The 72,089-nt window shown below is 39.0% G+C and overlaps 1 protein-coding gene across 1 annotated transcript; it reads right to left on the reverse strand.

Moving 5' to 3' along the window:
- Nucleotides 1–11,574: 11,574 nt before the first annotated feature.
- On the reverse strand, nt 11,575–47,908 carry IHO1 (interactor of HORMAD1 1). Its single transcript, XM_067464776.1, has 7 exons — nt 47,847–47,908; nt 41,957–42,131; nt 39,995–40,152; nt 29,546–29,594; nt 29,240–29,315; nt 15,999–16,102; nt 11,575–12,655 (listed from the first exon to the last, which is right to left on the reverse strand). The coding sequence occupies exons 1-7, from the start codon at nt 47,900–47,902 to the stop codon at nt 11,588–11,590; spliced, it is 1,686 nt and encodes a 561-aa protein (XP_067320877.1). The 5' UTR covers nt 47,903–47,908; the 3' UTR covers nt 11,575–11,587.
- Between the last annotated feature and the right edge of the window lie 24,181 nt (nt 47,909–72,089).

A 72,089-nucleotide genomic window follows, 5' to 3' on the forward strand; every position in this document is an offset into this window, starting at 1 on the left:
ATCTCTTTTCCTGTCCACCAACATTACATTTTCCATCCTTGAGTTGGGAGTAGGTGCTTTGGGAGATGGTGATTGGGCATTCAGACAACGTGGCCAGTCCAGCAGAGTTGATGGTGTAGGAGCATTGCTTCAATGCTTATGGTTTTTGCTTCTTCCAGCATGCTGACATTTATCTGCCTGCCTTCCCAAGAGATATGTAGGATTTTTAAGAGGCAGAGCTGATTGAATCATTCCAGGAGATGAATGTGAAGTCTGTAGACAGTCCACATTTTGAAAGCATATAACAGGGTTAGTACAATAGATTTATAAACAAGCACCTTGGTATCCCTATGGATGTCCCAATCCTCAAACACTCCCTGCTTCATTTGGGAAATATATTATTATTATTATTATTATTATTATTATTATTATTATTATTTTACACTCAAATCTAAACACAAAAGTCTTTCATGTTTCACATATAACTTACACAAATATACTAATGGTACTATACACCATATTTAGGATAATTTTGTGCATGAAACAAAGTTTGTGAACATTAAATCACCAAAAAGTAAAGGTGTCATTATTCCAACCCCCCAAGTGGGCAGTTTTCAGATTTTTTATTTCAGAATTCGAGATAAGGGATGCTCAAGCTGTATTATTTTTAGTGTGTTTAAAGATTGGGTGTCCATTCGTTAGAGATGCTTTGAGCGTGTTCCTGTGGGGCAAGGGGTTGGACTAGATGGCCCTTGGGATCTCTTCCCACTCAATTATTCCAATAATAATAATAATAATAATAATAATAATAATAATAATAAACTTTATTTATACCCCACCACCATCTCCCCCAACGGCTTACATGAGGCCAAGCCCAAACAATAAATTACAATACAATAAGATACAAATTACAATAAAATAAACAACATAACATTAAAGTATAAAACATAAAAGCATATAAACAATATATACAATATAGGCCAGTTAATATGATTAGATAACATTCACCTCCCTACTTCAGGAATTTGGTCTTTTGAATCTAAACTGTTCTCAAATTCGCTCAATTTTTCACTTGTTTTGAAAGTTTTTAATATGTAACATGCAACTGACTAAGTCCTCTTTGGGAAGTAAAGAGTAAACAGTAAGAAAGGGGTTAAATGGATTGATAGAAAACACAGAAATCTGTTCATAGGCTCTAAAAGGAACCAGACTGGATAATTAGTGTCTGCACTTAATCGAAGCTGAGTAATAAGTGAATTGATTTTAAAAATATTGAATTTGTGAAAGAACTGTGTGTGCAATACAATATTTTGATTACGTTTTTTGAATTTGCCATTAAAAAGAGCTGCAATATTGGGATTTTTCAAATCGCAAGCCTGTGTTATTAGATCCAGAATTCCCTAATTTTAAATGCATGATCTATATCTAAGAAGTACTGCCAGACATTACTATGATGGAAATTACCATTTAATATAAGGGATATCATTATGCTATGCTAGTGTATATAATGGAATTAGAGCATCCATGGATATTGGCATCCATTGGTGGGTGCTGGGGGTCCTGGAAACCAATCCTGAGAAGATAACAAGGTCCCAAAGCACATCCTGTGAATCTGAGGTCCATTTAAATTGAGGAGATACTCGCAGGATCCACAGGGTGGCAATGTGGTATAATCTCATTGACAAGGATGCTACCAGGTTCTGTGAAATTTCTTTTGAAGGCTTGTAATCACAGAACTTTGAAAGCTTGGCTCAACTTTCTGGATTCTTTCTATGCCTCTTGATGGAAATGTCCTGCTAGCTATAATGACGCAGACTTGAATGCCACATCCATTTGGCAAAACCTTCAAAGAATGTAGGTAATTGGGCAGTTTGAGAAATGGAGGGAAAATAAACCTGAAACAGACTATTTGCAGCAGAAAAGTGACAGGCAGGAGAAGTATTAAGGATCGTGTCCTCATTCCTTGATTTCTATTTGAAGTATTCCCCTCTCCAAACACTTTTCTGTTTTAAAATTGGATTTCATTTTGTAGTATCTGTCTTGCTGGCTGGAGATAAGTGGGAACTATCTTCCAATATATCTAAAGGGCACTGAACTGGGGGAAATTATTCTCTCACAAAGTATCTGGCTGTACTTTCCAATAACATAGGTATTTCCATGAGTGTGGGACGTTATAATGTGGATTGCATCTCTCTCTCTCAACCCACCTTGCAAATAATACTAGTCCAAAATTTATTTTAACAGTGCTCTATTTTTTTTTTACTCTTCTTGTTCTGGAGATAAGGTCTGTATCTTGTGCAGGGACCTAGGTAAAGGTAAAGGTTTTCCCCTGACATTAAGTCTGGTTGTGTTGGACTCTGGGGGTTGGTGCTCATCTCCATTTCTAAGCCGAAATGGCCATGTCCGTAGACATCTCCAAGGTCACATGGGCGGCATTACTGCATGGAGCACCATTACCTTCCTGCTGGAGCGGTACCTATTGATCTACTCACATTTGCATGATTTCGAACTGCTAGGTTGCAGAAGCTGGGGCTAACTGTGGGAGCTCACGCAGCTCCCCGGATTCGAACGCGTGACCTTTCAATCAGCAAGTTTAGCATCTCAGCAGTTTAACCCACTTTGCCACTGGGGGCTCCCTACATCTCAGGCAATGGGAGCAGAGGCAAAAAGACAATTATTATGAAGCAATGGCACCACCTTCCCAAAGATTTGAGAACGATGAAGAGATTCCTAGCAAGATACATTTTTTCCTTTATTTAAAAATATTTTCTTAGGCTCCAAAGTTGTGCAATGTCAAGTTGTGCTAGAGGCTCTGGAATGACTTAGTAGCAGCTGTATCCTACAACTCTATTAAATCTATCCCTTCAATAAATGTATATTTTAAGTGTACTTGACTTCCTTTTAGGCTGTGTCAATTCTTACGTGTATAAAATGTATAAAATTTATCTTGATGGCAGCTGCCTCCCTGTGCCCTCTGTTTGCATAATCCCTAAGAAACAGAGATAATGGCCAGAGTTCTTCCAGCTATTTCCCAAGTCAGATAATATCAGGACCTTTGTGTGTATATTCAAGATAGATGATCCCCGGCACCAAGATGAGTTCAGACTGTTTGTCCATTTAACTGAGGCTGAGAGTATGCTACTCCCATGGAAGAGGAAACTCAGAAAACATGAATTCATTAACTTCCTGTATGGGTAGCGAGAAGCCCTGGTTATTTGAAATGGTCACTCTTTGTCTTTTGAGTCTTGCACCTTTGCACAGAACTGGAGACTTGAGTAATTCAAGGAATCATCTGCATACCCATATCACCCCTTTTTCTAGTTTACACCCTCCCATGGGGTGTCTCTGCAACGGATTGGATAGGAAATGATAAGGAATCAAACGAGTCTTGTGAAAATCAAAGCAATTTTAGGTCCAGGATAGGGGAACTTGCTTTGTGCAGGAAGTGTTCCAGGCACCAGCCGTTCTAGGCAATTTCCCTTATCTAATGAAACGTAATTACAGTTATATGAAAAACATTACTGGGCCACAATGAAACACTTGGCAATAATTTTCCATTAGGCAAACGTCTTAACTCAAATCGTCTTTCTTGCTCTCTTTTATTATTCTGCAGCTCCAACAAGGAAATTAATGGTGTAAAAGCAAGAAGGAAAGGTACAATGTGAATAATTAAGAGAATGTTTTTGGAAACCAAAAGGTAGATATAAAATGAAGGTGATTATGCAGTCTAACTCTGAAGTGGGGAGTTAGGAAAATGTGCAATTTCCCATTTTCAAACATGGAAACTTTCTTAGATAATGACCCCCCCCCCCCCCAAATTTGGATAGAGGCACTGCTTTTTAAGAGATGTTATCCTAAAGTGTCCAGGAATAATTGAGATTGCAATATTCAGAAATGAAAGATTCAGACCTTATCTACAATATACCAGTTTGGATTGGTCCCAGAGGTCAGTGATGAAGCATAGAAAAACTGGACCAAAACCAAACTTACCTTTCTTATTGCCATTCCACTGTTGGATGTTTGGAGAGCTCCTGACCTGGGCTGTCTTAACATTACAAGCCCCTGGGCAAAGCGGTGCATTTCGTCCTGCCTACACAACTACTCACAGGAATAATATAAACTCCCTAAAGCTCCAGAGCTTTGCTTGACATGGTTAAACTTATTCACCCTGGTTTACCCTGAGTTAAAGACCCAAAGTGCTTGGAGGCCATATGAACCTCCAGGAGCAACTTCTAGTTCACTTTGAGTTTTAGGGCTAATGTAAATGAGCCCTGGATCTCGGAACCAGGAGCTGCAGAATTCAGGAAAAGCCTCACTGTGCTGACAAAATTGTTGATATTCTGTCACTACAGTGGATGCACTGGTAGAAAAGCTGAGATGTGCTGGAAGAGTATACTGCCAACTGAGCCACTCTGCTGAGGAAGATATGACACAATAGGGTTGTGCAGTGAATAGAGTTTGTATGGCATAGGGTAGCACTTGCACCACTGCCAATATTATTCAACTACCTCCAAGGTTCCCAAAACCAGGCTTGAAGCTACACATGGCATCTCCAGTTAGAATAACAAAGGCTCAGGCAATGAGGGGAGACCTCTTTGTTGCTTTTTGTCAACAATATTGTCAACAGAATTCTATGTTTATTATTGACCTCACAACCTCTGAGCATGCTTGCTATAGATGCAGGCGAAACGTCAGGAGAGAATGCTTCTAGAACATGGCCATATAGCCCGAAAAACCTACAACAACCCAACAGAATATTGTTTCAAAAAACATTCAAACATGCCATTGTGAACTGAAGTAAAGGTCTTGGACAGGGTGGCATGTTGTTTTAAAAGGCATTAAAATGTGTCTTTAATTTCATAGAATCATAGAATCAAAGAGTTGGAAGAGACCTCATGGGCCATCCAGTCCAAGCCCCTGCCAAGAAGCAGGAATATTGCATTCAAATCACCCCTGACAGATGGCCATCCAGCCTTTGTTTAAAAGCTTCCAAAGAAGGAGCCTCCACCACACTCCGGGGCAGAGAGTTCCACTGCTGAACGGCTCTCACAGTCAGGAAATTCTTCCTCATGTTCAGATGGAATCTCCTCTCTTGTAGTTTGAAGCCATTGTTCTGCGTCCTAGTCTCCAGGGAAGCAGAAAACAAGCTTGCTCCCTCCTCCCTGTGGCTTCCTCTCACATGTTTATACATGGCTATCATATCCCCTCTCAGCCTTCTCTTCTTCAGGCTAAACATGCACAGCTCCTTAAGCCGCTCCTCATAGGGCTTAAGGTCAATTTAATGCAAATGACCTTTTTAATACTACTTTTTTCCCCATGTCAGGAGCAACTTGAGAAAGTATGTTGCTTTTGGTGTGAGAGAATTGGATGTTGCCCAGGGGACGCCCGGATGTTTTGCTGTTTTACCATCCTTGTGGGAGGCTTCTCTCATGTTCCCACATGGGGAGCTGGAGCTGACAGAGCGAGCTCATCCTCACTCTCTCCAGATTCGAACCTCTGACCTGTCGGTCTAACGTCCTGCCGACACAAGGGTTTAACCCATTGTGCCACTGGGAGCTCCTTTAATACTACTATTTTCTAAGTTTATTATCTCAGTAAACTGTTTTAAGTACTAGATACAAGATAGTGCAACTTTGATTTGAAATAAATGGTTAGACTTCTTTAAACTGCCTGAACTTAATCAAAACCATGAGTGTACGATCTGTGAAAGTGAAGAAAGGACACTTTTTTGCCATAGTAGAGTCATAGAGTTGGAAAAGACCTCATGTGCCATCCAGTCCAACCCCCTGCTGAGAAGTAGCTGAATGGGATTTGTATATTCAGACATAGAGCATCCACGCCTAGGACTGTTGCACAGAAATTGTTGTCTCATTTATGGGTTTCCTGGAGGTATCAGTTTAGCCACTGTGATCTGATCCAGTAAGAACTTCTTACTCTTTAGTAACAACTATGTAAAAAAGAGTGGATGGGTGGGGAGTGAATGGAGCCTGGACACATGACAACAATCCCATCAGAATGATCCCTTGCACCCAGAAGGCTGCAAACTTCCTGAGTCATTTGTGCGGCTGTCTTTTTTCCACCGAGCGCTGGTTCCCCAGGGAAGGTTGACGCACTGATTGAAAATGTCAGCTTGTCATGTTTGCCAAACGAAGCATGAACATTGCTGAATTACAAAAGGAAAGAAAACGATGGGATCCTGCTTCCTAAATACCAGAAGCGAGACGAGTAACATTAATTTTCTCAGCTTTATCTTCCAGGGGACTCGAGATAAATTAAGTTAAGCAGCAGCACCAGTGTGTGTCCATTCTGTCTCATACAGATACACTGGGTTTGTTGCAATCTTATATACAGAAAGCCATCGTGTGAGCAAAGGAATCTTCTATCCATCATTTGAGGTGGACAATTACCAGCCCATTTAAACATACAGCGATGGTGACCAAATCCTGTATGGTCCACAAGGCTCATTCACTTGAGGCTGCTGGTGTCCTAAGGTTGTTAGATCTGAGACTTGATCAAGATGACAAAACTTATTAATGAACAAGAACACACAAAGTAGAAGAGACAACCACTGTTTGCTTTTGCCTGAACCTACTGGGAAGGGAAAGATTTGTCACCACCTCCACTCTACTGAACAAACTGAGTGCAAACCACTTTTTTAACTTTGAACTCTGTTTGCAGCAATTGAGCTAAGACGTTGACAAAGGGGAAAAGGAAACGGACATTTTAAAAGCAGTAGAAAAAATCAGGAGGACAGTGGATTAATTGGAACTGTTGCTGTCAGTTGGAGTGTATGGAAGACAAAGAAGTCAAGACTACATAAAAATGATTTTCCTCTTTTAAACAAAACCTGGAAGCCAATAGTACCATCTATCGATGAATGTGTATCATGGCACTACTCAGCCAGAACCAAGTATTACCTCTTGTACCTACAGTCATCCCTTCACAGTCACTAAGGTTAGGAGCACAAAATCCCCTGAAAATGGAAAATGGCAAATATAGAAATGTCTTTCTTTATTTGGAAGCGTATTTCTTTATTTGTACTTGGGGGAACACCTCTATGGGAACTTCTAGCATGACTTTGTGGTCAATTTCCATTGGAAGCTGAACAAAGAACTAGAGAAGAACGGAAGAAGCTGACCATGGAGCCACACTGGAAGACCTATGGATTCCTAGAGAGACCATTTTTAAATCAAATCCACAAAAGTCAAAACCGCAAATGCAGAGGGATTACTGTAAATTGACTGTATCGCTAAGGAACTACTCTTATTTTAATATAAATTGTGTATATTATTTAGTGCAAGGCCTTCAGAACAGTTATCACACTTAATGTCCTCTTGCTTCGTTTTTCACTCTTCCTGATTCTTTAAACTTCTTGTCTTCCCCACCCTGTTTTTTGAACGATTACAATTTTCTTTCCACAAGACCTACCAACTTTTCCTTTTGTGCTGGGGCAAAAAGACAGTGGTTGGAAAATTTACTATTTTAGGGAGTTGTAATCGAAACAACCCTTTCCCAAGTTCTGTAAAATGCAATTATTGGGTTAAAATGTGATGCACTTAGCCCATTTGTAAGCCTAAATGGATCCCCAGACTAGAGTCATTTGCCAGCTGAGGCATTACATAAAGGGGTTTCTGATCCTTGGATATGCTAATTTCCATCAATTAGCCATTTTTCTTCTAAGACATCTACCAGAGCTTGGGGACTTTGAGAGCTGTTTGGCAAATGCAAATGAACTCCTTCTGTTAAACAATTACCCTCTATTTATCTTAGTGGCTCGTTTATTTCTAGGAAGCATTAATCATCTCTATGGGCTAGCTTTTAATTTTGTACATAAAACTTGGGGTAGAGGGAGATATTCATATTTATTCCTTATCAGCATTTTAGGCAGATTTTAATTTAGGAGGAAATTATTTACTATTCACTTGACTGTGTGAGATCTGTTAAGTTCATCTGATCCAGAATGTGACATGTGACTCCAATCCCATCTTTGAGCTACTACTTTGGACCAGGGCTTCAAGTCCAAGCTCGTTTTCCTCAAGCGGTCCTTCTGGAAGTTAAGCTTTCCTTCCTATATGGAGGAAATTTCATCCAGAAAAAAACTCATAATCATGGCCTAGTGTAGGTTCTTGTGGGTTTTTTCGGGCTATAGGGCCATGTTCTAGAGGCATTTCTCCTGACGTTTCTCCTGATGGCCTACTGTGCTTCCCATCAGCAGTATTGAACAAAGATTCAACTTAATGTATTGTCGAAGGCTTTCATGGCCTGAATCACTGGGTTGTTGTAGGATTTTCAGGCTGTATGGCCATGTTCTAGAAGCATTCTCTCCTGATGTTTCATCTGCAACCTCACAACCTCTGACGATGTCTGCCATAGATGTAGGCGAAATGTCAGGAGAGCATGCTTCTAGAACATGGCTATACAGTCCGAAAACCCTACAACAACCCAAAGATTCAACTCCCAGACTGTTATACTTTTGTATGGGAAATGAGATGGGTGCCTCAAGTGGCAAAAATGTCTTGGGTCAGCATGTGATCCACCATAAAATACATTTGCTTGTAAACATTGTAACTGTTTCTTACTGGGAAAGTTTGCAATTACTGTATGTACTAACATATAAGTCGTTGGTGGGTTTGGGGGACTGAATGATGGATTTTGTCATGACCCGCGGATAGATTAAAGGATTCTGCAAGGGGAGGGGGGAAGTGCCATCTGCCCCTAGCCGCTACCAACATTTCCCTGCCAACGCATTCAAAAATGCCAGAAGCAGCTTCAAAGCAGAGAGAGCAGAGAAGGCCGGTGCTTCTTTCAAGTTCTCCTGGGATGGACTAAACTCTTGCCTTTCGCCACCCTACTTAAAGGAGGGGATGGTTCCCTTTTTGATAAGAGCTAAGGCACCGAAGTCACATTGACATAAGGATAAAATAACCCAGGTTTTTGGGTTGATTTCTTGACTAATATTTCTAAGCATATACTTGAGTATATAGGATAGGAACATAGGAAATCCATATTGGCAGTTTCCAAAATATGATTACTTTACATAATATTTGATTTCACCAATTAAAGTCTCATCCCTCTTGATCTAAATATCGTAGATTGGTGTAATGTTACCAATTTACAGTATTTAAATAAAAAGGGATGGGACATTTCTTGGTGGAACTCAATATTATATAGTACTATCATATTTTGGTCAGCCTATATGAACTTTATATTACTGCTTTAAGAGTAATGATTACTTAATAATTAGTAAAGTAATCCCATGGCCAGAGACAGAAGGTTGTATAAAATGCATACCTCAAAAATGTGACATACTCCTTGATAATGCCCTCAAGAGTCTGACCTCGCTGGTGTTATTGACTGCATAACATTTTGACAACTATTTTAAATGGATTTTAACTGTTGTATATATAATGTATGTCTAATGTCAGCTATGTTAGATATAGATTAAGTGATAGGTTATGATATTATTTAATTTTTGGGGTATAATTTGGCCGTGGATATTGTTTCTTGGGGACATGGTTGTTTGTTTTATGTTTCTTACTTATGAATTGGATCTGGCATAGAATGTTTGCCCTCTTTTGCTGTCAATCTGCCCTGAGTCCCCTCAGGGAGAGAAGGTGGAATATAAATAAATTATTATTATTATTATTATTATTTGAAACACAACAAAACGAGTCCACAGCAGACAAGATCACTCTGCTGGCTGTTGTATTGGATCACACATCGGACACTTCCCAAGTGCCTAGGACTGTGTGATGTATCGGCGAATAATGCGTGCAGATCCCGGTAAGGTGGCCTTCTGCAGCTGGCAGATGGTAATTTTGTCAGCACCAATTGTGTTTAAGTGCAAGCCAAGGTCTTTAGGCACTGCACCCAGTGTGCCGATCACAACTGGGACCACCTTGACTGGCTTGTGCCAGAGTCTTTGCAGTTCAATCTTTAAATCCTCATATCATGTCAGCTTTTTCAGTTGTTTCTCTTCAGTCCTGCTATCACCTGGGATTGCAACATCGATGATCCATACTGTGTTTTTTAACACGATCGTGAGGTCAGGAGTATTGTGCTCCAAAACTCTGTCTGAATTATTATTATTATTATTATTATTATTATTATTATGTGATAAGTAATCTACAATGGGTGCCTAACAAGACTGAGAAATACTGTCCTGAGGAAAAGTTTCATGCAAGAGTTGGAAGGATTCATTAGAGACTGTACGCTGTATTTTATTTGAATTTGCAGAAGTTAGCGACAACATAGCACTTAATACCTTTAGCAGAGATGACTCTAACTGTGAGGGGGTCAGAAAAAGTCAAATAATGCTATCATAGTATTTTGCTCTTTTTTTGCATTTTTACATTTTTCAGATACCTCTGCTTTATAAGATACTAACACTGCAATAATTGTGTCCCGAAAGATACAGGGAAAGTGATTCCCATTCTACTGAGGTGGTATATTAAAAGCTAAAACCAGATTGACTTTGTTGTCCATCAACCCTGTTACAGAGATGGTGAGAAATATCTGTCAAATGGCAATACTGTTCCAGAAATGGAAAATGGCAAACTTCAAAGGGGGAGAGAATGGCTGATAATGTGAGCTGTGACTGCTTTGAAGACTCTCACTAGAGCAGAAAACAGTGGAAGGAAGGGCGGGTTGTAAGCCTTCCCCAAAAAAGGCAGTGCTTTCCTGGGTAACTATAGGAGCCACGAGTTCTTGGAATTATTTGGTGGATACAAGAAGTGGAAGAGTTCTCCGCAAACTCATAAATGCTTTCTTCTAAATAAAAGAGTTCATCACACATACAGCAAGCTACATGGGAGCTGTTTCCCTATGGTGTTCTCCCACACTGCTGTGAGATATGTGTCACATCAAACCGGCAGCAAATTAAAAAAAACCCCCAAACATTTCCAATCTGATTGGTAGCCCACTGAGAACTAAAGCCAGAATCTTTGCAACTTTTATTATGCTGCTAAATCAACACATTTCAAATAGACTCACCCTATATAATGAAACTGCACGCTTGACTTTGTTCTCGTGCCCAAACCCACACAATCCATCTTCCTCACACAATGGAATAAACAATGGATGCCTCTTTCTGTATGACAAATATTATGAAGAGGCTGGAGAACACTACATTCTTTTGAGAGAGAAAAAGTGAGGCATTCCTTTATGAAGAAAAAAAATTGAACTCTAAGAGTTCAGACATATATATAAATCTCCCTCAAGAGTCTTGGCATGGGGACAAAATGAATTTTCTGGACTGGATTTTGCACAAGTCACAGAAATCAATTACTCCTCCAGGAGGAGGGCAGGTTTGGGGAGATATTATATTAAAATAAACATAGTAATATCTATATAAAAATATGCTTCTGCTAGTTATGATGAAAAGATGGAAAATGTGGCTAAGATTGTTCCCAGGCTAAGAATGCTTCCTAGTAAGCCATCTTTTTATGGAACACACAATATATCATTTTACTCTAAGTCGGAGGTATTGTAATGCTTCTGAGTATGGGAGAATAATACTATTTGTGATGTACAGTGATATTTACAGTATTTTACAGAAACACATACAAAACAGATATCATATTTCCAGAGCTCGAGCATGTACAGAATTTTAGTCGGAATATTCACTGTCAAGAAATATTGGGCAACACGTTTTGCTTTCCTTCTGGGGCGAGGTAGCGCGGGAAGGCGAGTTGTTCTCAAAAAGATGGAACCACTTTGGGGATAAACAACTATCTGGAGAGGAATTTACCCAGAAAAAATTATTGTTTTTTGTGTTAGAATAGCCCACTTTGTTTTGAACGCCGGGCATCCCTTGTACATTGGCTGCGCACGGTACATTTTCCTGGGACTGGAGCACAACCGGGGAAGGTGCCAAGCTAGAACTATCTGGGTTAAAAGAGGATTGGGTCTTCTCCAAATTAGAACACCCTCTCCCATTTATATTTTGCTTCACATCGGCATTACTATACGTCAAGCAATTTATTTCTTTCTTATAAGAATAAAGCCTTTTCCTGTTGCCCCACATTTTGGACTTTCTCTTTCTGACTCTCTTTCCTCTACTTTTATTTGGCATGTTTCCACTTGTGGACAATACTTTGTTTTTGTGCTCCTCTGCATGGTTTTGCAGGAGTGTGTTGGTAATGTGAGTCTGGTTCTGGTTTAAAGGTCTCCTAGGAATAAGTCCTTTTCTTCGGTTGTCTCTCTTAAGGACTTTCCTGATGGGAGTGGCTTGACTTAGGTCTTGAGTAAATGGCCAGCATCCCTCAGGGCTACTACTAGGGACAGCTGCAGTGGTGCAGCTGATGTAAAGGCTGTTGTTTGCATCGTGGCCTCTGGCTGCATTATGGCTACTCTGTTGCTGTGTGTCAAGATTTTTTTTACTTTGTGGAGAAGCAATCATAGAAACAACCTTGTTTCCAGGAGATGTATTTGAAATATTCCCATGATGTGCCAATATCATGTTGGGAGACGTTTGGGAGGCACTGTCCTTTATATGAGTGGGTGCTCTGGGAGAAGAAATGAATGCCTGCAGTTCAGCGAGAAGACGGGGGATCTGCATGAGGCCAATTTGCTCACATAGGTTCAGGTGCTGCTCTTTCTGCTGGGCTGTTAATTGCTCCAGACTCTCTTTTAATGATTGCAGGTTGGCTTTCAGATCAGAGATTTCTGTGGCTTTCTGAGGAAGAGAAAGAACATAATTAGGCAAACCTAGATTTAAACCAGAGCTTTGGAAAGATGCTTTTTGAACATCTCCCAAAAGCTCTCACACATACAGGTGACTACAGTGTTTTTAAAAAACTTCTCCAAGTTCTACTTTAAAACCTGGAAAAGATAATGCCTTTGATTCAAAAATCAAAGTGGACTAATGCCAATAATGTACACTGCTTAACCCTCAACTGAAAAAATGCTCACACACGACATTTGAAAAGGGCTATATACATTTATGTATGTGACAGAGGTGGAAATGTTATTCTGCCAGTTCTGCCAGAGTTAGATGTGTTTGGAAGGCAAAACAAACAGCCACCACATAAATGCCCATGTAAACACTTGCAGAAGCACTACTTTTACAGATGATAACATCTGCGACTTTTGCATGACATGAATAATAAGAATAAGAATAAGAATAAGAAGAATCTTTATTTATATCCCGCCACCATCTTCCCAAAGGGGACTCGGGGCGGCTAACATGAGACCAAGCCCAGAATTATAGTACAACAAAATAAAATAAAATACAAACAGCTAATAATAACATCACAATAAAATACGTATAACAGAAAATGAAACAAAGAGATGCAAAATAACGTGATGAAGAAATAAAATAAAAGCACGGTGGGTGGACCAAATGCACCGAATAAGATTGATAAAACTCTGGGTGATATAAGTAAATGGAGAAGTTGTATGTTCGTGCAAAGAAGTTATGAGAAATTATGAGGAAGCAGGATTTATAGTAAGCTGATTGCTGACCTGTATTCTTTCTGATTTCCAGAACTAAATGGATTAGCTCACTTACGACATTCCCCATGAGCAGTTGAAGAAAGGGACTGGTCTCCACATGCTTGCAGTGGTCTGAATATATTATTTAAAAATCCAAAACATTTCGGCCTGTACATAAACAGATTGGCCTTCTTTGGGTTCAGTTTATGTATGGTCAAAACATCTTGGGCGTTTAGAATAAATACACAACTTCTGCAAGCATATAGAAGCCAGTTTGGTGATTCAAAATATGTTTTTTTCCAGTACCTATCCATGATCAACCCATTGTTTCTACTGCTTGAGGCAGGAAAGTTCGTTCTGCCAAAGGGTAAATAAATCCTAATAGCTATTGAACTTTCTTATCACTTTTTAATACATTTCAGATTCATAGAGTGCTTTTTTTTCTTATTTTTTATCCACCAACCCATATTTTTCCCACTCAACCTATGCTTAACAGAAATAGCTATTTCCCCAACACAAGAATTGGTTGTTGTCCTTCTCCTTCCTAGTTGTTTTTTGTTTTTGTTATTAAGACAATTGATTTGCAGATTTAACAAAAGGAAAGCATAGCTAGTTTATACTTTCCTCTTTGTCATTTCTATATATATTTCGATATGCAGTAAATAATGTACATATGTATGTGTCTCTACTGACTTTTCTTTTATAGATCATAACATTTGCTCAGCTTGTGATGATTAGAAGTAGTATTTCTAATGTTATTTGTTGTCATACTTTCTTCTTCATTTTAGCATGTGATTTTTTGTATTTTTAAAAAAGGAAGTAGCATTTCTATTCCTACCTTATTTGTTTTGTGTTCTTTGTGCTCCATATATTTATTTATATGACTATAATAATATAATAGGGTGATCATATTTAACTGCTTTTGTCCCAGTACTGTTCTAATTCTTATAGATGTTGATTTTATTATGAAATAATGAAGTTTATTTTTTAATATGTCCTAACCAGATTTTGGGTATTAACCCAGGAAGATGGCATATAAATAGATATTTAAATAGATAACATTCCAGCTTCTTGCCCTTCTCTGATCACCTGATTTTACTTGCAACATTGTTTTTTTCCAAAACATCTTATTTCCTTTTCTTTTGAAGTAAGAAGTACTTGTTAGAAGTAAAACCTTGACGATTTGGCTGTATGTAATTATCTGATCTGTATTTTAATTATTTTAATGTATTAATGTATTATGATGTTATTATGTTTTAGCTTTTTGTGTATGAATTTTCTGTTGTTAGCCAGTCTGAGTCCCTCTTCGGAGGTGGAGAAGACCGGGTTATAAAAGCTCTAAATAAGTAAATAAATAAATAAATAAATTTGACAGACGAAACTTCTTGGCAAGTGCTCTGAATTATATATGTGTGTGTGAGAGAGAGAGAGTATGTATGTTGTATGTATTACATTTTTCAGAATTCTGGTTGATCAGTTCAAACCCTGTGAGTCTGATTAGTCCATACACCATCTGCTTCAGAATATGCTACTGACACTACAGGTTTATCTAGGCAGGCAAACCGAAAGTCAAAAGCAAGACTCTGGTTTTACAAGCAACGTTTTGCGTCTATCGAGTTCTTCATCTCAGCCTTGAAAATAGCAACTCAGTCGGCTGATCCAATAAAGGCATTGAAGCAGGAAAGACCACAAATGTAGATACAGGTTGAGCATCCCTTATCTGGAATGACAAAGTCCAAAATACTCCAAAATCGCCCATATGGGTTGCTGAGATAGTGACACCTTTGCTTTCTGATAATGCAATGGGGAAATCTTTATTTCATGAAAAAAAATAAACATATTGTGTACAAAATGACCTACAGGGTTTATATATAATATATAAATCAGTCCTGCACAACACTTGGCCCTCCAAGTGTTTTGGACTTCAACTCCCAGAATTTCTGACCATTTGACAAGTTGCCTGGGGCTTCTGAGAGTTGGAGGCCCAAACAGCTGGAGGAGCTGCAGGTTGTACAAACCTGGCATAAATGAATGATGTCTGTATTTAGAACTGGGTACGATCTCCAAGATCTTACTATGTATACAAAAGTATCCTCAAATCCCTAAAAATCCAAAATAGGGAGTACTTCTGGTCTCAAGCATTTCGGAAAAAGGATGCTTAACCTGTAACCTTATTTGCAAGATTGTTTTTGTTCTTCAGTAGCTATTTGTGGCACTCGTATAGCCACTCTTTCTTCTACAAAGCTCTAATAATGTACCCTCTCCCAGTTTTGACTTTATAAAAAAATCTGTTGGGGTAAGCTAGGCTGCAAGACTAGTCTCACTGAGTGTCATAGATGAGCAGGAGTTTTATTCAGTTTTCTTCTATCCTATTCCGACAGTCCAGTCACTATATGACAATGGCTGTTTCCTCAACTAACATATGACTTCGGGAAGCAGGATTTCTAGAGCACAACAACTAATTATGTCAAAATAGATCCAGATAAATTTCTGAAATCAGCACCCAATAATTAGTCTGCATTTTCTAAAGAAAGAAGAGAGAAGCAAAGTTCTGCTAGATAAAGAAGAACAATTTTCTCACTCACAAGAAGAAGGCTTTTTTCCATTTCCAGTAATGCCTGCTCCATTTCATTTCTCTCTTTGAAAGCATTCAGTACCGATTCATAATGAGACTGAGAGGTTTCTTGCACTAGACACAGAAATCAATAGAAACCACATTTATTCTCTCTTCTGTATATGAAAACAAAATGTCATACAGGGTTTTGCTATAGAAGTGAATTTTGGTGACACAGTCACAAGGTCACTGCCGATTGTGAAGTTAATGGTAACATTTAATACAAAGGGCTGTAAAAAAATACAGTGCTGCTTGAGTTGACTTGACCTGAAGCATTTTTTGGAACACTGTGCTTTTAAAGAAATACTACCCAATGTCAGTCTGTGAAATTTATTGTATCTAACAAACAGCCATTATGTAAACATGTTGCAAACATTGCATTTGGTCTTTGCAAGTAAGTATGAGGCCACAGCTATGAACGCAGTTGTTCTAAAAGCTCATTAATGGTTAAAACTACTTAAAAAGCACAGTTTTATCCCTAATATCAGAATAATTAGAGTATTTCATTCCAAAATAAAAACTGTAATATCATCTATAATTAATGTGTTACAAAACCAGCTCCTAGTTTTCTGCCAAATCTGTCAGAGGAAAGGAATCTACTCTTGTCCATGTAAAATAATAATAATAATAATAATAATAATAATAATAATAACAGTAACAATAATAATAATTATTCTACATGGGCAAGAGTAATTTATTTATATCTTTCATTTATATTGATTGAGATGCAAAGCAGCTCACAGCATTAAAACAGTCATTTTAATCAGATATTTAAACATATTTCTATGAGTAGGTCGCAAAATGCTCATATGCTCAGGGTGTGGTAGAAGCTCCTTCTTTGGAGGCTTTAAAGCAAAGACTGCATGGCCATCTGTCAGGGGTACTTTGAATGTGATTTTCCTACTTCTTGCCAGGAGGTTGGACTGGATAGCCCACGAGGTCTCTTCCAACTCTATGATTCTATATAGTTTGTTCAATATCCCACTCTGAGTCTCGTTCAAGAGAGAACAGCAATAATTATTAATAAAAATAATCTGATTGCTATAAAACCTTTGGCACTACAATTAAATATCTTTCAGGAATTGCATCAGTCAGGGACTAAAAAACAGTGACTCAATGAAAAGGGAAAAATTGTAATCATGTGTGGAATTATCTAAAACACCTATCTGCGCCTTAATAGATGTTTAAAGCAGAAACACTTTGCTATAAATTTTTCAGGGGAAGTAGAATTTCATACCAGAGCTCCTCAAACTGTGCTTCTCCAGATGTTTTGGACTTCAATGCCCACAATTCTTAACAGCTGGTAAACTGGCTGGGATTTCTGGGAGCTGAAGTCCAAAACACCTGGAGGAGCACAGTTTGGGAAACACTGGTTTATAGCATGCTTGGTCTCTTTGAATTATGGAGACCATGCCAAAAGCTTTGAACTGGGATGTTCTCAAATGCCCTTTTGAGTCAGAGGGGAAAGAGAGTGGAATCCTATCACTAAATTACATTACTAATTATTTATCATAAAATCACAGTGGTTCTCAACCTGTAGGTCTCCAAATGTTTTGGTCTTCAACTCCCAGAAATCCTAACAGCTGGTGAACTGGCTGGGATTTCTGGGAGTTGTAGGCCAAACCATCAGGGGGCCCCACAGGTTGAGAACCACTGTCATAACCAATACCTATGAGACAAAAATGACTATCTTTTTTTGCCATTTGTTTACGTGTATCCTTTTTTACATGTTGAATATACTACACAATATTCCTAAATTTATATGAGCATAAGAACAGTTGAGACTTTTCAAATAAATCTCTCTTCCAGCTCTTATCAAATTTAGTATAATTTCTTGTTTACACACTGCTACCGCTGCCTTCACACAATTCAGCAAACAAACTAGTGGGTATTGTAGAATTCATCAGTTCCTCAACTGAATTAAATTTACCATCATTTCCTAAAAGGTCACGGCTCTTGTATAGCAGTAGAACTCATGAGTAAAACCAACATTTATGTTATTACAACACCAGCATTTCCTATTATTAGTTTTGTAGATCTTACATGGCTGTTTTCCATGGCAGAAGCAGTTAGATCTGTCACAGATTCTGCAACTGCAAACAAGCTTATTACTTGACCCTAGTTCACCTCTCTCACAAACGAGACAAAAAGCAGAAGTCTCATTAGAAATTTGGCTGCTATATCTAAGACTGGTTTCCTGAAATAAAAAGGTTCCTTTCCTCCATTGTAGCTGTTAATGGATGATCTGTTAATTTGTAAGTCTACAGACTGAAAACCGAAGACAAGGCTTCCTTGCTTTACATCCCAAAACAACTATCTGAGCTGAATGACAAATTCTGCACTAATAGCCCTCACGTGATCCCTTCTGGGCTTATTACTTTTATCAGACTAGGAAATACTGACACCCTTGGTGTGGTTTCTAAATGTATTTATACAAAAACCTGTCCCGTTCCCAGATTACCGCCTCTGAACGCCAGCTCTCATACATTATTCTTAAGAGTCTTAATGGGAAGCTAGACCTTTTACTGTAATTCCCAACAATTCCCCCAATTAATACTGTGCTCATTTTTCAGAGGACGCTTCTGGATGTCACAAGAAAAAACAGAGCAACAACACTGGCATTGTTTGTTGTTTTTTTTAAAAAAGCGTAATCAAATCATCACACAAAGTTGTACTCCTCAGGCTGTCTGATGTTCATTATAAGGAAGTCAGTTATCAGAAGTGTGAAGACTTTATTTTCTTCCTTTTGTTATCAGCATAATATTTGTTGCCATTGTTATATGCCTTCAATTCCCCCAATGATCCCTTATGGCAAATAAGATTTTCTTGGGAAGATTGATAGGAGCTCCTGTTTACACTATAGGCGCATTCAGACAGCCCTTTATTGTGGAAACTTCCACAATAAAAAGGGGACTGTCTAGATGATGTTCTGGGCAACCTACAATTAATTTGTCACAAACCAGGAAAACCAGGAATTAATTAGACAGTGGATTTATTCCATGCCTTCTTGGATAAAGGGCTGTGTGGAAGTGCCCTATGTAATACCATTTTTGTTCCTGGGTTATCAATGTGATTTCCTAAGTGGTTCTATCATAAAAACATGGAAAATGTTCAGTTCTTGTGGGTTTTTTCGGGCTATATGGCCATGTTCTAGAAGCATTTCTCCTGGAGAAATGGCAAAAAAAATGTTTTTGCAGCCTGCACATTGAAAGGTTAAAAACTGTATATTTTCATTAAGGAAAATCACAAATGAGGTGCCTAGACTGAAAGAAATAACAGTACTACTCACAGCCACAAAAATAATGTTTCTGGAGTATAACAACTACTTTTAAAGTAAGTCCCACACAATTAAACAGGAAAAAACACTTTCTAACCAGGAACTGATTCCCCCCCCCCCCCCAAATGTTATTACATAGTGATAGGAGATGAGTTGCATTTGGACCACAGTTGAAAAGTAGAACCAGTGTTTTTATCTTGCAGATGCAAGACTAAACATTAAATAGCACCAGGTTGCGGAAAAGAAAAAACCCAGTGTACCCCCACAAGAGAGGGAGAGAGAGAGGCAGTGGTCAAAAGAGCAAACTAGGGTCAAAAGTGCAAAACATGGCTATAAATTAAATTGGTTGAAATAACAGGGCATCCAAAACAAGTAACTAAAATGTGGGAATGCCTGTTTTCAGACAAGATTTATCAATGTCTTCCTTGTAGCCTGAGGGACTATAATTACCTAAAATCATCCAGTTTGGTTCTATTACTAAAGAGGAACTTGAAATCCCATTTCTTGCATCCAAAAGCAGCACCCAAAGCACTATACTATGCTAGATCCTTGGCATAATACTTAAATATCATAGTTCTAGGTATTAGAAGGGCTACACTCTGGTTGTATTCACACATATTAAATATACATTTCTGTGACAATTCCTATGGGCCATTTGAATATTACATTATCCTCAGAAATCACAGAATTAAAGCTGGAAAGTCATTAATCCAGACCATTGCCAATGTAGGAATACTCAGCTAAAGCACTTCTGACAGATGCTTATCTAGCCTCTGTTTATAAAAATCCACAGAAGGAGAATATATCACATGTCAAGGTAGTCCATTCCCCTGTCAGAAAGTTCTTCATAATGTTTAGTCCAATTTTTTAAAATTTCAATCTATTGCTAAGTCCCATCCACGAGAGCAGCAGAAAACCAGCTTGCTTTGCCATCCACATGACAGTCCTCAGATACCTGAAACTTGATTATCATGTCAGGTGCTACTTATAAAGTTCATAATGTTAAATTTTGGAATATAAATTGGTTCAATTTGTAATGCTCAGGCGCAATGAGAACTCAATGTGATCTCCCCATGCAATTTCTTTTCTTGCTTGGACAATGAAATGTGACATGCCGAGTTAGCGGTCAAATCAATGATGCTGCTTTATATGCAAATATGCAAAGTTCTTTAAGGAAAGTATTTCTTCCAACTCTCTTTTATTATTATGGAATGATGATAATTATAACAGAGCCAGCTTCTTTGTAACTGAGAAAATGGATGTCCTTTAAAGTTGCCCTCTTATTTTCAATCAAACTCTCACTAATTGCTGTGCACGGCAAACTGGTTTTCTTGCAGAAGCAGCCCTTCACTGGGTAAGCCTCTTATCTATTTGGATCATTTTTGCATTGCTTCTTGCCAATATATAAGATTTTTTTTCTTTCACTGCAATATTTTAATACATGCGTTCTATTCCTTCATTTACATCTGAGAGCAAAGGTGACAAGATGTTAATTTTCCTGACCCATTTGACTCAGTTTTGGGGGCTTTTATCTGTTTGTGTAAGAGTGTGAACAACAATGAGGGAACCATCCTTAAGGAAAAGAAAACATCTACCATTTCTTCAAAGGAAGTTGATGTGAGCTGAGGTCTTAGAGGCTGATCAACTGTAACTGTAAGGGAGGTATGTGTAAAGAATGAGGCCGGAGAGAGATTGAAAAGAGTGACCCAGAGGAGGAAAAGGGAGAGGACCACAAGAAAGGATTGGAAGATTTGCCCTTAAATCCATCTGCTACAAAGATGAAATAAAAGAGATGTTCTGAGTATCTTGGCAAACCTGCTTTTGTTTCAGAACTATCTGACTGACTTTTATTGATCCAAACGGCAAATGGGCCGCTTTCACAATGCAAGCCAAAGCTTTTACCTTTCCTATTCCAAGAGAAAAGGAACAATCTGCAATTTGTATGCAATTTCCTTCTTTTACTTTTAAATATATGTGTGTTATGGCGATTTGCCCTAATCTCCGTCAGTGAATGGATAGCTGTGCCCAACAACAGAGATATCTTAGAAGTCTTCTGAACAGTATTATTACACTATTATCCATTTTTGAATCCTACTGTGCTAAATGAAGGTGCACATGTCTATCAATTTATTTCTCAGCTGAAGAACAGCATGGACAGGCACACAGAGGGAAAAGGCTAACAGCCTCTGCATGCCTATGAGTTGCATGTCTTGTTATCACACCCATTTTCATTAAAAAATAAGCAACTCTAAATAATAATTTTCAAATAAGGTAAATCAATACTTCCTTCACAACAGGCTATGTTCCTCAAACAGAGACACTATGTTCCTATCATCTATTGACTAGGGCATTAGTCATCTGACGCGCTGTGAAGACAAATCCACCAGCCCATTCCCTACCACCTCCCTATCTACTAATAAAACATAATATATACAGTTTTCTCCCAGAGGCTTACCCTGATAGCTGCACTCATTAAAATATCTGTCACTAGGAAGAAAACATGCCCATCTTTTCAGCCAGATGTAGGAGGCAAGGTCTTTGGGTTTCAAAGGGACACATTCAACTGATATCTTTCCAAGTTTCCACTGGTGTTGTTTAGATGGCAGGAAGATAATTAACCATCTCCATAATCCCAAACATTAGCTGTCAGCTATACCCCAATGAACCAATGCAGATGAAGAATGCAATAAACTGGAAGTGTCTGATTTTGTTTTCATCACATATGCCACAATTTTGCTACAGCATGACTCTTCACGGTAAATGCCAAGTGTTCCTTTCTAAATTTGGTGGTTTAAAACTCCAGGAACTTTAAAAAATTGTCCAGGATAATACTGAAAAGGAAGGGAGTATGAGGAAGTTATGAGGAGGCCTCTGGATGGTGATGTGGAGGGAGACAAGATTCTGGCAGTAATTTACTGTTACTGTTCAATTCTTTGGGTAGCACTTCCCATATCTATAGTGCTTCAGGGTGCAATCCTATAACCAAAGTTCAAATAAATTACGTGGAAATTACTTTGAGTAAATGCATAGAGGATTGATCTTTTACAGCTTTTACCTGTGATCTGAAGCTCTGCAAGGAGCTGCAACTGCAGTACTTAGTAGCTGGACATAATATATCTACCTGCTAGAAGTGTCTGTTTTCATTGTCCAGTATTGTGAGCCCCCTTAGTTGTCCTCCACATTGTTCTTCACCCTCTTACCACCATAAGAGTACTAGGGCCCTCTCTCACTACCACTGCAGTATCAGTAAAAATACTCTGCAAGCAGGATAATTGTCATTCCTTTAGAAGTATTCTGGGATTACATCACCAAAACATTACCACACACAGACTCCCAGATCTCTTTTTCCTCCAACATTATCCCCAGCCTTTTTCATGGCTTCTTTTCTGAGAAGTATTGCAACAGAGGAGAGAACACAAGTGAGCAGTTTTCTGCCTGGGTGTAGTGCAAATCAAAAACCAGCTAAGGGTTCTTCTTAGAGGAGTCTCCTCTACTTCTGCATTGTGAAGGAAATATCAAGCATTATCTCTATGCAGAATGGGGCAAGCAGGAAATCAAAGCCAAGAATTTCTCTCCTCTCTCTTGTGTTTCTCTTCAACCTCAATCCTACAGAAGCACAAATATGTGAATGTGTGAGGGGTGAAATGTGAGATGTTTCCACACCATGGCATTGTACCATGGTAGTAAAAGAAAGGGGCTGGATCTCCCACCCAGTCCTGGGCTACTGCACTTTCAACTTTCACTTTCACCTTAAATATTCCTAATGGGTGAAACGCTTGGTTCTACAGCCAGGTCTTTAGCTGTCTCCTAAAGGTTGGGAGGGAGGGGGTCGACCTGATCTCACTCAGGAGGGAGTTCCACAGCCATGGAAGCACCACAGAGAAGGCCCTGTCCCTCGTCCCCACCAGCCACACATGTGAGGCCAGTTGGACCGAGAGCAGGATCTCCCCAGAAGATCTTAATCTACGAACTGGTTCATAGAGGGAGATATATTCGTACAGGTAAGTTGGACCTGAGCCACTTAAGGCTTTATAGGCTAAAGTCAGCACTTTGAATTGTGCTTGGTAGCTAATAGGCAGCCAGTGGAGGTGACGCAACAGGGGGGTTGTATGCTTCTTGTGCAACACCCTAGTTTACAATATGGCTGCAGCGCGTTGGACTATTTGCAGCTTCCGAACAGTCTTCAAAGGCAACCCCACATAGAATGCATTGCCATAGTCTAAACAGAAGAGTGTGTACTACTGTGCCAAGTCAGACTTCACAAAGTACAGGTGCAGTTGGTGCACAAGTTTTAGTTTGCAAACACCTCCCCGTCACAGCCGACACCTGGGTTCCAGGTTCAGCAGTGAGTCCAGGAGGACTCCCAAATAATATTCAGTCTTAAACAACTTAGGACTATCTCTTTCTTTAGTAGTTATTCCAAGTTTTGGAATATGCAGACTCCATGTAAATGGAACCACAAAGGAGAAGACTTTTTTTTATTGGAGATGACCTGGTTATGGAATGTTCTTCTTGAAAAGCTTCAAATAGTATGCACATTCTATTCTTTTGGGGGCATTTTATGACCCTAAATAATTTAATTTGATAAAAGCTTTTAGCTGTTGGCTCATTTTATCTGTACAAACGAAACTTAGTTTCCACTTGCCCTTGTGTTTGTCACCATATCATGCAAAAAGCTGAATGGATTTCCACCAAATCTGGAAAATATGTTTGGAATGTTCTGACTGCAAACCTGGGCAATTTGGCATATAGAAAACCACTTCTGGGATACCTCTGGTGGAGCATCCCACTAATTTCCTTGAAAATAATTGGAATGTTTGAAACCCAATTTGAAGACTGTGTTTTTTATGGTGGGACTTACAATGTAGGCTATTGTTGTAGGCAAAAGCCCAAACCAACCCAATTTAAGAGGATCTCTGAAATGACTACATAGGTAAAGGTAAAAGTTTCCCCTTGACATTAAGTCTAGTTGTGTCCGACTCTGGGGGGTGGTGCTCATCTCCATTTCTAACCCGAAGAGCCAGAGTTGTCCGTAGACACCTCCTAGGTCATGTGGCTGGCATGACTACATGGAGCGGCGTTACCTTCCCACCAAAGTGCTATCTATTGATCTACACTCATTTGCATGTTTTTAAACTGTTAGGTTGGCAGAAGCTGGGGCTAGCTGCGGGAGCTCACCTCACTCCCTGGATCCAAACAGCTGACCTTTCAGCCAGCAAGTTCAGCAGTGGTTCAACCTGCTGCGCCACCAGAGGCTGCAAAGACGATATACCATACCTCATATTCACTTTGAACGCAATTAGTTTTGTATTCATATAAAGTATTATTATTATTATTATTATTATTATTATTATTATTATTTATATACAATAAATGTACATGGTGCTTTAAAAGATCTATCACAAAAAAGAGCAGGCTCTGTCAAAGGTATACAACTTAAAATACATGTATACACATAATCATAGCACCGAAAGGAAATAATAATAAAACTAGCCAATACAACTATAAAACAAAATTATCCAGATAAAATAAAAATATGAAATAAAGTGACAAATACACATAATAAAAATATACAAGGTTATAAAATAATATCAAACTAAATGTCCCAAAGCTTTAGAAAACAAGGGAGTTTTTAACCGAGTTTATAAAATAATGAGGAATGAGTAGTCTGCAAATGGTGAGTGAGGCAATTCCAAAAGCATGGAGCCATTCGTGAAAAAGGATGAAGCCAAGCCAAGGAAGAGTAAAGCTCTGGTTGGGTAAGGCTAGCTTTCCTAGAACATAGACCTCTAGCCGTCTGGTAAAATGACATAAGGCATCATATAGGGAAGATCTAGGTTGTCCAGGGCTTTGAACAATAAAACAAGAAGCCTGTACTGAATTGGAGAAGGAGTGGGTAACCAAAGAAGAAACAAGTGAAGATCCAACTATGTATCTCATATGTCTTTTAATAGCATTTTATCTCTTGTTTTCATGGTGTTGTATCCCTACTTGAGTTATTTATTTATTATTTATTTATTATTTGCACTTGTTAACCGCCACTCTCAGCCCGAGGGCGACTCGTGGCGGTGTACAAAACATAGAACATAGAAAAGACAACAGTTTACAATAGATCAAGACCATAACACAACATCTTACGAATACACAACTAATTAAACTAAAAATCCGCTTCGTCTTGTTTGCAGGGTAATTGGATGATGAAGAAGAAGAGATGTTAAAATGGGAGTAACAGGATTAAACTGACAGGCAAAAAGAACTTAGTAGTGGACTATAAAGGTAAAGGCCAGACATAAAATAGTTAAAATAAGAAAAAACTGCATCATACATGAAGAAGGGAGCCAACCAGCAATATGTCAAAACAAGATGAAGCAGGCTTCTCTTTATTTTCAGATTCTGAATTTCATGTGCAAGCAAGGCAATCTCTGTCACCTGGATTTCTCACTTCAAAGCCCAATATTGAGCAATGCATGACATTTTTGGAACTCTGCCTCATTACAGCTGGCAGTGTTTACAGTATTTGAATGAGAAAAGGCCTGTATGGGAGCCCTTCAGCATGACAGCCTACATTTCACATTATCTTCTAGGTATTTGCATATGTTTGCCAGCATGACGAACAACTGCTTTTGAGTAAAGGGTGGACAGATTCAAAACAGCAAAACGTTACGTTTCAAAAAATCATTGTAATAGCACAAAACAATTTTCAGAAGACTCTATGGGTGAGTGGACCAATAGATTTCTGAATTTGGATATGGATGTGGTTTCAGATCTTAGGATGATTTTAGAGAGACTATCAGGATGTCCATTATAAAAATGGAATTAGAATGTACAGTGTGAAACGGAAATTGTAACCAAACATTGTATGACCAAATAAATGGGGCGAAACTTTGATTTCTCCAGATAGACATATTTTTCAAATGTACTTCAACCATATTTTTTATGTTACACTCTTATTCTAAAAATGCAAATTAATTTTTTTAAAAGGTGCTAGCCCATCAGGTTGCAGAAAATGCTTGAAAATAGAAAGGGTCTATCAAATGTTTCCCATGGCAAAACTGTCCTTGAACACTGCCTGGATGTTATGTAAAGGCAAAAAAGGCTTCTACATCCAAATTGCTCCCAGATGTAGCAGGAGTGACTAAAATAACAGTCCTAAGGTTATTGATCTGAAAGTTGGTACTTTGGCTTTTTTCTTTCCTAACAATCTAGAGACAATCCCAGGATTTATATTTGGCATATTTTTCAGGCCTGTTGGGGGAACTGTCATGAGAAACAAAGAATGCAACAAAGTCCATAGCATGTTTAGTTGCTCTGGCAGCAAGTAGGAGTGATTAGGAACTGGGAGGCAGCATGCTGGGCTAAAGACCTTCTGTGACAATTGCCTAATCTGGTCTCATCACAGGATCTTTTACAAAGAACATTATGTCCTACTAAAGGAAATTATCTCTGAAACCTCTCCCCTTCCTAAAACAACTCCTTTTTCTGAGTTAATTCGGATTTTTGACTGGAAGCATACTACATCTGAATAAAGACAGGGTCTCTGAAAAATGTAAAGCCAAAGTTAGGGGGAGAGCTGAACACTCATCACTATATCATTCTTCCATGCAAACCATACACCCTCTTCCCAAGACATCTGAGCAGTTCCATATTTAAACACATAGAACTGTCACCTCACATATAATTTAGACCCAAGTGAGGTTCCAATTTCCTTCTCACCCAGTAATTTTCTATATGTGGGAGTAACCATTGCATCTTTCCCTACTGGTATGCTAACAATAGCAGTTTCCGATTCTTTAACCATCCTCACTTAAGTGAAGGCTGTAAGGCAAAAGTCATGCTTCAAAGCTACAAAAGGACAGAATAGTGTTTTTTCCCCACATTTTACCTGTTAACTTTCCTAACTAAAATAACTGAGATGTACTGTGATCTACAGACAGCATCATAGTGTAGATGAAATGCCAAAACTATTTGATTAGCAAGACTAATGTCATCCAAAGCTCTGTGATTTGACCTTAAGCCCACTACTTCAGCAAGTCAGGAAAAATGCTAAAACTCATTTCCAGTGTGAATCACCAAAAACATTATATATTTTTAACTCTTATTGGGGCTGTGGTTATGGAATCTTTTATGATTAATTATTTTACTTCAAAAATGTCCCATTAAATCAATCTAACATTAATACTTTTGACCTTAACCCTAAGGACTTGGTTAGTGATTGGAATTGCACAGTTCTCCAGATGTTGTCGACTGCCATCGTAATCACCACAACTATTAGAGAGGAATGCTAGATGGAAACCAATAATACCTGGAGGGTGCATTATTCCCATCCTGGCATAGGTCATAAGTTTGCACTTATCTAGTTACAGCTATCAATTTAAAACAGGCATTCTTAAACATTTTTGTTCCACAGACCCCTTTGTCAGTCAAGTGAAAAGTACGAACCCCTTCTCAAAATGTAGCGGCAGATAGTTTCATCCTCAGCATCCCATTAATTTAAATTTTAGGATTATTAAAAATATGTTTTACAACTTTCCCACTTTATTTATTTATTTATTTATTTATTTCGGGCTTTTATATCCTGTCCTATCTCAACCTCCGCAGAGGGACTCAGGACGGCTAACAAATCGGCACCCCATGGCACCCACATCAAAAACATAGATACACAATTTAACAGCAATATAATAATATCAATATAAACAATATAAATATCTGATTACGTAACACAGTGCACCATCTGTTCAAATGGTCATTTTCAGCCATCATTCAGAACTCCAAGTCTTTCCATTGTGTCATGTTTGCTATCCCTACCAATCTTTTTGCAGACAGTTATCCCCTGCACCCATTTCAAAGTAGGGATGAATGTAAGTGATTTTTCAAGATATGCAACAACTATAATGTGTTATGAAGTGAATACTACTGTATTTTATTGCATAACTTCAGAAGTGAAATAAATGCTAGATTTCAGATCTAGGTCAGTAAGAATAAAGATAATGTTGACTTTTTTTTTTCAACCCCAGCTCATGTACCCCCAGAAATCTTTTCACCCAGTTAAGAATTCCTGATTTGAAAAATTTATTCACTGAAAACAAGAGACTCAGGCCCCTTCCACACAGCTGAATAAAATCTCACATTTTCTGCTTTGTTATTATGTAATTTAAATGTTTTTAACTGTTGTATGTATGTATGTTGTGGCATCCAATTGCTGCCAATTTGTACACCACTCTGAGTTACCTTTGGGCTGAAAAGAGCAGGATAAAAATGCTGTAAATAAATAAATAAATAAATAAATAAACTGGAATATATGGCAGTGTGAACTCACATAATCCAGTCCAAAGCAGATATTCTGGGATTTTCTACCTTGATATTCTGGGTTATATGGCTGTGTGGAAGGGCCCTATGTGAGCTTTGGAAAGAATTAATTAATTTTTCAGATTAGCCTACCTCATAAGCTTATTGTAAAAATAAAATAGGAGTGTTCTTTGATAAAAGGGTAGGATAAAACTGAAATATGTGTGAGTGTTGTAGTGATGCTAGTTGGCTACTATTTAAGGAAACCCACTGCATCTGGCAATTTCTCCAGTATGCAAGTATGATCAGCATACAGATGCAATAACACAGTACAACCAACAAAAAATATTGTTCCTGAGGTTATTTGAGGCATTGGTTTAGAAAACTGCATTAGACTGACCGCATCAGCTCTAGTTTCTTAGATATAGTTAACATGATTTTCTATGGCTGAGCAGACGGCGAATGATAGATGGCATATGTTCTGTATCTCAAAAACTAGAGCTGGTAAGGGAAAACTGGTGCCATTTTTGGAATTAGATGGTCTATACACAGAAACAGGGTGAACACCCGAGGTACCAAGATGTGAATTGGCCAGAGTAATCGATCTGACCCTGCCCCCTGCTGGTAACAGAAAATGCTCAAGCACTTACTTGACTTGGAATGATTTTCCAAGGCACTTAAAACAGATTTCAGGGTATCTTCAAACTTAGCAAAGGAGCATTCCAACTGCAAAATAAACAAATATATGTTTTGCTCACAAAATGACATTTATTCATTTCCATTGCATTCTCTGTTTTCAAGATATTGAGTGTTTTCAGAAAGCATTCAAACAGAAGGTTCAATTATATTTTTTCGTATTGCATGACAAAAGCCACATGGTCCATTAAACAGAAGTAGAGGAACAGTTCTGCAAAATCCCCTCTGACATTTCCAATTTATAATTTGGATTTACTTACCCTTTGAAGGCTTTCCTTGGTGTTCAAAATAAAAGTGTTTAAAAGCTCACTGAAAGGAAAATACATATGAAACACAAAATTAGTATGTAAATTAGACAGATGCAAAATGGAGAGAACAACCAGGATAATCTCAAGAGGCAGCATGCATTACATTGCAAAAATTGCAGTTTTGAAATGCCTTAATTCCTCATTAAAGTATTTCTCTCCAGGGAACTTTCACCCCTATAGTCAAATAATTCCATTAGTAAGATTCCCTCAGTAACCCTGAATTTCTTAAAATGTTGACAGATGGCTAAAGCTAAGCTAGAGATGCTAAGCAAGTGTGGGAATTATTGTTTCAACAAGTCAGTTTAATTTGCTTGGATCTAGTAACAGCAAAAGCCCATGGTAGCTTAGTATGAGAGAAAACATTTGAAATGGTACTTGTAAATGAGAACCAATGAAGTAATAATGAATGGAGCATGAAGGAATAAGAGGTGGGGAATATATTTGCAAAATATTCCAAAGTAGGGTGATCATGACGTAGGGATGCATTGAACATGGACATGAGGATGGCTGCTTGGTGACTCAAAGTCATTGACTTGACCAGTCTAAAGTCCAGATGAACACATGGTAGGTATAAGTCTAGACAAAAATTCTAAAAAGCTGTTTCTTTTTTAGTTATGATTGTTAAACATATATGTATAGAATCCATTTGCATGACTACACATATATCTAGCCATTTATCAATGCTGTCACTAATGTCAATGCTGTCACTAATGTCATTAAGCCATCCAGGATTAATGTTTCATTTTAATTCATACGAGGGGTCTTCAGAAACGTTTCCGCACTTTTAAAAACTTTATTTACCATATTCAAAATTTTCTACACAGTCCCCTTCCATTATGATGCATTTTTCGCAGTGTCACACCAGCTTCCTAATGCTATTAGCAAAAACAATGTTTTTGCTTGAGTGTGAAGCCATTGATGCACTGCTGCTTTTGTACTACCTGCTTGATGCGTGCACTTATGCTCTTCTGCCAGTTGCTAAGGCACCCACCTGGCATGCACTTTACTGAACTTAATTAAGGATGTCATTAATCGGTGCATAGACAAGACTCACATTCAGATTTCCTGTAACCTCTTCAACTGTTACTCTTCTGTTTTTGCGAATCAGCTCCAGGGTTCTTTCTTCATTCCTTGTGCTCATAGCTCTAGCTGGCTGTCCAGAACATTCTGCATCCGTCAGACTAATACAGCCATTTTCAAACATTTCAATTCACTCATAGACAACTCTGTGAGGAAGGACTTTATCCCCATACTGAATGCACATGCAGAGATGAATTTATGCTCCCACACTCCTTCTACCCATAGAATCAAAGAATTGGAAGAGACCACATGGGCCATGTCCAACCCCCTGCCATAAAGGAAAGGCACAATCAATGTATCAATTTTTGTGAGGTCATCCATCCTCACAAAAAGTGTATGACAGAATGCTGTTCCTCTTTGATGCAATTTATAGGGTTTGCAGCCATCTTCTCCACAACGTGACATCTCTTATACAAGACTACAAGGTTAGATGGCTTGCCAAACAGACTAGTCATATGACACTCTCAGGCATGACCAATAACTACTATTCCCACCCTCACTTTTTTCAATATAAAATATAAATAGTGTGGAAACGTTTTGAAGACTCCTCACATAATAGCACAATTTGCAAAGGCTATTTGTACATGTACAGAATGAGAATCAGCTACTGTATGATCATAGGGAGTCCATGCAAATTCTAAACATATGGGAAAATCCTGACATTACATTCACACAAGTGAATGAGTTCTCTACCAGACTAAAGAACATCTAGCACCTAAGGAAGATAGGAGGAGGAAGCAGTAGCTATTGTGCAGTCAAGTCAAGGGTAAAAGAAGCAACTTCTCTCTTGAGTGTTGTGGCAAAACCAGCTAGTTACTAGAGGCAAGAATGGTCTGCAGAAAAATATTCTGAAGAATAATGTGTTCTAAACTATCTGGGATGCACCTGAAAGATAGTGTACACCTCTGGAAATCATACCTGTTTTCCAAGATTAGAGGGCTGAAAGGCATACGGTATCTATGGCTCAAATGGTTACCAAGGACTTAAATTTGCATTATCCTACCTGAAAAGCTGCATCAAGCAAATTGTAGCCATTTCATACTTTGCAAGTGACATTTTAGGGATAAGAGCTTTATATCTCATCTGTATGTAACCCTGTTGGTGGCAGGGATTCTGCAATGCTCTTCACTGCCTTTTTAAAAAAGGATTTGCTTCAAAAACAAAATCTCTCCTGAACAGGAGATGGTTTAGAAGCTTGGACTTGGAACTGTAAGGATTAAAAACCTTTAAAACAAATTAAAATGCGCATGAAATGACATCAGCGGTGAAATGCAGGGGATGGAGTTAAGTCGCTTGTTATTAATAAATGTCACAAAGGAAAAATACTTGACCCTTTTTGCAGCATGATTAGGTCAGTCTAAGAAATAGCTAAAATAAAGGAACTGATGATGATTGATACCTAAAATGTCACTTGCAACGTATGAAGTAGCTATAATTGGGCACAAAATGTGACAGATGAGAAAGTTCTGTTTAATGTTTTCAAAAACAGAAATAAATTTGATATAATCATATCTGTATATTGACCTGTTATTTTAAAAAGGGTGCAATTATAACTGCAGTCTAAATGGGAAAGGGCAGTTGTATACCAGTAAATGTAATTCTTTCAGTAGACATCTATAAACTCATCCAAATGGGGCTGTCTGCACCTGCCCTCCAGGATTCATTTCCTTGTATTTCTTACCTAAATCCTCAGCTCCATCAATGCTGCAAAATCAGTACTCAACAGGACTTGATGAAGGACAGGTGGGTGGGGTTGTGTGAAATAATAATAATAATAATAATAATAATAATAATAATATGTTGTGGTCTGGCAAGCATCAAAGGATTTTTCTGAATGTTCAGAATATGAGTCGGTTGGGGATGAAGGGTTGCAAAGTGAAGAGTCTGTGAATGATTGGAGGAAATTTTGGGCAGATGAGGCTGGTGTTATGGATTCTTCAGCTCATTCCCAAGCAACAGGTGAAAATGAAAGTACTATTTCCTTTGAGAAAGGCCTTGGGAAGATGAGGAGTTTTCAAGGGAGAATAGATTAGACCTGAGAAAGCAGGGTGTGAAAAGCTGGCAAACTAGATTTTTTTTCAGAGGCTATAAGGCCTGGAGATCCAGATGCATGAGGCATGATGTCATGGGTGACTTGGAGGGTTTAAATTAAGTGGCTTGCTTGCAAGCCTTTCAGAGGAGATAATGTTGCTAAAGGAGATTGGTCTCCTGTTTATGATCCCGAGTTCTTGGATCATGTATTGTCAAGATTCCTGTTTCAAGTTCCCGTTTATGCCTGTATTTCTTTGTAGACTTCACCTTGGAAAAGTTCTCATGTTCATTTATTTATTTATTTCTACCCCACCCTTCTCTCCCCTCAAAGGGAGACTCAGGGCAGCCTCATGGATATATCTTTGGATTAATTCTGTGGTTTTGGATTCCTTGTGCTCCCTGTCATTTTTAGATTACTGCTATTGAACTCTGGCTTCTTTTGAGAATTGCATTGTCTACTTAACTGACCTTTTCAATTTGCCCTTTTCCGTGTTTATATACTTTCCTTAATAAATATTCTTTTATTGGATTAGTGAACTCTGGCATTGTGTTGGGTGAAATGGTGTTCCAGTGCTAGAGTACAACATTATACCTCGCTTATCTCCCAAAGGGGAGATAAAGCTGTACATTGACAGCTGCGTTTTCACAGAAGTAGTTACTGGTATGCAACCTTTTTTTAATTGTCTTTGTGATCCACACAAATGAAATACTAACATACTACTAACCATAGGTAGTAGGAGTGCCATGCCACAGATGAATAAAACATTGTCTCCTAATCATTACTTCAGATCTGCAAACAACATTGCCCTTCTCTAAGGCAGCATCAGTCTTGGACTGAGCATCCAGTCTGCAATAAGAAAAATCAGAGGCTGGGACCACAGAGCCATTCTGCACACTCAGGAAAGTGGAGAATGCAGCTGCTGCCCTAGTAAGGTGCCCACAAAACCAGACTGGAGGGTCCTTCCTGGTCAGTTCATAAGCCAGGTAGATCATGGATAGCACTCATTATGAAAGACCATACGCTGAAACCAGCAGTTTTGGAGAAGAATACCAAAGAAAAGTTTCTGGCTCCTACGATAATCAGAAGTCCTATTGATATAGAAAGGCAAGGTCCTTTGAATGTCCAAGTCACATAAAACTGTCTCTAAGTCAGTAGTTTGATTCTGTATGAATGCTGGCAGCACAAATTCTAGTTTGACATGGAATGAAGAGATCACTTTACATTAAAAAGAAATGTCTGGCCCAAGGACAATCTTGTTCCAATGAAAACTTAAGCAGGGCTGCTCAACTCAGACAATACAGAGCTTTGGCAAAGGTACTAGCCACTAAGAAATATGTCTGTTGCCAAGTAAATAAAGATTCCCATGAAGTTATCAGTTCAAAGTGTTTCTAAGACAGTTGGGACAACACTAGTTCTAGATTTCACTCAGGAGTCAGTCCCAAATACAGGGAAAATAAATTCTGGTAAACTTTGAAGAATGTGTTCACCAGAGGATCTTGGAAACACAATCATATTCTGTTCAGCTGGAATTGAGATGAGATGTCAGCTAGGTACTGTAATGCTTGAGTGATTAGGGGGAAAGGTCCACATTGAAAAGGTAGAGGAGGGATTTGAGGACATGACAAATCTGGGCTCAGGATGAAGAAAGCCCTCTATTCAAGGACAAAGTATGGGACCTTTAAGTAAAGGTATTTGCACAGCACTGATAATTCCCTGAATCAGCTCAAAGATGCTAAAGGAACACCCTCCACCCTGTCAACTTGAGAGTGTCAAGATCTGGATATTTCACCTGTATCCCATATGGATGGTGAGTTGGTCTAGCCAGAGTGGAAACTGAAGATAGGAGCTCCGAGACAGTTGGTGAAGCGGAGCAAATCAGGGTTGTTTTGACACCATGGTATTATGAGGATGCTTTGGTATTGCCAGCTGAGATCTTTACTATCACCCTAGTAGTGAGTGAACAGGGAGGGAAGACATATACCATGGGACCTTGGTGAAACTGGAAGGAATCCTGGAGTAAACGTTTGTTGAACAGAACACCTGTAGGATGCCCCAAGTTTGAAATACTGTGAAGTATGGCAGAATGGAGCATCCACTTGTGGAATGAGTCCAAGCATCTGTTCAGGGCATCCACCAAAATGTTTTCATCTCTCAGGTGGTGGATTGTGGAGATGCAGGTCCTTCTGAGGAAATGCCAGTACAAATGCATAGTGTGAGGTGAAGAAGGGTCTTGGTTTTTCCTTACTTGTTTAGATAATACATTACCGTTATGTTGTCTGTAATGACTTGAATTACTTTCCCTCAGGGAAAGTTTTTAAAGTACAGAATGCTTTCTTCACCACCAATATCTCTAGTTGTCTATATAGCAAATACTATTACACCATTTTGTCTGGTCCAGGCAGCGATGACAGCCATATATTTCATGAAAACACAAGGGTCTATGTACAACTGGAAGGAAGAGGTACAGAACTGTTAAGCTGTTTTTCCCATAGTAAATGAAAGAAAACATATATGTGCTAATGAAATCCCTATGTAAAAGTATGTGTCCTTCAGGTCAAGTGTCACAAACCAATCTCCTCTGTGCAACTATGGAAGTTAGGGAAGTTAGGATGTAGCCATTGATATTTTGGGGGTAAAAAGAGGACAATGACCCCATTTCTTCTGAATTATGATAAAGCATCAGGAGAAGAACCCTCAAAACAATAGTGGTTCTGGAATTGTTTTGATGGTTCCTTTTTTGAGCAGAGAACATCAACATATTTCTTTTTGCAGATTCAGACAATCCTCAAGACATCGGTTTAAATAGTAGAGAAAAAATGCTGAAGAATCAAAACTTTATTTGAAGATTTCAGAAGGCAAACACTGATATAAACAGGAGTTAGGCTTAAGTAGAAAGGTGTTGTAGGAAAGAGGCATGTGCCTGGAGGCCTGCCCAAGTATGCTAATACATGGATAGCATGCTGCCTTCAGATGTGGAAAAATATGTTGCCCTTCTGTCAGTTTTGAAGAAAAAGATCAATCTAGCTAGCCAAGTTGGTTTTTACAAGGAACAGGGGAGAAAGGATCTTGTTCTTTGCCTCAGTGAGCAAAATATTTGGGGTTAGCCGTAGGCTCTTTCATTATCCATTGATCCAGAAAAGCAAACAAAACATACAGAAAGGATAGAGCTCTAAGACATTTGGACGCCATATGTAAGGAAGACGTTTTGGGTAGGATGATTATAACAAAAAGAAACCAGGGATGTTTTTTCTAAATCTTTGTCAATTTGTCCAGTGCCAGCTTCTCTTTTAATTTACCTATGGAAAGCATGTTTCCTTGTAAGAGGCTTATTAGATGCATTTGAATATATTTCAGGGGAGATGGGTTGATCATATTTGCATTATGTTTTAAATTGAAATAGGATTTGTTTTCAAGAACGCACATTCTCTTTCTCTTCTTTTTCAGGTTTTTCTCCCCTTGAACAGACTATGTATAGAGTTGGAATTATTCATCAGTCGATAGGCAGAAAAAAATCATTGAAATCCTGCACAGTTTGGGCTGCCGAGGCTGCTGACCTCCTCAGCAAATGACTTCTTTGATTTTTTAAAAGGGTTGTCCTAATCCTCTCCTGCTAACAAAGAGTTTCTAAGAAAATGCCTCAGGGAGGCTGCCTTGTCAGTAGAACACACAGCTTTAAACTGCTTATTTATAAAATGTGATTAACAACAAAGGTGCACATTTTGAAAAACAGACGTCTTTTCACTGCATATGACTTATATTGATGGTGATGTCCTACTTCTACTCAATATGTAAATACTGGTAAAATCACAGTGCCTTTGATAAATTTTAATACATTTCTCTGAATGGCAAGCACAGATTCCCTTGAGAATGAGAAGGTGGAAAGTTAATGCATCTGAGATTTATGCAGCCATGATTGTTTCTTAGGATGGGCCCTACCAGTTTCCAGAAAAGAGCAACCACCTCAGAACCCTCGGTAGCCCCACAGACATTGCTCTAATTCCTCTCTTCAGAAATACGGAGCTATGTGCGAAACACTGCTCACTCTGCATCCTCCTAAGTGTCCTGCATCATGCAGCTGTGGTATACATTCTTATCTGATCCTCACTGTTGAAATAACATTCAACTGCCATCCTAATCAGCTCCTTTACATGAAATGGAGGCAATATCATGTCCTTTGTCCCAGGTAGCAAAATGCCATGTGACACCTCTGTTCCTACTCATACATATTTAAGCAAGGGGTCCACTATATAATCCATTACCCATTCATTTCCCCCTCCTTTTCCCAGTGAATGAGAATTATCAGTTAAAGTAATGAACACTGCCATTTTGGTGCTGTCTGACAAGCCATTAAAGGTAAAGGTAAGTCATGTCTAGTCGTGTCTGACTCTGGGGGTTGGTTCTCATTTCCATTTCTAAGACGAAGAGCTAGCGTTGTCTGCAGACACTTCCAAGGTCATGTGGCCAGCATAACCTAATGGAGTGCCATTATCTTCCCGCCAGAATGGTACCTATTGATCTACTCACATTTGCATGTTTTCAAACTGCTAGGTTGGCAGAAGCAGGGGCTAACAGCGGGAGCTCATGCTGCTCCCCAGATTTGAACCTGCGATCTTTCAGTCAGTTCAGCAGCTCAGCGCTTTAACCCACTGTACCACTGGGGACTCCATTACCACTTTGAAATTGATTACCAGCATCCTCTTTATTCTGTTAGGGCATTCCCCACAGGAGATTTTAGAGAGGGGGCGCATAAATATCTAACAATCAAAATATCAGTCAAAGATCCCATGACAATCATGCTGACACTATGAGGCCTGGTACACCATGCAGCAAATGTTGGCCAAATTTTGTTGGTGCACTATTGAGTAACTCTAAAATTACAACAGCAAAACAACAGAGAGGAAACAATCAGGGACAGGTAATCAGCTCTCAACAAAAGACTCCCCCAGGCACTAAAAAGCCACACCAAAAAAACTGCCAGGTCATCAAATGCTAATCAAGGTGGGCAGTTGAAACATTCACACCTAGCTCCAACAGACAAGAGTTCTTTGTCCCACCCTGGATATTCCACAGATATATAAACCCAGTTTTCCTAGTTCCAACAGACCTCACTACCTCTGAGGATCCTAGCCATAGATGCAGGCGAAACGTGAGGAGAGAATGCCTCTAGAACATGGTCATATGGCCTGAAAAAATCTACAACAACCCAGTAATTCCGGCCATGAAAGCCTTCGACAATACTGACAGAATTATTGCACCGAGGTGTCATCGGGACAAAAGTAGAGGTGGAACGCTTATCTCTTTCAGAGTCCACCATTCTCAAATCCTGGCACTTATTAACCAATCTATCCAAAGCTTTTCTATATCTCCGTTCTGGTACAGTCTTCCAAAATGATTTACAAACTACTGAAAATGATGATATCCTGGCACAAGATTTACATAATGCAACAAAAGGGGAGAATTGCACAGAGAGCCCCTTGTTAACAGCTCTCAGAGAAGACAAGTTTGAATCTCACAGCAAGTCCAATAAGCCCATATAAAAGCCCATAGGAAGTTTACACCAGTATCAGTGTGGGAGAAAGATACACATTTTGTAAGGAAGCAACAGATACGAGAAAGGAGGAATTACTGTCCCATATCAGCAACAAGCCGACATGGGACAGTAATAGGAGATGCTGGTTAGGTCTGTGAAAAGAAAAAATGCTATGTGAATCAGAAGGTCTAAGCCAGGTATGTCCAAAGTCTGGGCCAGGGGCCAATTGCAGTCCGTGTTCAAATTTCCACCGCCCCCCTCTTTCCCTCCCTCCCTCCCTCCTTCTTCCCTTGCTTCTTTCCTCCCTCCCTCCTTCGACTTCCTCACTCTCTCTTTGTTCCTTCCTTCCTTCCTTCTTGGGTATCAGGGCCCCAGAAAAGGCGGGCTCCTTAGGAGGAAAGAGAGATGATGGCCTCTTTCATTACATCACCCCAATTATGTGTTACCTTCTCCTTGGATGGTTCCAGCCTGTGACATACCATCTCAGTGGCACTTTGTCTCTTTCTCTCTCTTCTCTTTTTCTTTATTTCTTTGCAAAGGAAGGCTCCGCAATTGCCCTGCTTGCCCAAAGCACTTGCTGCTGCCACTGTCACTGCTGCTGCATGGCCAGGAAGGTCTGGCCTGGCTTCCTTCCCTTTCTTCTCCGCCTCACCTTCATCCCGCATTGCTGTCCCCATGTTTTCCAAAAAGGCTGCCCTTTGCTGTGGCTCCTCTCTTGGGATGTAAAGGGAAGAGCCAGGTGGCAACTATAAGCTCCCCTGCCACAATCAAAGCCCTCCCAACAGATGCCCATGCCACCTGTGCTGAAAAACCTCAAGAAGGAGACTCCACTAGACTTTGAGACAACATATGCTACTCTCTGATACAACTTGAAGACACACAACAACAATTCTAATTAACTTGACTCTCTCATCAGCCAAAAGCAGGCCAACACCTCCCATTGAAAAACGGTTCTTTCAAAATTGTTCTTCGTTTTATACATTGTATTGTTCTTTCATGGGGTTTTTTGCACTACAATAAGATATATGCAGTGTGTACATATGATTGCATTCATGCTTTTTTCAAACTATAGTCCAGCTCCCCAACAGTCTGAGGGACTGTGAACTGGCCTTCAGCTTTAAAAGTTTGGACACCCCTGGTCTAAGTTTACATTTAGTCCTGGGAAATATTAAAGCGATTCTCTGGATGGCAAAGTTTACCTTTTAGGATTTCTGCCTCAAAAAATTAGATGCAAACCAGAAGCAATGCTTGGCAACTTAAGTTCAGGTTTCACAGCCTCATAAGAAAATGTCAGTGATTCTGTGGTGTACCATGACAACTGAATCCTCTTCCAAATTATCTAACAGCCCTTCTTCATGGCACTAATCAGTGCATGGTGAAATCAACATCCCCACCACAACATGCCAATTTTTCTGCTTTTCATTAATCTACTACTGCCACCAGGATTACTGAACCCTCCACCAGAGGAATATTTTTTTGTCTTTAAACAATATCAGGTTAACGACAAAAATGAGTTTATCGTTTATGAAACAGGGAATTTGAAGGAATCATCTTTCTCTCACTCAACACACATCATCCTGCTCCCACCAAGATACTCATTATGTAAAATGTGAATCTGTAAATGTGGGGAAGAGAGCTCTCTGCTAGCCAATTTCTTATCAAATTGAAATGTTCTTTTAGCTTCCCGTAGAGCTTATACAATTATACAGTATTGTTGTTTTCAATAGCAGAAAGGAAACTAATTCTACAACTTGCATACTTATCGTGTTTTTCTTTTATCTTTCTCTTATTCTCTTCAAATTGCTCCAAAACACCTTTGAATCTTCCAGAAGGAAAATTAAGTGAGCCTTTATCCTTTCCGTCTCCTCCAAAGAGCTGTGGTTTAGACGTGTATTTTGCAAAGATACTAGACTCATTCTGTTTTTGAGGAAAAGGCATAAAAAAGAGAAAGAAAAAGATGTTTATCACACAATGCTATACCTGTGAATTAACTTCACTTTTGCCTTAACCTTATCACATTGGTTCTTCCAGTGTATTTGGGAACTTGATTTTTTTTTCATGTTAGGTAAAGATAAAGGTTTTCCCCTGACGTTAAGTCCACTCATGTTGTTGGGGTTTGGTGGTCATCTCTATTTCTAAACTGAAGAGCCGGCGTTGTCCGTAGACATCGCCAAGGTCAAGTGACCGGCATGACTGCATGGAGCGCCATTACCTTCCTGCTGGAGCGGTACCTATTGATCTACTCACATTTGTATGTTTTCAAACTGCTAGGTTGGCAGAAGTTGGGGCTAACAGCGGGAGCTCATGCCGCTCCTTGGATTCAAACCTGTGGCCTTTCGGGAAGCAAGTTCAGCAGCTCAGCGGTTTAACCCACTGCGCCACTGGGGGCTCCTTCGATCTTTTTTCATGTTAATGACTTATTTTCTCCACTACTGTACAGTAGCCAGTTTGCGTGCAAATGTTTCATTCTGCTTCATTGCGAGAACGATTGCACAGGTGGTATGATTTACTTGTCCTTCCTTTGGGGATTCCCAAGGAAATCTATGGCAGAAAAACCTCAGATTACCTCCACCTCTTGGGATAGAAAATACAAGACTTCCCAAGAGAACAGCTGTGTTACTTGATCTATTTCTATCCTTTATTATCTTCAAATACTTTTTAGACATTTTCTATTTTTAAAAAAACACAAATGATTTGTGGTTCTAATGCAATAATGGTGCAGTCCTGATATATTTGTATTTACAAATAACTTAACTGCATGATGATGTGTTCCAAAGATCTCACCACTGCTTTCTTGTGCCGCCACAGTGTTACTTTTTAAATAACATTTTACTTCATTGCTAATTTTAAAGGCAATGGTGTAATAGTGCTGTAACATAAGCACGTAGCAATGTTATTATTTCTTAATGAATATAGGTGACATTTTTTCTGACAAGTGTGATAAGCAGTTTGGTGTGCACACTGTTGCATTCAGCATCATGGTGGCAGCACAAAATAAAAGTCATTTCCCCCTTTTCTAACAAGGTGTGTCTTCATACACATCCTGGTTAGAAGTACCTTGAAAAGTATTCTGGAAGCCCATTTTCACCTGTAGAAGAAGTGCATGGGAGATTACACACCTTAAGTCCACAGTGCAAATTTTCCACCAAAATCAATGGGTTCAGAATAGCCCTGGGACTTCCTAAATGTGCTCTCTTGCAATCTATACAATATGCTAACAAGATTTTGCTTGGACCTTACAGCAATTTAGTCTTCTCTAAGATATTAGGGATAGTGGATTGTTGTACTCGCATTAAATAAGATTTCAATCCCTGTTCAACCATGAAGCTTAGGACCCTTCCACACAGTCCTATATCCCAGAATATCAAGGCAGAAAACCCCACATTATCTGAGTGTGGACTCAAATAACCCAGTTCAAAGCAGATATTGTGGTATTTTCTGCCTTTATATTCTGGGATATAGGGCTGGGTGGAAGGGCCTCTACTTTATATCTCTACCATTTTTCAAAGATAATATTATAGCCCCTTCCACACAGCTGAATAAAATATCACATTATCTGCTTTGAACTGGAATATATGGTAGTGTGGACTTGGAAACCCAGTTCAAAGCAGATATTGTGGGATATAGAGCTGTGTAGAAGGGCCATAAATCTACATTAACATTTTACTACTTTCCAAAGACAGCACAATGCCAATAAAGAGACTGTCTACATTAAACTCACATCTTGAGAATTTTGCTGTGAATTTCTGTCTTGCCTTTGCTGGATACAAAATTCAAATGGGAGTGGTCCTGACTGCGAGTTCTCTGGACAGAATTGGGAACCCAAAAGGAACTGAGAATCGCTCATGCTGTTGTAATCACTAGGAGCGCTGGTCCAGCTGGGTGGTTTATTAGGTCTGAAACATGACAACAAAAAGGGGGGTCCTAAGCAAATGCAACTAATAAAATCTTGACAAATATATGAAGTATACATGACATAAAAATTGAGTTTCTTTGTGATTCCCAAAGCCACCTAAACCCTACATAGGCAACCCTAATAAATGTTCACTAGATATTCACATTTTCAGTCAAAGCACCTTCCAATTTTCATCATGCTAAAAACGTAAAACCCATGAAACATAGAATGCAACAGCATTTTTCGCTGGGCATTTCACACTTCAGATGTGGCCAGTAAATGCTTGATTCTTCCGTTCTCTTCCCACCTTACGCATATTTGGAAATGAAATAACATGAACGGAATGAAAAGGAGGAAAATACTGGAGGAGTCCTCAATAGAATATAGTAGAGTTGGAAGCCTGAAGTTACTGATGGGAATAGGAACTGAATGCAACATTTTCAGTCTTATGCCCCTTCTATCTACACTGCCAAATAAAATCCAGATTATCTGTTTTGAACTGGATTATATGGCAGTGTAGACTAATAAAGTCCAGTTCAAAGCAGATGATGTGGATTATCTGTTTTGATAACATGGATTATATGGCAGTGGAGAAGGGGCATTAGGGCTCTTCCACACAGCCATATAACCCAGAATATCAAGGCAGAAAATCCTACAATATCAGTTTTGAACTGGGTTATCTGAATCCACCCTGCTATATATTCCAGTTCAAAGCAGAAAATGTGGAATTTTATTTAGCTGTGTGGAAGGGGCCAAAGGGACTGCCTGTATCAACACATGGAAAGACATTTCTCCTACTTCTTCCTACCAGTTGGTAGCTTGCATAGCATGAATTGCAATGTCAGCCAGCCTTAGCTCCTGTCATGAAGCTGCTCCACTGTCGTTCAATTGCTCAGCCTGCTTCCTCAGCAGCGGAGTGGCCACATGAAGGGAACCAAGGTAAAAACTGCCTGGCTGTGCCTGTGTGCAAGCAATTAATGAAGCATATGCTTTCTGTATAGCTGGGTTTTTTATTCCTGCTGTTGCCATCAAATGCATTTCTTTTTAAAATAATTCACTCCTTTTGATATACTTCTGGCGCAAGTATAGTCAAAATACAAGATTATTCTCCACAGTTTCAGGTATTAATAGGTCAGAACAAATCTTTCGTGGATACAGGAGTCATATTGTGTATTATTTGCACTTTCTGTGGAAAATATACTTACCAAAATATGAAAAATTAACCCAATTATCTATAGAATTATCTCTGATTTAATTTAATTAAACCTATTACATTTTGGTTAGGCCATCTTTGAACCTGCATTCTCTAGTTTCCCCCAGTTGCTTGGTCTCTCTCTCTCTCTCTCTTTCTCTCTCATACGCATTAACCTCTTATTCTCTCATATTTTCAAGATCTTTTCTTCTCATATCAGCAATGCCATCTTCATAGTCCTGCTTCATCCTTCCTCTGTATTCTGTTTTAGTAGCTGTTTATGTAGTTGTGACCTCATTTCCCCTCTGAGTTTACATTACATCCATCTTTTTCAGTGTTGCTCTCTGTTTTCTTCTACTATTTTTTTTGTGTGTGCACACCTGTCTTCTAATTTCTCCATCCATACTACTCTTGTGCCTTCTGTTGCCTTTCACTGCCTGAGATCCTATACCAAACAGACAGAGCACAACGCTCTACCCATGCAGATCCATATCAAAGCAATTATTATGTTATATTTTTCCCCTTCTTTTTCTTGCCCTGGTAGGTGTCAAGCCCCAGGAGGGATTACTACTGATTACCAGTGAGGAAAGGAGGAAGGGTGATTTAGATAATGAAGATATGGCTGGTCTTATCTGGGGAAGAGAGAGGAAATGAGGATGCACAGTCTTCAAGCTCAGACTTCCCTTCATCATATTAATTGCCTTCCCCATGCTTCTCCTCCCCGTTAGTGAACATCAGCAGTCTATCCTAGGCTTATAGCTACCCGGGAGGGGGGGGGGGGATTTTGGATAAGGCACTATGGATTAGTGAATAGCCCTGTGTCCTGTCCTCCAAAAATATATGTGCATGCAGGTGGCACTTACACCTGTATGTATCACTAAAAGAATGCTGACCATCATGTCCACACATTCCCATTTTCTCTCTGACGTTGACAGTGCTATCCAGGGATGGCCAAGACATTTGCTTTATTCTTACAGCTGCTCAAATTGTAAGGAAAGTGTCTCAGTGTGGTACACTGTCCCTGTAGAGCAGAGAGCATCTGCAGAACTCCCATCTAATTTAGAATAACTGCAGGTCATTGTTGTTTGCTACTATCAAACAAGCAGTAGCAGCAGTGGTAAACTCAAGATACACTCACCTTCCTCATGGCAGCAAATCCACTGACTGTTCTTGGCAAAGTGCTGACATTTAGCATCAGATTTTGAATGTCATGAAAGGGCATTAAAGTGTTACCTATTGACTTTGGTATTGTATTTTATTTATTTTTTTGGTTGGGGTAGAGAAGAAATTTTCAGCTTTGTATGCCAAATTAATTTCTGATTTAGACAACAGAGTTTTTTGGACCAATTCCAGTTCTATATTTAAGATGTACATTTCTCCTTTTACTTCTGCATCCCTAATCATCTATCTGCTACACCATGAAACATATTCATTTTGGTTTTTACTACATGTCTGGTCATTTCCTTTTCTGTGTCTTTCATATAATGCTTTTCAAACACTGACATGCATATTGGATGCCAGGAACCCAATTCTAATGAAACAGTACTTTTTTTTCTTTTTACCTCTGCTATTTATAGCATGCCAGCCATATTGGAAGACAAGCACTGACACATCAGGAAAAATGACTAGGAAGCATATGACTGTAGAAATGTAATAAATATGCAAATGTTGCTTTAAATATAATAACATCAAACTAAGACCTCAGCTGTGTTCCAGATGCATGCATTACTTTATGCTGTCCTCAAATTCTATTCGAAAAAGGATTCAATACTACCCAAAGCTATGTACTTTTTCTCTCTCCTACATTAGTAATGGAAACTGATATTCCAAAATAATCACACAATGGTTTGGGGCTAATTTACAACAGATCTATTTGTAAGCTGGTTATTGACATAAGCATGAGACAGTCATGCCCAGACCAGTATGCTACAACTTCACTCTAACAAGTACTTTTGCTTGAAATAGGAACCTGGCAATCCAGGCAGGTGCAGAGGAGCAAATACTTATTTAGGATATATTTGTTCCCTCTCCTACTCTGAATTAGTTTTGGCACAGACACTAGTATCTATTCTAGTATGTTATAGTTTTCCATCTTCTGTTGCCAAGTAGGAGTAACAATCAAAGCACCCCCAATAGATGGTCTTCCAGCCTCTGTTGAAAAACCTCCAAAGGAAACTCCACCATACTCCAATGCAGCGTATTCCACTGTTAAACACCTTTTAATGATGGGCAATACCCTCAGGATGTTTCCTCCACATCAGCTGTTAGGTCGTTAGACTACACATTTTACTCTTGAGTAAAAATTAACAAAAAGAAATTAAATGAAGACAAATTCTACATTTCAGCCAGAAAATTTTATAGACATAGGTTGGAGGTTGCATACTTCAACAAGTAGTGTGATGCAGCAGCAAAAAGGTGAATGCTATCATAGCCTGCATTAACAGATGCATGGTTTTTTAAATTGAAGCAAGTACCGTATTTACTTGAATATAATGTGACATCAAATCTAAAGTGCACCTCTCTTGCCTTCTTAAAAGCTTTTGTGTATTATCCATATACTAGGATAAATTTTGGGGGCAGAATCCATTTATTTATGAACGTAGCATGCTTAACTCAAGAGTCTTCTAGGGAGACATCTGAAGCTTTCTAGATGCTAACACAATCAAGCAGGACATGTTTATTTAAAAGATAAATCATGCCAGAGGAAAATAACTGTATCCATATTAACTCTGTTGTCACTCTCTGCCTTGAAAAATTCTACTACGTTGCTTGCCTGAGGTGAATACTACTACATTTCCCTTAATTTACCCCATTACTAATTTCTTGTCATGTCTTGTCTTAATTCTGTTCCTCACACACCATCACAGCAAAGCATACTGGCAGCGATTCAGCGATGGTAAATCAGCAGACTTAAATGATAGTCTTATTTATATTGTACACTATTGGGGACCAAATTCTTGATGAAGTACAATAGAGGATTAAGTTTACTTTTTGTGAAATGGGTCTAAAATATCTCTGCATTGATTTCTATTCTACTCGTTCTTTCCCTTTCCTCCTTCTAATGAATCCCCGGTCTTTCTCTGGCAATCTACAATAGGAAAAAATGTTTACTTTGTCAAACTCTAGATTTAGGTGCTAACTTTATGTCTAATGAAATACCCAAACTCATAAATGTAGTGAAATAAGCTACACAGTTGAACAGTAAGTAAATTATATTCTGAATGTCATTATTCATTTCAGGACTATCTACATCAATACAAGAAAGACCTTTTCACATAATAAGCTCACTACTGTAAACTGCACAAGGGAAATCATGGCGATAAATAGCTTGCAAACCGTACAATACTGTAATTTGATCTGGCAGACAAGCAATATCTTATGTGCCTTTTAATATCCCCTTTCAAGTAAAATTAAACCATATTATCAGATCTGTGTTCTTGCAATAAGTTAAAAATAGCAAATTACATGTCAACTTAAATTTATGGATTTACATGGGCATTGCCATAAATACTAGTCCTATCAACTCAACAATGCAATCTTTCTCCACCTACTTGTGACTTTAAAAAAATCATATGGCTGTGGGCTTTTGCATCATCATGCACTGTATTCTTTCTCAATTCTTAAATAGGCTAACAAACTCTTTTTAATATAGCTTCACTGGACAGGAGTTACATTTTACTTTACTAGCAAAGACAGTATTCCCCTGGGAGCTAATCCAGATATTATGAAATGTCTTTGATATTCAGAAATAATTGCCATGAGTGGTATAAGGTCAGATAATTATATTTACGCAAGACAAACCAGGAACTTTCCTGAGCAGATATTTGTGTGCTTATTCCCAGCATGCCTCCACATATTCTGTATTAATCATGACAGAAACCTAAATGTAGCATCTAATTACAGAAGTAGTACAGATATACCCTATAAATATCAGATGCTGCAGAAAAGAGTTGGACAACAATGTCATGGCACTCTTGAGAGTTTCTTAAGGAAGGCATGTGTTTGGCTTCCGTAAGAAACAGTGTGCTGGAACTTGGTCTGATCCAGCAAAACTGTTCTTGAATTTCTATGATTCAATGCTATTACATGATCATCTGGATTCAGTAACTGAGTGATTGATTAATTTATTCATTGATCATATCTGAGCTAATTCTGATTGTGTGCATTATCACAAAGACACCATTCAGATGCCGAAGTCAATCTAGTGTGGATGACAAGGAATGTGCTCTAGATAGCCATCCTGAGCCCTCCCCCCGGGGGTGTGTGAGAAGGGTGGGGTAGAAATGTTTTACATAAATAAATAAATAAATAAATAAATAAATAAATATAGACACTCTCCTCTGCATCCACTATTTTCTGCCCATCTCACCCTCCTATTCATCTTCCACATATAATTTCCCTTGTCCAGTTCCTAGATTATGCTAACTATAATTTGCATGACAGAATCAGACAGTACAAGACTGTGTGATGTTGATGCGACACAACAATACGATAACAAAGCTACAGCAATGTCAAACAACTTACCCCATTTTTGTGGGAGTGCTAAATAAATCTTTGATATTCCACAGATTCACATTCATTTCTCAAGCTTGTCTGTTAGGAAAGAGAGACAGACAGGTCAAGTCTGTAGTGTGGCATGTTTTGTTTCTCATATATTTGTATCTAGTTTCAAAAATACATCAATGCTAAAGGCGGCATTTCCCTGCAACAAAAAAAACAAGACAGCTGCCCTCTGGAACAAAAGGTGGTTGCCATAGTTGGAGAAACATTTCAAATATTTATCCTGGTGAAACTTTGAAAACAAAGCATATTTCTGACTCCAATGCAGATACACTCTGTAGAGAAGGAAGACAGCCAGATAGATAGATAGATAGATAGATAGATAGATAGATAGGAGGGAGGGAGAGTAAATAAAACAAAGGAATCAAGGTGGTGTCCAAGTACAATTAACACAGATAGATATTGCTTTTTTAAGTGTTTTTGGATACTACCCTAATGTCCATGGGTTTTTTAATATTTAAAATTAAGATGTTTGTGTATACACACAAACATCCATATACACACATGTGTGTGCATGTATCTATATATCCATATATATAGATACATGCACACACTTTTAAACACTTTATTTTTAATAGCTTGTGTGTTATTCCTCATTAATAACTTTTGCCATCTTGACTGCACTCTGATATTGCTTGGCCAGACTTGTCCTGGTTTTCAAGTGAAATGTTTAAGTGTATGTGACAGGATTAGGGTGATACCATGCACGCTCTCTAAAATCTGAAAAGGTATAAACATATTGGGAGTAAAACCTAAATAGAAAAACACCTCCCAAGAACCCGATAAGGATTAATGAACATGCTCAATGCCTGCAAGATGTTGACTGTGTGGGAAGGGATTAGGAAACATAAGTAAGGAGGTAGAATACAAAATGTACCATCCTGGAATCAGGGCATGACAAGTTAAAGCACTGACATGTAATACTCCAGATGGAAGGTGTGTTTTTTTCTGTAAGTCTCCTCTGTGTTGTGTTATTGGGAAGGGTTGGCATTTTGAGATACCAAGACATCTTGAGAAAAAAAATAAACATGAAAGAGTAATGCCTTCCCTAGTAACTGTTTACAGTCACAGTTGCCTTAAAACAAATCGTCAATCTTTTAAGAAGCATTGCTTTAAGAAGTGGAAAGCTGAGTTTCACATTTTTTGGGTGTAACAAATTACAGCAAGCTAAGCTTGTAATCCTTATTGCTTTTGTAGAAGCAACTATTTGGGTTCCATACATAGCATGTATTTCAGAAAGCTAAGCACTTTAAGCCCTATCTATTTTCCTGAGAAAATATATAAGCATGTGTTTACCATATGGAATTCAATGCAGTTAATTTTAGTTGGATCAAGTCCAATATTTATGGAACAATTCTGAGACCTTTTTTTAAAAAAATATATAGAGCTACTTATATTTGTGCCAGTCCAATTCTGCTGGTGCCATGTTATATCCCTTCCATGACTATTAGGGGTAATAGTACTATGGGCCACAAGTCTTCTATAGCTCCCCTTTTAAATAGAACTGCTTTACAAAACCTTTCAGTTCAAAATAATGAGCACAATTTCCTGCTATTTACAGTCCCCAGTAAATATGAAGTTCCACAGTACAAATAGTAGAACTGGATTAATGGTAAGATTGATCTTTTCTTTGCATGCATTACTTTATCCAACACAAACTGTTGAATCTTTATGTGATTCTTGATCTTTGGGCTTCTTGATCTTTGCAAGGAGCTCATTGCCATGGCTTTCTGAAGCAACAGATCTTTAAAAAGATTTAAAAGCTGCGGCATCTTCTCCCACAGATTTTCAACAGGAGCTCCAAAGATCCAAAGCAGATTGGCCCCTTCCACGCAGCTGTATAAAATCCACACTGAACTGGATTATATGGCAGACTGAACTCAGATAATCCAGTTCAAAGCAGATACTGTGAGTTATCTGCTTTGATATTCTGGGTTATATGGCTGTGTCGAAGGGCCCTATGACAGTTCTTATAGGGTGAAACATGACACCACCTTAACTGCCATGGCCCAATGATATAGAATCACGGGAGTTGCAGTTTGATGAGGTACGAACAGCCTTTGGAAGAGAAGGCTAAAGACTTTGTAAAACTACAAGTCCCGTGATTTTGGAGAAATTATGATCCTTGGAAAGGCATGGCCTTGTCAGAAATCATAACCTTTTGGAAAAATGTTGCCATAACCTTTTTGAAAATGGCATTCACCATAACCTTTTGGGAAATGGAAATTTCCCTGAGAAGAGTTTAAAACCCACTTGAGTCAACCTTCACCTTAATGATAACTATCCACCAGCATTCATGCAAGACAATTAGGTTTTTCAGCTGTTTTTCAGCTGCTATCCTAAATATCTCTTTGAACTGTTAGGGACAAATATATGCCAATGCACAAAAATATATGTATAGCACTGTTTCAGAAGTGTTCTTTTCAGTTGCCCAAAAACTACTCTCCCAGAAATATCTTGGTTTAAATCATGCTCTCAAGAGACCAAAAATAAGTAGACTTCTTTAAAAATAACATAGTTGGTTTACTCATAAATTTCATGTATTCAGTATACAGGTACTTTGTACATCAATCCAGTTACAGACAAGATTTTGAAGTAGTTTCTCTGTGTAGATAACACAGTACATCTTTCTCAGAACCAACTGTCCATAGCCCTAAGCATCTCTCTGTTCTTAAGCATCTCTCTGTTCAGGAAGTCTAACAGAGTCTCTATAGTCTGTTTCAACTAACTTCTAAACTGTACTGTTTCTACTGAAGTCTCTACATTGAAAGTCTAATGGCTTCTGTCTTTCTCAAATGAAGTCAGAGTCCCAAATAGTCCCATATCTGATCACATGTCTGCAGCCCCTCCCAGAACATAGAGTTAAGGGAAACTGCATATGAATACACACATGTGCAATACAGTAAGCAATCTCAATTATATACATAACAAATAACTAGCGTAGGAGGCTTATAGAAGGTTGCTATTTCCAACACACGATTCCATAGCACTGAGCTATTGCAGTTGAAGTAGTGTCAAACTGCAATGATTCTACAGTGTATATAAACAAATAGTTGTACGTTGAAACACTCATGGAGCTCTTCCTGACAAGGCAAAGATGTCGGAGGTTGCTAAAGGCTGTGGTATGTGATATTTGATGCTGTAGTTCTTGAACTTTTTTAAAAATCCAAATAGAATTTCACTTGCCCCCACAATATTTTCTAGCAGTCCTTTGTTCACACTGTTTTTGTTATGGCTGATAGGAGAGATAATACCAAGAGCGATCCTTTGTTGAGGCAGAAAAGTACGGTTTTATTTTCAGCAGACACCCTGGTAACATAATCACTACGTCACTTTAGCATCATAGAAATATTAAAGTATATCTTTCTACGTGCAAGGGGCATGTTTCAGCATTTAGCTTGCAGCAAGTTAGAGATACTAGAATTCAGCTTACACAGATTCATCAAGAGGCCTATTTTGACCTGTCAAGAGGGAGGGAGAGAGCACCACTTCTTACTTTTTACCTCTGTCTGTGCAAGGCCATTCTTCCCCCCCCCCCCCCCCCCCGAATGTTCATCCCTCTCTTACCTGTGCCTTGGACACAGATCCTTCAGCATCCTTTTCGTCCTGTCAGCTTGGCTTCCTAATACAGAGAGAACCTGATTTTTCTTACATTTCAGTGCTTCTAATGTACATACAATATATGTATAAATATATCTATTACCATTATCTCCACATCATTTTCTCCCTAAATCTAAGATATATCAGAACAAAAGAGTCTCTCCTTTCCTGTCCTTTTTTGGAAATGTTATAATACATTAGTAAAATGGCACTTTTGTACTTTAACACTATCTTATAATTTTTATAAGACAAAATTTGCCTGTTAGATCAGAAACCATCTTGGCAATCCTTTGTCTCAGGATAGGGAAAAAACTATCAGTGGAATAAAAAGGTGCAATTATTAGTGGAAATCAACCAAAATAAAAACAAAATAAAAGCAAATTCATGTGCATAAGTGAATAAACAGTAGTTTTACACTAATCTGTAGGAGCCCTTAAATAAAAGAGACAATCTCTCATACCAGAGTAGTTTGGATGTAGAGTGAAACATCGCCTCAGCTTTTCCTTAAAAAGAGGACTGTACATTCTAGCCAATGGGATACAGCTTTCATAAAATATTAAAACAACAAATCGTTCATAGCTGGAATATAGTGAAAAGGACAATGCTGCTGGTATTCATGAGTTTGCTGTTGAAGAGCTGTTGTTATTAGAGCTCTTTCTATTGAGCAATAACCCTTTCCCAGATGTTGTGCAATAATGTCTGAGTGAGCATTATTTCATTTCTTTATCACCAAAGTTACAAGTTTGCGCCAATGAATATATGCAACACTTGCACAATTATATGCTATGAAGTGTTGAAAATTAGAAGCGTATCGGGTTTATCTGTACAGTATTTAGTGTATTTTACCAACAATAGGGGGGGATGTTTTGAGTTCTGGGGAAATGTGGTATAAAACTAGAAAATGAAATTCTACCCAAAGGAAAGCTGTGGGAATATTTCACAACAAATAAACAACACCTGTGCATTGTTTGCAGAGTAAAAAGACTGTCAAATCATTCTGGTTCTTTAATTAAATCCGATGGGGGGAAAAACCCTGAAAGCTCTGTGGTGTTTATATTTGAATGCCATGTGGATAGTATTTTTTCATTTATATTTTAGTATTTATAAAATAGGAGCCCCCGGTGGCACAGTGGATTAAACCGCTGAGCTGCTGAACTTGCTGACCGAAAGGTTGACGGTTCAAATCTGGGGAGTGGGGTGAGTTCCCGCTGTCAGGCCCAGCTTCTGCCAACCTAGCAGTTCAAAAACATGCAAATCTGAGTACAGTAGATCAATAGGTATCGCTTTGGCGGGAAGGTAATGATGCTCCATGTAGTCATGCTGGCCACATGACCTTGGAGGCGTCTACGGACAAAGCCAGCTCTTCGGCTTAGAAATGGAGATGAGCACCACCCGAGTCAGACACAACAAGACTTAATGTCAAGGGGAAACCTTTACCTTTGTATTTATAAAATATTACTAATGTACATGTAAAATACATTGCAAAACACAAATACATCATCAGCTGAATTAATGCCCTACTATAATCATATAGTGCTTATATATTTCCAATTGACGTGGCTTTAGAAATGTATTTAGAAATGTATTTTTGTTTTAAAGGAGGTTACCAAAGGCTTTCGCCTTCTGCTCCTCTTTAATTATGAAAGAGTGGATTTTTTCAACCAAGCTAATTAAATGGATGAGACGTCATAGTGATTTGCAGTCTAATAAAGAAGACAGTTGACTAATGAAAAAGCACTATGTTTATTTTAGACAGAACCACTTAGGCTACAACCTAAACACATTTACTGGAGTGTAATTCCTATTAAATTCTCAATACCTTATTTCTGAGTAAACATGTTTTGAATTTCACTGTGAAGGATGTTGTTGGTTTAAAATTAAAATAACAGGCACATTTTTAATTATCAATTGATCTTCTCTCCGGTTATGAATTATGTCCAAAACCCAATACAAACAAGCCAGTCCAGCTACAGTGCAAAGTAATAAAATTTTGATTTGGGTCTCAGAGTATAAAAAACAACAGCAAACAGCAAAAAGCCTGAGGTCTTCAACACATTTCAGATTCTGAACTGTATCATTACAAATTCTATTTCAATGCCAAATGTACTGTGACATTTCACACCCCAGAAATAATAAGTGGAGATGCAACTGGTTGCCACAGGTTTCTTAAAAAATAAATAAAAGAGTCAGTATATGTACAGGTTTGGAACAGGAGCACCACCGACAGATTCAAATTTAAAATAACAAATACAGGAGCTAGGCCTACTCTTTCTTACACTGTTGTTATGTGCCTTCAAGTTGTTTCCAGTTCAAAGCAGATATTGTGGGATTTTCTGCCCAGATATTCTGGGTATATGGCTGTGTGGATGGGCCCCCTAATTCCTAAATCATCTACCACTGGGCCCTTCTACGCTGCCATATAATCCAAAATATCAAGGCAAAAAATCTACATTATCGGCTTTGAATTGGATAATCACAGGCCCACTCCACACAGCTGTATAAAATCCCACATTATCTGCTTTGAACTGGGTTATATGGCAATGTGGACTCGGGAGGGCCCTTCCACACAGCCCTATATCCCAGAATATCAAGGCAGAAAATCCCACAATATCTGCTTTGACCTGGGATCTATGGCATTGTGGACTTAGGCCCTTTCCACACCGCTGAATAAAGTCCCACATTTGGCAGTGTGGACTCAGATAACCCAGTTCAAAGCAGATATTGTGGGACTTTCTGTCTTGATATTCTGGGATGTAGGGCTGTGTGGAAGGGCCCTAGGAAGGGCATTCCAGAGCCACGGAGCCACCACCGAGAAGGCCCTCTCTCCCATCCCTATCAACTGCACTTAAAACCACTTGAACTGCTGTGGCTCATCGCTATGGGATATGAGGGTTTCTAGTTCTACTGGGTGTCTAGCCTTCTCTGAGGCCCCTTCCACACAGCTAAATAAAATCCCACATTATCCGCTTTGAACTGGAATATATGGCAGTGTGGACACAGATATCCCAGTTCAAAGCAGATATTCTGAGATTTTCGGCCTTGATATTCTGGGTTATATGGCTGTGTGGAAGGGCCCTGACAAAGCAAACTGCAACTCTCACGATTCCAAAGCAACCACAGCCCTGGTAGTGGAAGTGGTGTGAAACTGCGTTAAATCTGCTGTGTAGATGCATTCAACATTCTCTTCGGTGCCCACTTTCTACTCATTTTAAAAGCACGCCCAAATTCTCTCAGGGCCTTTCCACCCAGACATATAACCCATAATATCAAGGTGGAAATCTCATAATATCAGCTTTAAATTGCATTATCTGAGTCCACACTGCCATATATTCCAGTTCAAAGTGGATAATGTGGGATTTTATTCATCTGTGGAAGGGTCCTCAGAGAAGGCTAGACACCCAGTAGAACTAGAAACCCTGTTATCCCATAGCAATGAGCCACAGCAGTTCAAGTGGTGTCAAGTGCGGTTGATAGGGATGGGGGAGAGGGCCTCCTCAGTGGTGGCTCCCTGGTTCTGGAATGTCCTTCCTAGGGCCCTTCCACACAGCCCTATATCCCAGAATATCAAGGCAGAAAATCCCACAATATCTGCTTTGAACTGGGTTACCTGAGTCTACACTGCCAAATGTGGGATTTTATTCAGTTGTGGGGAAATGGTCTAAGTCCACACTTTCATATACACCAGTTTAAACCGGATATTGTGGGATTTTCTGCCTTGATATTCTGGGATATAGGGTTGTATGGGAGGGCCCTGGGTTACCTGAGTCCATATTGCCATATAACCCAGTTCAAAGCAGATAATCTGGGATTTTATACAGCTGTGTGGAGTGGGCCTGTGATAATCCAATTCAAAGCCGATAATGTTTAATTTTACTCAGCTGTGTGGAAGGGGCCAGAGTTCACACTGCCATATAACTCAGGGCCCTTCCACACAGATATGTAACCCAGAATATCTAGGCAGAATAACCCACAATATCTGCTTTGAAATGGGAGTATTTAAGGCCCCTTCCACACAGCTCAATAAACCCCTACATTATCTACTTTGAACTGGGATATATGGTAGTGTGGACTCAGTTAACCCTGAGCCCTTCCACACAGCCATATAACCCAGAATATCAAGGCGGAAAATCCCACAGTATCAGCTTTAAACTGGGTTATTTCAGTCCACACTGCCATATATTCCAGTTCAAAGGGGATAATGTGGGATTTTACTTAGCGGTGTGGAAGGGACCCGAGTCCACACTGCCATATAACTCAGGGCCCTTCCACACAGCCATATAACCCAGAATATCAAGGCGGAAAATCCCACAGTATCAGCTTTAAACTGGGTTATTTCAGTCCACACTGCCATATATTCCAGTTCAAAGGGGATAATGTGGGATTTTACTCAGCTGTGTGGAAGGGAGCTGGGTCCACACTGCCATATAACTCAGGGCCCTTCCACACAGACATATAACCCAGAATATCAAGGCATAATAACCCACAATATCTGCTTTGAAATTGAATATTTAAGGCCCCTTCCACACAGTTGAATAAAACCCCACATTATCTGCTTTGAACTGGGATATATGGTAGTGTGGACTCAGTTAACCATGAGCCCTTCCACACAGCCTTATATCCCAGAATATCATGGCAGAAAATCCCACATTATCTGAGTGTGGACTCAGATATAACCCACTTCCAAGCAGATATTGTGGGATTTTCTGCCTTGATATTCAGGGATATAGGGCTGTGTGGAAGGGCCCATTGAATATCAAGGCAGAAAATCCCACAATATCTGCTTTGTACTGGGTTACCTGAGTCCACACTGCCATATATCCCAGTTCAAAAGCATAATGTGGGATTGTATACAGTTGTGAGGAAGGGGCCTTAAGTAAAACAAGAACTTTTAAACAATGGTGCTCCTTCTGGGGCTTGAAAAACAACGAGGAGGAAACACACAGGCCCTGTTTTCTCTCCCCTTCATTAAGACCAGTTATCTCTCTGCACCTGCCCCTGCCTTCATGATGCCATTACCTCAGGGAAGTCCCTGGTCAGGATGAGGCCTACACCTCCAACTCCCTTGTCTTCCTCATAGGAAATTAGCCCTTTTCTAGCTCCTCCCTCAAACCAGAGTCACTCCCTGAATAGTCACTTTGGGCCCTTCCACACAGCCCTCTATCCCAGAATATCAAGGCAGAAAATCCCACAATATCTGAGATTTTCTGGGTTATCTGAGTCTACATTCAGTAGACTCCTCTGCCTTGATATTCTGGGATATATGGCTGTGCGGAAGGACCCTTTGAATCATAGAATCAGAGTTGGAAGAGACCTCATGGGCCATCCAGTCCAACCCCCTGCCAAGAAGCAGGCATATTGCATTCAAATCACCCCTGACAGATGGCCATCCAGCCTCTGTTTAAAAGCTTCCAAAGAAGGAGCCTCCACCACACTCCAAGGCAGAGAGTCCCACTGCTGAACGGCTCTCACAGTCTGGAAGTTCTTCCTCATGTTCAGATGGAATCTCCTTTCTTGTAGTTTGAAGCCATTGTTCCACATCCTAATCTCCAGGCCGCAGAAAACAAGCTTGCTCCCTCCTCCCTATGACTTCCCCTCACATATTTATACATGGCTATCATGTCTCCTCTCAGCCTTCTCTTCTCCAGGCTAAACATGCCCAGCTCCTTAAGCCGCTCCTCATAGGGCTTGTTCTCTAGACCCCTGATCATTTTAGTCGCCCTCCTCTGGACACTTTCCAGCTTTGAAGGCATTTCTTTTCCTCACAGAGATGTCCTCAATCTTATCCCCTTTTCCATGGCTTGGAAAACTTCCATTTTGGAGTGGGTGATCTTATTTATATGTATTTTTGAATTAAATATATGTTCACTTAAAATATAGCCAAGACAGTAAGCAAAGCAAAGGAATCAAATACTAAATACAACAAAGGGGAAACAATCAGGCACATCTAATCACCTCTCAACAAAAGGTTGTCCCAGGCACTGCCAGGCCATCAAATGCTAATCAAGGTGGTCAGTTGAAACATTCACACCTAGCTCCAACAGACAAGAGTTCTTTGCCCCATCCTGGTCATTCCAAAGATATATATACCCACTTTCCTAGTTCCAATAGACCTCATTACCTCTGAGGATGCTTGCCATAGATGCAGGCAAAACGTCAGGAGAAAATGCCTCTAGAACATATAGCCCAAAAAAACCTACAACAAACAACCCAGTGATTCCAGCCATGAAAGCCTTCGACAATACAAATACTAAATAATTCCATAATGTTCTATCCCAGGCCTGGGCCAACTTGGGCCCTACAGGTGTTTTGGACTTCAACTCCCACCATTCCTAACAGCCTCCGCTCCTTTCCTTTCCCCCCTCAGTCGCTTAAGTGTTTTGCCCACTTCTATGGCAGGCATCCTCAGAGGTTGTGAAGCTTGTTGGAAACTAGGCAAGTGGGGTTTATACATCTGTGAAATGTCCAGGGAGGGAGAAAGAACTCTTGTCTGTTGAAGGCAAGTCTGAATGTTGCAATTGGCCACCTTCATTAGCATTGAATAGCCTTGCAGCTTCAAAGCCTGGCTGCTTCCTGCCTGGGGGAATCCTTTGTTGGGCGGTATTAGCTGGGCCTGATTGTTTCATGTCAGGAATTCCTCAGATTCCTGAGTGTTGTTCCTTATTTACTGTCCTGATTTTAGAGTGTTTTTTAAATAGTGGTAGCCAGATTTTTTTTTGTTTTCATGGCAGCCAGGTTTTGAAGCTGCAAGGCCATTCAATGCCAATCAAGGAGGCCAATTGTAACATTCACACTTGCTTCCAACAGACAAGAGGTCTTTGTCCCACCCTGGACTTCCCATAGATATATAAACCTCACTTGCCTAGTTTCCAAAATACTTCACAACCTGTAAGGATGCCTGCCATAGATGTGGGCGAAACATCAGGAGAGATTGCTTCTGGAACATGACCATACAGTCCGGAAAACTCACAACAACCCAGCAAAATGATGATGATGATGATGATGATGATGATGATGACGTGTGTATATATTTGTTGTTCATTTGTTTAGTCGTTTCCGACTCTTCGTGACCTCATGGACCAGCCCACGCCAGAGCTCCCTGTTGGCCGTCACCACCCCCAGCTCCTTCAAGGTCAGTCCAGTCACTTCTAGGATGCCATCCATCCACACACACATATAGATGTAAACACTCACTTTTAAACACTAATTTCTTTTCAAAACAGGCAAAAGTTTGTTTATATTGCTGTTTCAATTGTATTTTATATTATCTGTTTATATTGCTGTGCGACTTGTATTTGGAAACCACCTTAGTGTCCATAAGCATGAGTGGGTGGTTTTTAATGTTTAAATGTTAAATTAATACAATATACGGTGGGGGGGGGGGTATTTAGTCAGATAACAATTGTACAAGTTCTCCCACTTAAAAACATGAGAGAGGCCTGTAATTGACATCATAGATAGACCTCAACTACGAGAGACAACATGAGAAAACACATCCAGAAAATCACATTGTCTGATTTTTAACCAATTTATTTGCAATTCATCTGTTCCGTATCTTTTGGGTTCTGCTTTCGATACTGTTAGGAAGAACTTCTTTACTGTAAGAACTGTTCATCAATGAAGTGCAGTGGAGTCTCCTTCTTTAGAGCATTTTAAGCAGAAGTTGGATGGACATGTATTTTTGGATAATGGAAGGATTTCTGGATGTTGGACTAGATGACCATTGTGATCCAATGATTCTAAGTGCAAACTCTATTTTGCTTATTTTTTTTCCTCCGTATTTTTGATGTTTGTTGTGTATGCATTGTGCTTTCTTCGTGCAAAGTTGCCAATTTGGTGAACAGCAAAGTCATGATAGGTTCATTAGCCAAGGTTCACTTTAAAACCCTCATTAGCCAGAAACAATGTGAAGACGCACAACAAAGAGTCCTCAGGAATCAGTTCAAAACATCTTGGAGTAAAGGGATTTGCCAGGTTTTGTATTAGTCCAACTGTTCATCAACAGCTTTATAAAGGACTTGGGGTGAAGAAAAGAAGGAATGCTCACTAGGCACAGAGATGACATGAAACAAATGCTTTTGTAAATAAATTATGCTAGTACCCCTTTCATTCCAGCATCTGAAGGAGATCCATCTCCTTTCTTTTTCTGGCACAATTCTGTAGTGCCATGCTGTGTGGTTTGATGCGGCTTATCTTGATGTTCCTGGCTGGGGCTTGCATATACTAGCAAAGGTATGATTGGCTACTATTAAAATCCTACCCACATTTAGCACATGTAGAGAAAAAAATTAGAAAGTACTGATTTTGCATTCTAGCTTTCAATGTGGTGGTTTGATTGTCCCTAGCAAAATAATAGTGATTCTTCTTCTTATTGTTATTATTATTTACCAACCTCTCCTCACAGCTCAAGGCAGGGTATGTCTTGTGAGCGCAGGAGACAGGTACGGACCTTACATAATTACGGGATCCTAGTTTACATTCTTCCAATTCATGTTTTTCTGCTTTGCACTTACAGTTTCCTGATGGTAATACATTAAGCAATCAGGTAACCCCCTTGGGCAGCAAATTTTGGATCTCATTGAAATGCAGAAACTTTGTTATTGTCTTTTTTCTGCTAGGGATTAGGAGAAGTACTTACAGGTTTTTCAGATTTATATATCAAAATAATTTTGCAGAGGATTCTATGCATCTTGACTTAGATCAGGGGTTCTCAAACTTTTTAAACAGAGGGCCAAGTCAGAGTCCCTCAAACTGCTGGAGGACCGGATTATAATCTATATAAATAAAAATGTAATGTTCGTTTGTGGGATTAACATACTGTATATACTCGAGTATAAGCCGACCTGAATATAAGCCGAGGCACTTAATTTTACCACAAAAAACTGGGAAACCGTATTGACTCGAGTATAAGCCGAGGGTGGGAAATGCAACAGATACTGGTAAATTTCAAAATAAAAATAGATGCCAATAAAATTATATTAACTGAGGCATCAGGAGGTTAAATGGTTTTGAATATTTGCATAAAACTGTAATTTAAGATAAGACTGTTCAACTCTGATTAAACCATTCTGACCTTCTTCAATGTAATTGTGCTTGCGTACCCTTCCAATAAAAATAGAGTAAAATAATAAATGTAATTATAACAACAATAATAGAGTAAAATAATAAATGTAATAATAATAATAATACATTTATTACATATTTATGACAAAATAATAAATAACCTTGACTCGAGTATAAGCTGAGAGGGACTTTTTCAGTCCCAAAAAAGGTCTGAAAAACTAGGCTTATACTCAAGTATATACAGTAACTAAAAAACCACTGAAAACAAAACACCTATCAGGCCATTGAGTGGCCAGCACTCATAAAAACACTGAAAACACAGTGGAAGAGACTTAAACAAAACGCATATATACAGCAGCGTGTGGCAGGGGATAGCTAGTTTGAAAAAAATGAATGAATTCCTATGCACACTGCGCATATCTTATTTGTAGTGCAAAAAAACACTTTAAAACAATTCAATAATTAAAATGAAGAACAATGTAAACAAATATAAATTTATTAGTATTTCAATGGGAAGTGTGGACCTGCTTTTGGCTGATGAGATAGGATTGTTGTTGTTGTGTGCTTTCAAGTCATTTCAAACTTAGGTTGACCCTGAGTGAAGGCCGGGTAAATGACCTTGGAGGGCTGTATCTGCCCCCTGGGCCTTAGTTTGGGGACCCCTGACTTAGATGGATGTGTGCCACTGTTGCTACTATCCTTAGACATATGGATTAATCCAGTGAACTTCCATTGGGGATCAGTATAGTGGCCTGCTTACCACTTAATGGGAATTGGGAGCAATCCCATTTTACCCAACAAGCATATATTGGAGATAAGTCTGCACTGTTGAATTCCTAATGAGCCATGGCATTAATCATCGTTCTGCAGTTCAGGTTCCTACTTCTTTTTCCATTATATTCAGAAAGTGCTTTGTCGTAGTCTTGTCAAAAGGCTGAATAAAATTGTGCAAAGGAAATTTAATTTTGGCTGTCAGCCCCAGTCCTTTGAAAATGCAGAAGAGGCTTTGAGCTGGCCGCTCATCCAGGTGACTGTACAGCAGAGAAATCCATACCTGCAGTGTTTTCATTTGTAACCTGTGCTCGGTGCATAGAGGATAAAATCAAAGCAGGAAGTCTTTTTTCAGAAGATAAAAGAGATGAAAGAAATTTATGTTTTCACACAATTGGGTTTATCTGCAGATATTTTGACTCCATTCACATGCAATGTTAAGCTAGAAAATTTTGGCTTGTTTTGAATGTGGCATTGTGTTGGTGAACACTTCAGATATGGAAGGGAGGTTCTCCAATTCAGGTTTCTAGTTCTTTTTCCATTATGTTCACAAAGCTCTTGGCAACTAGTCAAGATGGCTATGTATCACCTCCAGTATCAGAAACAATTTGTCTGTATTTATCCATTGCTCTGGGGTTTAAAACTGAGGATGCAGTTGCCCATTTGTTCTGCTGATCAGCTTCTCACAGATAATGAAAAGGCCATTGTGAGAACAGCATGATGTATAAGACACACCTTCAGTCCTGTCTGACCTGGGTATTCCTATGCTCTTATGAACATCTGAGATATGTGTGGCTGTGAGAATGTTTTTAATTATGGAAAGTCAGGCTTTTAATTTATTTCTGTTTTAGTAACTGATCTTGTTTTGTGTTTTAGTCATACTTTTATTTAATATTACCAGGACAGAGGGTGAGTATATAAATCAAAAAGATAATGAACTCCCAGGATATAAATCAAGTCAGAATATAATTAAATAGATAAATTGACTTGGTGCAGAAGAATTAAATTCCAAAAATATATCGATGCTATGTAGTATCTAGGCATCCTCAAACTGCAGCCCTCCAGCTGTTTGGGCCTCCAAATCCCAGAAGCACTAATAAGCTTGTTCAATTGTCAAGAAGTGTGGGAGTTGAAGGCCCAAACAGCTGGAGGGCCACAGTTTGAGGATGCCTGATCTAGAATCTCTGATTCTCATGCATACAGTCTGATACATGTTTGTTTAGGAAATTAACAAAAGACTTTTGTTGAAAGAGTTGAGAATGCCTCAAAGCAGCAGTAATAATAGGGTTAGATGGTCTGAGTAACCCAGTTTTCTTTTTCTTGTCTGACTAACCAGACCCTGCTGTGATGTAAATTGATACTTTCAGAGATGATTCTCCACCTCTTCTTCTTATCAAAAATGATTACCCCCACTCCTAATAAAAAAGACATAGTTCTACCTCCAAGGAAGTTATAATTTCCCAAGGACAGAGGGTCAAATGAATGGCAATGGCCACCTTCCCTGCAGCCTCCCTAGAGCCTTCTAGGACCAGCAGTAACTCCAGCTCCATAGCCCCCAACTCCCCCCCCCCCCCCCCACATACACACACATGTATCTCGGTTCACCGCAACAGCACTGGAGACCACCTCATGGCCCCACTCCCTTCCAGCTAATTTACAACCCAAACTGCTACAATGTATCACAAACCTCCATTTCCAGACCCTCTACAATACACAGTATCTTTCTATATTTCTCTTTTTATTTATTTTTTTGTATGCGGATATGCACATGAGCGCAGAGGAATGGATTAAAACAAATAAGGTAAATAGCCTCTCATACCCTTCGTGCAGCCCCAGCGAGGCTCCTCTCCTTTCACCCCTGTGCCCCCATGGGGAGATAAGGCGTGATAGAAATAAAACTTACTTACTTACTTACCAGGAACCTATATTGAGTCAACACATGAACTCTTTTATATTTCTATATTTTATTATTGATGTTATAATCATCTTGTCTTATAGCAGTGGTTCTCAACCTGGGGTCCCCAGATGTTTTTGGCCTACAACTCCCACGAAACCCCAGCTAGTTTACTAGCTGTTAGGTTTTGTGGGAGTTGAAGGCCAAAAAGTCTGGGGACCTTAGGTTGAAAACCACTGGCCTAGTAAGCTAGGCTTCACAGTCAGGTGCTCAATCCAACTCGGGCTTCGAACCTGTCACCTTTGGGTCGGCAGTGATCTGTTGCAGGTGGTGACTAACCAGCTGTGCTACACACTTTATTTCAAGCACAATGTAATTTAAAATATGGTGCATAAAATTACATTTAGCCTATGTGTTTCAGGAATATATGAAACATAATTTAATTTCACGTTTAAACTTGTACATAACAACATATCTTGTTATGTACACTGCCAGTATTCCAAAAACAGAAAACTTCTAGTCCCAAGCATTTCCCATAAGTGATACTCAGCATTTTAGCTTGTCTCTCATTCACGGATATATGTCAAGTATTATCTCTATAATATTTGCTGACATGCAGCTGATTTGCATCTGTTACTGGAATATATTTGCCAGATGGGTAAAATAAGGGACCTTTTCTAGTGCATAGTGAAAGTTAAAATTCTGCTGATTTTAAACTTTGGGAACAATGAACATCCTTACTCACTGTGCATCTGTGTGTGGATTTTAAGGAAATGTATTTTGTATTTTAAAGATAAGACATTCAAATAGACTTCCACGTTCAGCACAGTAATTGTAATGCAAAAACTGCCAATGGTGGCAACCAGTCTTTTATATTAATTGGTACTTCTTTGAAGACTTCTTTGTATATACCTGAGAACAAGTATCTGAAAGCACCCCAAAATGAATAATGGAACAGCACAAAATTAGTAATGGGGAGAGGGGAGAAGCTGGACCATTTTTATAGTCAGTTTTAGATAATATCAGGTTTCTAAAATAAACTGGAACCGAACAGTTTCAAATAGAATAAAATCATCTACATCCAAGATAGGTTCTTGTTGTTGAACAGTTACTTTTGGTATTCTCTGAGTGACATACACAAATAATGATGGCCAAAAAGAAAATGCAGTAAATAAATACAGTAAGGTTTGGCATGACCCATTAGTTGCATTCCTTAAAAAGTCTATGTTATAAAAATTGCACACTAAAAGAACAGTTACGCCCCAACCCTCTCATTCAATTCTCTCTCCACTTAAAGTCTCATCTCAGGCAAGCATATATTCCCTCCTTTTCTTCTATCCGCTTCACTTCTTTTACTTTTAAAATCTAAATGGCTGATGAACTGAATGGTGAAGATGGGAAGAAGTTGGGTTGCCACTTAACTATTGGATCTGCCTCTCTTATCCTGGCTGGTTGATGGAGGCCACTTTTCTACCAAAAGTTGTTGTTCTTATGGTTATACTTTATGCTGTTTTCTATGTAAAATAATATTTTAAAGTTGAGTGACAAATCATATTTTCCCCTGGCTATAACTGATATATTTATCACAACATTACCTAGTTTGACAGGAACATTTAGTGGAACAATGCATTTGAACAATAGTTCGACTTTGCTATACAAACTGAGTAATCTCTCGATAACATTAGATATTAAAACTACTTGCTAAGCCGCCCCCTGAAGAGCGTAAGAACTATTTCATTTAACATCAAGGATCTGTCACTAAAAGCTGGAAATCTTTGACAACCAAAACTGTGGGTGCTATATTTCTCCAAGAAACATATGTCAAAAATCAGAGTTAAAGAATTTAGACTTGCACGTATTTAGCTGGTGGAACTTCAAAGGCTAGAGGTGTGGCTCTGCTCACAGGTAGAATAGGCTTGTTATTTTTCTCATTTCAATCTATCCCTCTAAATCTTAAGAAGAATAGATTTTTTTTCATATATTGCAAAAAAGGGAAATAATCCTTTAAAAATCAGTTAGTTTAGTTCTTTAAGTTTAGTTCTATATTAGGAGGCTTGCTTATTGGTTTGTTGTTAACTGCCTTCAACTTATGGTTACTCTAAATGAGATACGCACCCTCATCAGGCTCAATCTTCTCTGCTTCTTCTCCCTGTTTCTCCACACTGCTGAAACGGAGTTTCACAGAATCCATCACATGATGCGGGGCAACTTCCAATGGGACTCTGTGGGGTTCTGTTTTGGGAGTGTGAAGAAATGGAGCCCAGAGTGCTAATGGCACAAAGCGGGGAAATGCAGGCGAAAGATTAACCCGAAGCGGGAAAAGACATGCGATAGTAGCAGAAGGACCTGGACGGGAGGAAACAAAGTAAGACAGTTCCCTCCTCTGTCCCCTGCTTTTCCCCGTTTTTCCCGTGCCTATCTGACTTAAACACAGGGGAACTCCAGACAAGAAACAATCAGGAATACCTAATCACCTCTCAACAAAGGAATTTCCCAGGCAGTAACAAGCCACACCTAAAACCTGTCAGGCCATCAAATGCTAATCAAGGTGACCAATTTAAACATTCACACCTAGCTCCAACAATCAAGAGTTCTTTCTCCCTTCCACAGATATATAAACCCAATTTTCCTAGTTTCCAACAAATCTCACAATCTCTGAGGATACTTGACACAGATGCAAGTGAAACATCAGGAGAGAATGCTTCTAGAACATGGGCATACAGCCCGAAAAACCTACAACAACCCAGTGATTCCAGCCATGAAAGCCTTTGATAATATGACGTCCTTAGGCTTCCTTACCGTCATCTATCCATCTAGAATGAGGTTTTCCTCTTTTCTTACTTTCTTACCACATATTATCTATTGAGTCATGTTTTCTCACAACATATCCAAAGTATCATAGTCTTAGTTTAGAAAAACTGATGGCCCTTTTAAAGTCAAATCTTTTCACCATGGTGCCCTTGCTCAAAGCTGCTTGATCTTTTCCAACACTTCTCCATTTGTATGCACTGGAAAACATACAACAATGAAGTGAATGGGCATGTAGAGATCAATATAGAGTGAAAGAGCTAATTTGTACAGTCAAATCTGTCAAAAAGGTGCCAGTAATCATAAGGATCCAAGGAACAAAAACTAACAGGCTTCAGATTAGGGAAGTGGTATTGACAAATTTGCTAGCAAGTGAAATGGAGCATCAGAAACCCTTAACTATTTTTCAAAAATGCTTGTATAGATTTTGCTTCTCTCTTAAGAGGCCTGATGGTTCAGCTGTATAATTGGATTCTTAACAAAATTTCTGGAGTGAGATCAGGAACTAAATCTGCTTGAGAAATATACTGGACTAGAAAGTATAGGCAAAGCATGGACAAAATTCACATCCTCAGACAGATCCATGTCAGCTCTCATTAAAGATTGAAAATAGGAGCTAGATAAAATTAAGGGGCAGTGGAAACAATTGTATTAAATATTGGAAAGACGTGAGAAATCAGTGTATTTCAGAAAAGTCAAACAAAACGGGGCATATTACATTGACATAAAAGTTAGGGCAGAGCCATATACAGAGCCATATACAATTAGAGTTTTGAAAGGGAGACACATATGACATTTGTTTACTTGATATGTAGATGAAAGTTGTGGTATGATCATGTTGGTACATTACACTAGCATAATAGTATCATCGTAGGAAGTGGTTGCCTGAAGAAAAAAAGCTATAAGAACTTGTAGTAGTCAAATAAATAAGAGAAGCACATAGTTCAGAGCTGAAAGGTTTCTTTCCTTGCAATTGTTGAATGAAAACATATAGCCCCTAGTTATGGTACTTTTATTAATCAAGATAATATTGATCTTTGAGTCCAGGCAATGTCATACCCAATATCTGACTTCATGATGATATATAAAGTTTTAATTTGGATAAAGAAAAAGCTTTAATTGTCCTGGAATATTCTCATTTTTCTATATCTTATCAAGAAAAGAAAACATAGGAATGAAAGCAGTAATTACTTAAGACTCATTTAAGCCTAATTATTTCTTATCCAGACTCATCTGTTGGGAGGAGGCAAACAGGTCCGCAAGAGGAGTTTGCCACCTGAGAAAAAGAGCTTGAGCCTGAGAAGGAGGAAAGGACCATTTGTGGTTGGTGTAAGTTGTCCGGCTGACAGAGTTGGCAAGACAGTTCTTGATGACTGGCACTGATGGTTATGTTGTTGGCGATACACCAGTCCAGATTCTGATGATGAGGGTAAGCAAAGCACATTTATTTATTATGAATTGACTATTTTTCTTCTATTGTTTACTACAGTTAATTATTAAATGCAAACATATCTATTAAATAAAACTAGGTATAGAGTTCGTAACTTGATCACTTCCCCTCACCTTCTTCCTCTGCCTCCCCCCTTACTATCTCACCAGTTAAAAATCTTTGAATTGGCCTAAATATATTTTTATAATAGTTTATGCAGTAACCGCTCATATAATAAAATCTCTAAGTGGTTCCCACTGGAATATACACCTAGTGCAATATTAATACCATTTAAATATTAAAACTTTATAATTATAACAGTACAAAACAAAAGACAACAAAAGAATTCTCATCAGCTAGATATGTTTTCAGAAAACATTTTCAGTTAAGTACAGGTTCCACTTTCCAGACCAGATGGGCAAAAGCAATTTTGGATGATAGGTACAAAGACTGTGAAAGTCACCTCTGTGATGTGACATAACATCATTTTACAGGTTCCAAAAAGGTAATAAGGCTTCTCTTGATGATCTTAGATATCTACAGGGGCTCTCCTGGTTGATAAAGATGCTACCATTAGAGTACAGTGAGCTCTTGGTATCTGCTGGGGTTTGGTTCCTGGAGCCCGCATGTATAACAGTTTTCCTGGGTGCTCAGGGTTCATCATATACAATGGCATAGTAAAATGGTGTCTCTTTTTAAAATGGCAAAATCAAGCTCTGTTTTTTGGATGGGGATCTGTGATATTTTCAATCTGTTAAATAGTAGAACTGGCAGATACAGATTCTGTGGATACAGAATCTATGGATATGAAGGGTTGACTATATATGGATTCTGGATTTTTTTAAACATGGAAATTATACTATTTTGTGTTCAACCTGATTTATGATGGGGGTATAAAACCTTTATTGCAGGAATGTACTATGCAATCAAATTTATATAGCCAGTTTCATTAACAAGATTCATATTCATATATGGCATAGTTAGAACAAAATCTCTCAAATATGCTTTTCCATCTTCAATATGAAAAGTGTCAAAGAACAAAGGAAAAGTATTTCCTAATCTTCATAGCCTAGTATTACAGCACACTGTTCACGGCATCACTCTCAATAAATTACAGTATCAATTCACTTAAACTATAAGTTCAGCATTAAATTTGGAGAGGGAAATATTGATAGTGATGAAGTAAAAATATTGAAGAAATGTAATTCCCTCCTCCACTCTGCTCTTTCTATTCTCCAGCAGCATATTGAAACAATGAATAGTTAATAAGTCATTATATCTGCATAACCTAGGTTGAAAAACCTTCCCTTGGAGAATATGTTGCTCATGGATTATTTACCTAGCTGTTGTGATGGGAAAATTTAACTCCTGATAATTCCGCTGTAAGTGAAATTCTCATGGTGTTTATTATATTACAAACATTGGTTTTCCTCACATATTAGCATCCCATTCTGACATGAGACAAATATAGAAAGTCCTAGCATCCAAAGATACATGATAAATTACTTGTATTTACTTGAGTATGTTGTGCCATTGAATGTAATGTGCACCTCAATTTTGAAGGTGTGCATTACAAAAAAAGGATTAGCTATCTAGCAGTGACTGTAAAAAGGCTGGTGGGAAGCCACATATAAACCCACGTGTGCCACTGGGCAAGAGATCCCGACTAAAGATGGAGGAGGGAGAGGCACTGTGGTCATGAAAAGGATGGCAGAAAGCTGTGCCCCTTTGCTGGCTTCCCATCAGGTGTGGCAGAATGGTGCAGGATCCCACCAGCCTTTGAGGGCAACTGTCACCTCTCCCTCCTCCATCCCCAGCTGCGATCTCTTGCCCAACAGCACAGGTGGGTTTACAAGTGCGATTCTAATCTAATCCAATGTGCACCTCAGTTTTGGCAGTGTAATCTAGTCAATAAAGGTGAGCTTTAGAATAAAGTAAATATGGTATAATGGGTAGAGCTTCCTTTACTACATTGTCTATCTGTGGTGGAAACTCCCTCCCAGCCTCCTAACTGGTCCATGGTAGAAAAGCTGGCATTTTCCAGGCCTCTGATTGGTCCAGAGGCAGGGCCTTGTTGGCTTGCTCTCCCATTGGCTGGGGAGGAGATGATGCAGCTGGGATTCCCCACCCAGCTGGGCAAGGAAGCCCTGGGGCTTCCAATTAGCCAAAGGAGGTGGTCTTTGGGGTAGAGACGGTTCAGGACCTGCCTATCTTCATGACCACATCCTCCCCTACGAGCCCACACGGTCCTTGAGATCTTCTGGGGATGCTCTTCTCTCACTCCCGCTCCCTCTCAGGCGTGGTTGGTGGGGACAAGAGAGAGGGCATTCTCGGTGGTGGCCCCTTGTCTCTCGAACTCCCTCCAGTGGCGTGTGAAAACAAATGCTGAAGACAAAGTCCAAGAAGATGATTGATAGGATTATGTAGATAACAGGTCCTGCGTGAAAAGACAATGTGTGCTGGATCTCCAGACAACTTCTCATGCTGGGAAGACAAATAAAAAGTCCCAGAAATGTCTATTGGGGATGGTAGTGCAATCAAAATTTGTTTCTCAAATTTTGTCCCATGGATAGCTGAAATCCCAAAAGGAGAAGTTCCAGTTGGCAGGTGGGTGGTCTCCCACTGGCATATTGGAATATTATTTGTTCAGCAGATTATGCTCTATCTCTGGTTTCCATATAGAGTATGGGAAGCAGGCCCTTAGCCAGGATTTTGATTTGGTGCGGGGGGGGGGGGGGGGGCTGATTCGGGGGGGGGGCTGATTCGGGGGGGGGCTGATTCGGGGGGGGGGGCTGATTCTGGGTGAGAGAGGATCTACCCTAGCAAACCTTTTGTATCATTATCCCAATATCCCCATGCATATGGGATATATTGAGCATGGTGATCAGATCATGATATGAATAAACATAACAGTTTAAATAATGTACCAGTAAAGCCTTCTCGCGGAGCACCCTGAGAATTTCAGGGCAGCTGAAGCCCCTCAAGCTCTCCCCCCCCCCCCCCAGCTATATGCCTGGTGGGAAGAGTGTCTGGAATCGCTCAAAAGGTTGCCCAAGATGTTATAACGGTTCATGAGTTTTATGTATGTCTGACTTCTATTTCCTACAGTGGTTCTCAACCTAGTCCCCAGATGTTTTTGGCCTACAACTCCCAGAAATCCCAGCCAGTTTACCAGCTGTTAGGATTTCTGTGAGTTGAAGCCCAAAAACATCTGGGGACCCCAGGTTGAGAACCACTGCTAGATTCTGTCTTACATACAATGTAACCTTTCCCTGCAACCATTAAAGGTGTTTTATTTAGAATGTTGTTTAGAGACAAAATCTATGCCGGATAATGGATTTCATGCTGTTTTCAGAGCATATGTAGGCATTTGATGTTGCATGTATTCAGGATATATCTATTCCTTCGGCAATGAGTGCAACGAAAGATCTATTAAGAGGCTTCATGGTGATATTAAATTATTTTATCACCTTCCCGCAGACAATTACAAAAAAACTGCAATTTTACTCATTTTCTTCAAAAAATCTTCTGAAGCTTCATGGGATTTCATTTACAACTTTTCCATACTTGTTAAGAAATAATTACTTGCTTTGATACTCTACAGTTGTGATAAAATTTGGCACCGGTTTGTCATTTTATTTTCTGTTATTACTCATAACACTTCCTGCTCCAGGGGCAGCTGGGGAGAGTCAGCTGGATTTCCAAAGCTCAGAAATGAGATTTTATATTTTCAGATGGTTTACTTACAAGATTTCATTATAGAAGGACCTTCTTTTTCATTGCTGTCTGTGACAGCTGACTCCACCATTGTAGACTTTCTGCTCTCTCTACAGTATAGAGCTGTTTCTGAGCATTGGCTTTTAAGTCGTGTACTCATCTTGAACATATAAATATTCATGAATATCTATTTCCTCTCAAATTCACTTCCCTCAGCCATCTTTGTAAGATATACCATACTAAGGCAATAGTCTTGCAGACAATTATGTGGATATAAAATCGATGTATTGATATAGATTTTGAGACCTATCACAGCCCTGGTCCGTCAGAAAATATTTGTTTGTTTCCAAGCTAGAGTAAACCTACTAAGTCAATATATTGAGTTGTAAAATCAATATTTACACAAGTCTTGTTGAGTCAGTAACTGTGCTATAGTTGGGGCGAATAATTGAATTTCTGCCAGAGACTGTAACCTCTACAAGTAGGATGACATCCCCACAAGATAATGGATTTCTGGAGTTATTAGGGTTCTTTATTTTATTTTTCAATAATTACACTTTTTATTTATTTGAAAACGTTTTGACCTCTAGATTGTAGAAAGTGGTGTAAATTTGGTAATGTCTCTTGAAAATCACTACTCAGAGCCAAGCCAAAAGTCAATTTTAAAAGCGTGAACCTTTAACAGAATTGCTTGACTAACTCCTGACACCTTTTGATAACTTAATAGCCAAGAGTCAGGCTCAGGTTTAACACATAATTCTTCTATCTTAGTGCTTCAAATATGGTACATATCTCTTCCCTGTTGAGATTCAGCCTCACATGCTGTTTTATTGGAGACAGGTTGGTAAGTTTTGTACTCTTCTCTGTAGATGTATTTTTAACAAATATCCTGCTCAATATACTTATTTTTAATTAACGTTATTTCTAT

Source organism: Anolis sagrei, chromosome 2 (assembly GCF_037176765.1).
Source record: "Anolis sagrei isolate rAnoSag1 chromosome 2, rAnoSag1.mat, whole genome shotgun sequence".
NCBI classification, from domain to species: Eukaryota; Metazoa; Chordata; class Lepidosauria; order Squamata; family Dactyloidae; genus Anolis; species Anolis sagrei.

Coding starts and splice junctions, on each gene's coding strand:
- IHO1 (XM_067464776.1), bottom strand. CDS start 47,902: ATGAATGTGAATCTGTGGAATATCAAAGATTTATTTAGCACTCCCACA. Junction 29,316..29,545: donor CCAAGGAAAGCCTTCAAAGG/GTAAGTAAATCC, acceptor TTTATTTTGCAG/TTGGAATGCTCCTTTGCTAA. Junction 12,656..15,998: donor TGGAAAAAAGCCTTCTTCTT/GTGAGTGAGAAA, acceptor TCTCTTCCTCAG/AAAGCCACAGAAATCTCTGA.